This window comes from Dryas octopetala, chromosome 9 (genome assembly GCF_963921425.1).
Source record: "Dryas octopetala chromosome 9, drDryOcto1.1, whole genome shotgun sequence".
NCBI lineage: Eukaryota > Viridiplantae > Streptophyta > Magnoliopsida > Rosales > Rosaceae > Dryas > Dryas octopetala.
Genome location: NC_141374.1, coordinates 5539061 through 5598369, shown reverse-complemented (window position 1 = coordinate 5598369; position 59309 = coordinate 5539061). Strand labels below are relative to the sequence as shown.

The window sequence follows — 59309 nt, the reverse complement described above, 5'->3', positions numbered from 1 at the left end:
AAACATAGAGGAATTACAAATGTTGTCCACTTATTTTATAGGCTTAATTATCGATTTACCACCCAAAATTGTAACTCATTCCCACTTTACCACCTGAAAGTTTTTTTGTCCCAGATTACCACCTGTAACTTACATCCGTGTCCCATTTTACCTTGTTCCGTCAACAATTCCGTTAATGCTGACGTGGCGCGCTGGATGTGCGCCACGTGTCACATCTTTTTTATATTTTTTGATTTTTTTGATTTTTCTATTTTTATAAACTTTGAAAATTAATTAAAAATAGCTCCGAACTTAGAAAAATATACGGAAAATTCCTACCGACTTGTCTTAACTAGTACTAATTTACTATGGGGTCAAAATGCCAATTTTCCCTCTAAAAATTTCCAAAAAATTTGGAAAGTCCAAATTTATTTCTAAAAAATTAAAATACTCTAGACTCTTTGAAAATTCATAGAATAATCTCCCGAACTCCAAAAAATATGAGGTCTGCACTGTTAGTCTTCTAAAAACTAACATTACCTTTCTCGTGAACACTTGCTACCCAAAAGACCTCTCGGTCTTAGAGAAAAATAAAATTCCCTATAAAATAAATTCTAGAAAAATTCTAAAATTTCTGTAAAGTCTCGAAATAATTCTCTAAAACAAGCTTTTGGTAATTTTTCAAAATATTTTTGAGAATTTGTCCAAAAGTTTACGAAAATTCTAGAATTTTTTCTAGAATTTATTTAATAGAGGAAAATTTATTTTAATTTTTTAGAAATAAATTTGAACTTTCTAATTTTTTTGAAAATTTTTAGAGGGCAAATTGGTAATTTAACTTTATAAAAAATTAGTGCTAGTCAAGACAAGTCCGTAGGAATTTTTCGTGTATTTTTCTGAGTTCGGAGCTATTTTTAATGAATTTTCAAAGTTTATAAAAAAAAATAAAAAAAAAATATGTGACACGTGGCGCACATCTAGCACGCCACGTCAGCATTAACGGCCAGATCGTCAGCATTAACGGAATTGTTGACGGAATAAGGTAAAATGGGACATGGATGTAAGTTACAGGTGGTAATCTGGGACAAAAAAACTTTCAGGTGGTAAAGTGGGAATGAGTTACAGTTTTGGGTGGTAAATCGATAATTAAGCCTATTTTATATATACTTCAAGTTTGGTCTACGATCTTTTTTAAGCTCAATTTTGGTCCACAAGTTTTTTTAAGTTATGATTTTAAATCCTTTTGGTTGTGTGTTTTCTTCAATTATAATTGAAGTATAAGTTATATTTCATTATTTTTTAGTCATATAAACTAATTTGGAATATTAGAATAAAAAAGAATTGAACTTTAGTGAAGTTTGAAAAATCTGAAAATTTTCTAGAAAAAATTGAAAGTTTCGGGTACCCTACTTTGGGGCCAATTATCTTGAGTTTTAGAACTCCGATTTAAATAATCTTTATATGGTTGTAAAGAGGAGATGCATAGTTTTAAAACAAGTATATATTTGCTGAATTTGGCTAAAATTTGATAGGGTAAAAGGCGGAACAAATTTGATAAAATAAATCTGGACCTTTATTGAACAAGTGGAACAATTAGTGGACCAAAATAGAATTTTTAAAAAATCGTAGACCAAAATTGAACTAAGTATAAAATAAGTGGACCAAATTTTTAATTTTCTCTATTAGGTGAATTATTTTATTAAGGCAAGTTCAAAAGTGGACTTATCACAACTCATGGGTTTCTCACAAATTTCCTACGTGGGTATCTCATTCCCATGTAAAAAGTAACATTCTCAAAGCGTGCATAGCAAACACGCTAATTAAAGTTCCGTATTTATTCTTGCAAAATAAACTGTCTTATATTAAAGGTTTATTTACTATTTCACCCCTTGAAAAGTAACTTTAATTCTCACTTTTACTCTTAAGGTTTATTTTGTATCACATTATCTCCTAAAACTAATTCTCATGTATCACTTTACTCACTTCTTATTTTTACAAATTTTGAAAATTAATTAAAAATAGCTTCGAACTCAGAAAAATACATAGAAAATTCATACGGACTCGTCTTGACTAGTACTAGTTTACTATGGGGTCAAATGACCAATTTTTCATCCAAGTGTTTCCAGAAAATTAAAATACTCTACTCTTTGGAAATCTATAGGATAATCTCTCAAACTCCCAAAAATATGAGATTTGCACTGTTGGTCTTCTAAACAATAACACTAACTTTCTTGTGAATACTTGCTACCCAAATGATCTCTCGGTCTTAATTTTCCTCTATAAAATAAATTCTAGAATTTCCGTAAAGTCTAGGAAGAATTCTCTAAATCAAGTTTTTGGAAATTTTCAAAGTATGTTTTAGAATTCATCTGAGATTTTACGGAAATTTTAGAATTTTTATAAAGGGAAATTTGTTTTAATTTTCTAGAAATAAATTTGGACTACCTAAATTTTTTGGAAACTCTCAGAGGGCAAATTGGTAATTTGACCCCATAGTAAATTAGAACTAGTGAAGACGAGTCCGTAGGAATTTTTCATGTATTTTTCTGAGTTCTGAGCTATTTTTAATTAATTTTTCAAAATAAGAAATGGGCAAAGTGATGCACGATAATTAGTTTCAGGGAATAATGTGATACAAAATAAACCTTAAGAAGTAAAGTGAGAATTGAAGTTACTTTCAGGAGGCAAACTAGTAAATAAGCCTACATTAAATATGTAGGTGAATAGGTTATAGGTGTATTAGATCGTTAGGTGAGTTTTAAAAAAACAAAAAATGAGAAGCATTTGAAATTGAATTTGAAAATCTGGTTGTATAAAATATGGTTAATTACACAACACCTTTTGTGGTTAAGCGCATATATACATAACTCCTTATACTTCTATATTTCGAAAAATTATAAGGTATAACTGATATACCATCATGTGGTATAATCAATCCAACGTGTAGAGATATTACTGGACGATGTATTTATATTAGTAGGGTATAATATTAATAACATCCACTCATATTAAAACAAATAGACTAGTTATACCAAGTGTCAATATAGTGGTTATACAGAATAATTTCTCCTATATTTCACATGGACACTCTTTCAACTTTTCAAGTTTAATATAGTTGCACACTTGCACATAACCCCCTATATGTAGAATCATTGAAAAGTCCAAAAAAACCAATGTGCTGTTATAAGTTTGTCAAAATAGTGAATTACACAAACACTTCTGTGGTTTAGTGCGTTTTCACTTATTAAATTTAATTTGTAACATTAATTACTCCTAATAAAGTTGATGTTTAAAAAGAAACTAGAATAGAGTTAATTCTTCCATACGTGGTTTATAAGGTTTTTATTTGTTCTTTTCAATACTGTTTCAGAATCCTGAGCCAAAAGGCTTATAAGTGGAACTGTGTAAGGAGATCCAAACAAGCAGGCCCGGCTACAGGGAATAGGACAAACTCCAATTCCAGATTCGTGCACCCCTCATCCCAAGCAAGCACAAGACTATGGTAGAATTTCAGCCATGCACATATCCTTTTTCTTCAAAAAACCAAAAATAAAAATAAAAATAATGAACAGGCAAAACCGATCGAACGCATCACCCCTCACAGAGAGGTTTTGTTGCAACAAAACCAATTTTCCCTGACTTTTTGTTATCCATACAATAGAAGGTCAGTAAGGCAACAACTCAATACCTCATAGCAACCTGGTGAATAGCAAGCTTGGTGATCCATGGAAATGGATCTAATAGGATTGAAGGCCATGCATAAGAGTAGAGAATATAATTAGCAATAAACATGCAATGATCAGAGCAAGAGTAATGAATGGTTTTTAATTCGTCATTGGATAGCAATCATAGCATAGGCATAGCAAACCACAAACCAAATGCTGGCTTCCCCAGTACCACTTGGCATTGAGTAATGGAACAAAAAAAAAAAAAACCAACAAATCAATCATCAAAGAGAAGCGAATCGTAGTAATAGAGAGAATATAGTAATGATTATCTAGCGCAAATGAATGCTCACCTGCTGCATAAAGTGGATGATCACATTATGGTATCTAAGAAAAACTCGGAAAACAGAGTTTAATAACCACACTGAAGGGTGGTAAACAAACAGCCGTCTTTCAATTGATTAACCAAATCTCTAGGCATGCATGCCACTATAAAATGGAATTTCTCCCAAAGTGAACAAAGTACACAAGGCTGCTCCTTCAAGGAAAATGACTCAAGAAAAGTATGAAAAGCAGCATTCAAAGAAGGCACAGTAACTCAGCAATTGAAACTAGTGTCCTGGCCACCCTCCCCCTCCCCTCCTCCCCATATTTTTTTGCTAAGGAATTGTTACACTAGGCAGAAAACAAAGCAAGAGACATAACTCATGATGCAACCAAATCAGGTGTTTCCGCCTCGATAGATAACAAGGCAGTATGCACTTTATCCAACCAATTGTCCAGCCGATCACGCAAAGATTTGACCTGTGGAATTCCCAAAACTCTTGGTTGCACCCAGGAAACATGGACTGTTGCCTCCACTTGATCGATTATTCCCTCGATCAGATGAACCTGCAGTGGACATCTCCTATAATTATTCAATACACAAACTTTTGAAAGAACTTTCTAACTAAACATACAACTTCTCAGAGTAAAAAAAAAAAAAAAAAAAGCTAAAAAACTTGTCCAAACATCGCACCAAATTGTCAGAAATATAAAAGATCCAGATGTAAATTAACAAAGAAACGACCATAAACCATACAGTTACCAAATCAAACACATAACAAGCGTACCAATCCCCAAAATAAGAGAAGGGGGGGGGTTGCTAGAATAAAAATTCCAAGTAATTGTTTCCATATAAAGCCAGAAAATCCAATTGCATCCCTAGTCTTTACTACTCTGTTAGATTCTTTTACATACAATTATTGTGCAAGTCTAATGAAGAAACATATACAACTACCAAAACATTGAGATCCTGTCTTACTGGAAAACAAACCCATCAGGATTATGCTAAATATTTAGCTTAGTTTTCTCTTAAAATGAGGACAGCCTCACAAACACTTCCAAAATGTGGCTGTATCTGTGTCAGACAGTGAGAATCAAGACCATAAGATTTGGGCCTTCCTTTTGCATATTGGCATACATAAATGAAAGAGTATTGTGGCTGAATCTGGCAAGGCAGGGGCTGTACAACTTAAGTTTGCCTCAAAAAAGGAGGCTTTTAATATTAATAAAGATTTCAGATTACCAACTAGCTATTGGTCCGTGATACTTTGTTGGAGAGGTTTCCGAGTTCAAATCCCCCTCCCCCATATAATAAAAAAAAGTAATAATAATAATAATAATAAAGATCTCAAATTTAAATGAATTCAGTGTCCTTCAAGATTCAAGAAATAGTGTGACTTACAGAAAGGCTCTTCGTGAGAAGATGCTCAACATCCTCGATTGAAAGTTTTGTACGCTCTGCAATGATACTCAAAGGTATAGTCCGGTCTTCTGATGGCCGGCTGCAAGGAAGCACATATCAATTTAGATCAATGGTAATACACACAAAAGTATTTTTCACCTTTGGTACAGATAACAATTGGAAAGACAATCTAGAAGATACAAACCTGAAGATAATTTCCATCAAGCACAGAATGTTAATCTTTTCCAAAAGCTTCTTCTCATTCTCAACTAATGCCGGTTGAGCCCTCAGAGCAGCACTGTGCACACGACATAATTCCTGATAGCGAACTAAATCACCAGAGTTGAACGCTTGAAGAATATAGTAAAGCCACTCTACCTTTGTCCCCAGAAGACTCTTAATCTACAGAAGTTGTTAAATACGTTATCTATTAAAAAAACAAAAAGAAGGACGCTACATAGAAGCATAAACAACTTAGTATAATGCAGCCTACACTGTTCATATGAAATACATACCGAGTACTACATAAATTTTTGGGTATGTACTTAATGTCTAAAAAGCTGTAGGTCACTCAGAAAAACACTAATGAACACAAGGTGCAGGCATCCTTGGTAGGGTACAAAAAGAAATTCTGATCATAAACCACATGGTTAACTAAACCATTATACAAAACCAATGTACCACCATATAAATCCATGTAAAGACCCTATGCATGCATGTATCATAGCAGTTGGAAATCAAAAATAAATCTTTCAGACTTTAGTAGCGATTAAAGTCAAGCAGGGGGAAATAACACCATACATTAAAAATAATAATAATAATAATAATAATAATAATAATAATAATAATAGTAATAATAAAAGGTATATAATCAACTGTAGACAATGTAAATGTGCAGTGTATAAATAGCATTATCATCAACATTGTCCCTTGCAAGCTATATCCATGCTTGGTTGAGCATACATGTCTTTCTTTGTGATCAAATTCAAATTTGACGTCATAGTGTTTGGTGCAAAAACTTCGTTACAACAGCAAAACCGCTTTGTTTACTTTATAGAAAGAAAAAATAAATAAATCTGAAAAATTATTCTTACAATAGGATGGGCAAGCAGCTCCCCAAAGTTGTAGATGTTATCTCCCAGCAACGCAGAAAGGGACAAATCAAATGCCAAATCCTTAAATATGATACAAATAATCAAAGGTTAAAAAATACATCATGGCATGATAGAAATAAACTCTGTAGCAGCCACTCATAAGTAAAATTAAGTGAACCATATAAGAATTGATTCATGGTAATCTGCATCAATAAATTTTACCATCAATAAATGCTATCATTTGTGCCCTAATCACAACCATTCCACAACGATGCAAAGCAAGTTTGAAATGATATCCTTAGTTGATGATGGATTGAACATGGTCCATGTTTTAGACAACATCCACACTACAACTCCTTCATTTAGCCAAATGATTGGATTTTCTTAACTTGCTATTCACAAATAATTAGCAACAAATCTTTCAAGATTTTCACCACATAGAAAGCCTCAATTGAATGATAAAATTGATATATAAAAAGGAATGTGTTTTCTCCTCTTTCATCAACTTATAGTACGATTTATACTAAATCATTCCTATTCAAGAACTCTAAAGGTTAAGTTTCCTGAGTTTAACCTTATTTCACATTTTACTCAATACCGTCTCCAAGTTTTGTTGCATTCTCAAACCCATTCACATTATGGTTAAGATCTTAATGTACCTCTCTGATCGTCAACCAACCAAATTTTATTATTATCATTATTTTCATAATTAAAATCATATTGGTAACATATCAGAGAAGGGGGGTAGAAGATTTCGTTTCCATTCAATTTAATCTTTCGGTATTTAAAACATTTTACAGACAGCCTATCTTCAAAGCAAGCACAAGACACTTCTACGCATGCATTTAAATGATCCCGTGGACAGAAAATATCAATAGAAAGAAAGTTTCTTGAAGGGAGGCTGTGTGTTGTGGGGGGAGGGGGAGCAGATTGCAATCACAGCAAATGGAAGATATTTAAAATTAACAAACCATTCATCTAGAAAACTTAGCATTCAAAAATAGTGACAGAATGTAAAACCTAGAAAATAACTGCAGAACAAATGGTTCTGTTTATAAGATTATAAATACATACCAGCTTAAATGAATCTGAGAGAGACTCCACTGATGTGTATGCTAGATAAAGAAGAGCACTTTTGTAGAACTCGGCAAATTCCTGACGGAATTTATGATATTGAGATGAAACCCAATAATAGCTAGCATATACAGATGGATCAATGTCAGTCATACTGTCAAGTGTACTCTTTCCATCTTCTAGAAGCTTTTTGCACTCTTTTTGCTGTTCTTGCTCAAGTTTGAATATTGCTATTTGCATCTTAATATAAAGGATTGGCTCCTCAATACGTTGCTCTCTGGTGGCTTGAAGCTTTTCAATCACCCCTTCAAGGTAATTGATAGCAGCTTCCTTCTCTGGATACTGCCGAGAAACAATGACTGCAAAGTGCGCAAGCTTGAGAAGATTGATTTTAGTCTCAAAATCGGTGATGAAATTGTGATATAACTGTATGAGAGCATCACCAGCCTGATATTCAATAATAAGAAAAAAAAAGTCAGATGCAGGAAGAAAGGAGGCATGCAGAAAATGGAAATATCCAACCGCAATGCCTTCCTTGTCAATGACAAGGAGAACACAGTTCCACATACATGCGTACACATATCATTATCAACAAATAATGTTCTCCTATTACCCTTTTAATATTAAACAATCATATATGAATTGATATGTCAAACCAAGATTCAACACTTCAATGATGCAACAAAACTTGGCAAGCCAACAAGATTCTTGATGCAAATGGATTACAAGAGAAAACATAAAACCATATAAAGACCATGCTAATGGATTTGTTGTTAGCAGCAATGCTGTTGCCACAGTTTTATCAAGTAATAGATAAAATGCAACCTAACTTCATTTCAGCATGCACCAGTTTATAACATAACATTGTTCTGATTAAAAATTAAACTCCTAAGATGTGTACCCATAACCTAGAAGATTTCTTCTCCATGTCACATGCAGAAGGCACAAAGTATGCATAAGTATGAACCTATGGCCTTGGGATAAGGGTAACAAACCTAGTTCATGCTAATGCATGCCTAATGTAAGAAATACTTCTCTTTTAATAAAATCACTATACAGAAGTTGAAAATTTTAGACAAATTACAAGACCTATTGTATTGTAGTTGCGACAACTACAATCAAGAAGTCCTCAAATCAATTTCCTATGTTTCATATTGTAAGCAGTTAAAATAAATATTGTCAGATAGTCTCTATATAAAGTATTTATTACTTGTACCAAAACAATTTCAAGTTTCCATTATCACTACATTTTTTACACTAAGGATCACAAATATAATTCAATTAATAACTTAATCTTTGGGAAGAAGACAATGAGAACGAGAAAATATACTAAAAAAAAGAGACATAGGTCACTTGATTAGTTTCTTAAAGCTAGATTGTGATATTGATTTTATTTAAGTTATCTTTTTGTATACAAAACATGGGTCATGAACACTTTAAACAACTCCGGTATAATCACACACACACCCCAGACACCCAAAACAGGAACTTTTTTTTTTGGGGGGCGGGGGGGTTAAACAGGAACCCATTTTAACCTCATATGTACTCCTCTACTCCAGGAAGCTAACAAAGTTGCATTGTGCAACACAAAAGAATTATACCACAAAACCAACTAGGATGGCAAATGCATTGAGAGAGCAGCTCCATGCTCATTAAACAGCTTACTTATAACACTTTCCAACCAACTACCTTGCTTGGCGATAAATACTAGGCTTAATAAAACTGAGCTCCAAGGAAAGTAAAATTCAGAAAAATAAATAAATACCATCAAAGGTTTATATCTTTATCTGCTCCCTATCCAATCAATAAAAAACTAGGATCTAAAAAAAAAAAAAAATCTCCCAAAAGAGAAAACTATCCGAAGTCGAATCCGTGACTTTCCCAGTTCTTTGTGCTCTAGTGATTCAAATTACCCAGTAAAAAGACACAAATGACAGCAGAAGTACAAGCTTTCAAAGATTTATAGCACTTAATGCATACCAAAGCTTAAATTCCAAACATTCCGTCCTCCATAATTTCTGCATTTCTACCAAACACGGATTACAGCCCAAGTACAGAAAATAAAACTAAATGCTAAAATCTCAAACACCTGATTCCACAGAGAAAAAACAAAAAAAAACCCTAGTTTTGCCATCCAAAACCCGATTTTCCCCATTAATCTTCCCCCATACAACCCTAATTCTGCACCAAATCCCCAAGGCACACATCAACTCGGAACCTATTCGATTTCGCACACCCTAATCTCGACCAAATCACAAACCCCCAAACTCAAAAGTCACACGTACAAACACCCAAGCATCAAAAAATTGAAATTCGGGCTGGAAAACAGACCTGAAACACGGCGAGAGCAACGAACTGCTCGAGCTTGAGAGTGAGCTGGTGCCAGAGCTTCCTCTGGTACAGATCTGCGAGAGAATTGTACCATTCGGCGAGCTCCGGGTGCGCGTTGCGCAGCGTCTCCAGGTACTGCAGCGCGGCCATGGCTGATTCAGAGATAGTTTGCGAAGGGTTGGAGGCCGAGCAAGGCCTTGTTTGGTTGCTATTTATACCAATCCGGAAAATACACCTTACTCAACTTGTGCTGAAAGAAAAGAATTGAAATTTGATGGAAAATTTTGGGCTTTTATAATTATCAAGTATTTACTTTACTTATAGACTTATAGTAGCCGAGCCGGCAGGGGGTCAGGTCGGGTCGGGTATGTGATTGGAGCGTGGGTCCAGACTGCACCAATTCAATTAAAATGGTGGCCGTGTAACTTTCGATTTTTACATCAATATTTATAAATCTAAAACTATCTAAATATTTTATTTACGCTAGGTCTAAGCAAGGAATAAAATTTCGAGTTTCGAAAAAATTTTGAAGATTTTTAAATTTCGACAGAAATTAAATGGAAATGACGAAAATTGCTATCAAAATACGGAAATTTTGAATGAAACTTTATCATATGTTTATTTAACATATTATCTACTAAATTGATAAAAAAACATTGAAGAAATCAAATTATATAGTAGGTTTCATGTGATATAAGGTGAATATAATGCGCGCTGGAGCAATATAATAAACAAAATATAATGCGCGCTGGAGCAAATACTGTTAAATAAAATTAGTATAATGAATAAACAAAATTAGTATATTCTTTATACTGTATAATTTAATTATACACTAAAATCTAAAATCTAAACCCTAATACTCTATATATTCTATATACCCTAATACTCTATATACCTTTATACTCTATAATCTATACATTAAACTCTATATACTCTATATTTTTTAGGATATTCGCTTTTAAGCCCTTTAGGATACTTTTAATTATTTTTTTATATAGAAATGTATTAAAGTTTAAGGTTTAAAATAATTAAAAGAAATCTCAAACCTTTTTTTCTTCTTTCCAATTGCCCAAAGGCCCCAAACCCCCCCTCATTTTTTTTTTCTTTCCTTACTTTTTTTCCTCGTGCCTCTCTCTTCAGTCTTTTTTTTATTTTTTATCTTTCCTTCTTTTTTTCCCGTGTCTCTTACTTAGCCAAGCTTTGTCTTCACTAAGTGTAACAACCCAAATTTTGGCTTATCGTAATTTTGTTACTTAAATTTTTCAAATTTGTTTTAAGGTTTGTTTAAAGGAATTAGAAATTTCTTTAAATTTATTTTAACTAACTTAGACCTTTGTTTGTGGTTCTAGAGCTTAGTTGTGTGTAAATGAATTTTAGAAAATGAAAATTCAAGAATTTGACAATTATTATTTTTTTCAGAATTAAATTATAAGAGTAGGATTTTTCATATTTTTTTTGAAAGCAATTTGACTATTTTGAGGTTATAGGAAATTAGTACTTATCAATACGAGTTTGTAGAATTTTTCGGTGAATTATTTGGAGTCTCGAGCTATTTTTGGTGAATTTCTGAAGTTGGAGAAAATATAAAATATGAAAATTTTGATAATTTCGATAAATTTTGATAAATTTCGGTAAATTTCGGTAAATTTCGATAAATTTCGATAAATTTCGGCGAAATTTTCCCGAAAAATTATTAAACATGTGTTTCAATTTCGACACCCTAAAAAAACGAAATTTAATTCCTTAGGTATAAGGTCTGATTCATTAAACACACTTATACGTGTTCGCTAGAGCTCGATTATCCAATTATCCATTAAACCAAATAATAAGCGTATTTGGACCCTAATTAACCTTAAAGCACCAAATTGAGTTCACCAATTAGCTAAGATCACCATACCAATTAGGGCTAGTTTCGGTTCGATAACTACAAACCATCCACCTGTGGTATGGCCATCTTCGGAATCGCCATAGCTACCGACAAGGTCAGTTTCGATAGTTTTCGGTCGGTTTGGTCAATTTCGGTGACTGGGACTTCACCTTCTTTCTTTGCAACTCCAATTCCAGTCACCTGCTGCAACTCCAACTCTAATGCCCAGTCATTTGCTGCAACTCCAACTCATGCCTCTACATGGCGCCGGTCCAACCACTTAGCTCCGGAGCTTTCTCTGCAACTCACCACCACGCGTAGCTCACCTCACCCACGCCAAGCGCCACCGTCACACCCACTCCCTGGAGCTTCACCACTGCCAAGCTCGAGCTCACTGTCCACCTTCGAGATGGCGGTGATGGTGGATGGTGGTTCCTGGTGGTGGCTCTGGGATGGTGGTTCCTGGTGGTTGTGGGATGCACACGAGGAGAAACCATAGAAAAAGATAAACCAGAGAAGAGGAGGATAAGAAGAAGAAGACGTCGGTTCGGTATCGGTAAACCAACGGGTTTATGATTTCCAAACTACCACTGCCACCTTCAATTTGATAGGCGCATTGACACTGACTCTTCGGACAATCATCGGACGACCTTTTTTTCGATTCGGTGACATCGGTTTCAGTCTGTTCTTCAATTTTTCGGAAGAATCGACCCAGCCCTAATACCAATTATAAAAGAGAGGGTGGGGGTTATACCTTAGTCGAAGCTCATTTGGGGCTCTATGCAGTATCAAAAGTGTTTATTTGAAGTCTAATTTTCAACTTGGTTTCTCTGAGTACTTCAAGCTACCTAAAATCACCATTCAACTTGTAAATTACCTTAATACATTCCTAAGATCGCAAGGTTGTCGGTGGGTGGCCATATTTGTGGCAGTGGCCAACCAATGTGGCGACCCAAGTGACTTTTACAATAAATTTGTATTTTTTTTTTCTTTGGTTTCCAGTTGGTTTTGACTTCTAAAGGTCTTGAGTGGTCTGAAATGGACCAAAACACTAGAATACATCCCCGATGGCCTGCAGGCATAAAGGACCTGCGGTGGCCAAGGGTGGGGCTTATGGCACTTTGCTAAATTCTCAACTAAAATACGAATTGAGTTATGGGTTTTGAAGTCCATAAGTAGAGAAGAAGATCCATACCAACAACACCCTGAATGGTGGTTGGAGTCTTCAAAAATCAGCGAAAAATCGTGAGATCCCTAACTTCCTTTTGAGTTTCAATCCGTCATGTTTGATGGTGAAATGGAGAAATGGAGCAAGGATGTTGAGCGGCTCGAGACGAAGTAGCCGCGACCCTTGTGGGTCACATATTTAGGTCATGCAGGTCAGTCACCCGAGGCTTTTGATTTTTTTGGGGGGGAGGGGAGAGAATGTCATTGTATAAGCCCTAATTATTACTTAATAAAATGCCCTTCAACTTTATATGCTCATAACTTTCTCGGAGGGCTGCTATTTGCACACCCCAAAATTTTAATTTGTAAAATGACAAAAAACACCTAAAACAAAATTACCCAATACCCCATCCCCTCTATCTCTCCTTCCCTCTCTCTACCATCTCTCCCCGTCATAGCCCAACCCAACCCCGACCACCCCAGCCCCGCCCTACCCCAACCCCGACCACCCTAGCCCCGCCCTACCCCAGCCCCGACCACCCCAGCCCTGCCCCTTCTCACCCCAACCCAACCCAGCCCCGCCCCAGCCCACCCCAACCCAGCCCCGACCACCCCAGCCTCGCCCCTTCTGCTTGCAGCACCACTGCGCGCAGCGCCTTCCAGCCACCGTTTTAGCTCTCTCTCCCGGCGTGCTCACCCGGCATGCCCTTCTCTCTCTCTCTCGCGCTCTCTCTCTCTCTCTCTCTTCGAGTAGCTGGTTCGGCGAGTACTTGCCGAACGGGTCCTTGATGCTCGGTGCGTACCTGCCGAACAACACTCACATCGTTCGGCGGATGACTGCCGAACGAGTGTGACATTTTCGGCGGACCAGTGTCGAGCGAATGCGCAGATCGCGCGAGAGGAGAGAGAGAGGAGGTGGTGCTGCGGGGGAGGAGAGAGAGAGATGAGGGTGGTGCGGGGAGGGTGCGGGAAGGAAGGAGGTGGTCGGGTGAGGGGCTGGGTGGGTGGGTCGGGGCTGGGGTGGGCTGTGACGGGGCTGGGGTGGTCGAGGCTGGGTTGGGGTGGGCTAGGGAAGAGAAAGAGGGAGGGGGAGGGGGAGGGAGAGAGGTGGTCTGGTGAGGAGGGAAGGGGTGTGTTTTTTTTTTTTTTTTTTTTCTGAGTTGATGGGGTGTGTTGGATAAAATATGGATATTATGGTAATTGGGAGGGGTGTGTGTATGAGAAAATTTAATTATGGGAAGGGTGTGAGGGTGTGAAATGAGAAAAAGTAGGAAAAGGGTGTGCAAAAAGAAATTTTGGATAGTGCAAATAGCAGCACTCCTTTCTCGTCTTAACTCTGATTTGTGAACCGTTTGTGCCTACGCATGCACTTGTGGACTCAACTCCTATCTATGTCAAAATCAGCTCTTAGAAATATATTTTAAATAGTTTATTTGAAAATTTAAAACTTACATAATGATGCTAATTTGGTCCAAATTGGTTTAAGATCTAATTTAACTAATAATTTGGGGTCAAGTTGTCACAATACCGATCATAGATATGTCTTAAGCAAATTTTGCACATATGGCCAACATTAAAGACAATATCACATGGAATTTATGACATGATTCTCCTCAAGGCTCCTAATGATGTTGTATTAACATTTATGTTGCATATTTTGTCAAGATATTTGTATGATTAAGATATACTGGCTTCAAATTTAAATTAAGCTTTTGGTTTTTTTTTTTTTTTAAATTTTGCTAATTTTTTTAAGATAATAGAGAGAAGAAACATGTGAGATGATGATTTTTTTTTTAGTAGGCTTGGTTCACTAATTACGTAATTTATTGTAATATTTTGTTAAAGATTATTTTTGAAATTACAGTTATTGAATGCATTTTCACTGTTTATGTTATTTTCAAATATAATACCACACATTTTTACTGTTTTCATTTCAAACACATGCTCAAATTAAGTTACCATTTTTGAATCTTGAAAAGAATTCCAAGTAGTCATGGATCCTTGTCCTTCTCTATGTGTTGGAATTTCATTTAATAGGTCACAGCCTCACAGGGAACTTAAAGAGAAGGATTTATTCCTGGCCAAAAAAAGAGGAGGATTTATCAATGGCCAAAAAACAAAAAAAGAGAGGAGGATTTACAAGATGGCCCAACATTACTCCTCCATCTGAGTAATGAAAGGCAATCCAATCCATGTAGAATAGACCGGTGCACACACACCACATTAGAACTTAGAAGTCATTAAAGAACATAATCGAACTCCAAATGCAATTTAGTGATCATCTTACTCTTTTTTATGGTTAACAAGTTAATACAAATCTAACCATCATTTTAAACCCACCACATGATTTAATCTCATAATATGAGCCATTTATGTTTTAGACCCCACTTAAAAGATTATCTTTATAAATAATCTCCAAAATCAGAAATTATTTAGTTATTTGTTGATAATAATAACTATTTATATGTTTTTATAAAAAAATAATATTCGTCTATTTATTTGATCACAGTTAAATGACTAAATGATTTCTGCGTTGGTTGATTTTTTGCAATAATAGCTTTGAAGGAGGTCTTAAAAAATAAATGGTTCGAATTAAGATATTAGTCATTTGGTAGGTCCAAAAGAGTGATTATCTTCGTATTAACTTACTAATTAATTAACTTTAAAGTGCTTCTCATGTATACAGATTTTCTTTTAGGGTGAATGCATCCACATTTTTTTTTTCAAATATCCAATGTCGAGCGCTCAACAATGGTCGCGAGTGCTCGACAATGATATTTTTATAACATGCGAGCACTGCAAGAAGCACTCAACACAGTTTCCTCCGCCGATTTTTTAGGGTATTGATTCCCCAACGGGTTCACCTCATACTCTCCTAAAGTGTAGAATGAGGCTTATGACCCAAAATTCAAAAATTAAAACTTAACATAAAATCAACAAACCATGTACCGAGCTCTTAGAGAAGAAAAATACACTGCCAAGCACTTGACAATGGCTGTCAAATGCTCAACAACGGGAATCCATGAAAAAAATATGCAAGCGTCCACCCTAAAGAAGGATTATACATATAGGAGAAGGATCCTTGGCATCATATGGATCCATGACATCATATTTTGTTGACTATTTAATCTTTGTAAGGATGATCTTTTAATTGAGACCTACAAAATAAACGGTTTGTAAGGATGATTTTTATCATGGTTTCCAGTTTACCTAATTTTTTGCAAAGATGATCTTTTAATAAAAACTTACAAAGACGGTTCAATCGTTAAACTTCTATATGGAGTGGACCCCATTAAAAACTTGTGTTAAAAGTAATATGTCATGGATCCATCTCCTATATATATATATATCTCCAAATACAAAACACAGTTGCATAAACAAAGCTGCAATTATGTGATAAAGAAAGTTGAAATTCTGAGAAGATGCTTCACTTTCTAAATTACATTCTTAAGGTGTAACTGTGGCATTGTCATTATACACATAAATACATATATTCAAGCAATGTATAAAAATTAAAATTATGCAATACAAAGAGTAGTGGAGAGAGAGAGAGAGAGAGAGATTTAATTATTGAAATTGTACAAGAAATTTACGACCATAAAGTTCCATATGAAACAATGTACCGGATTTTAGACCCCAGATGCATTACATTCTTCTAGTAGGTTCAGAATGTTATGTTCAGGGGCACTAAGAGATGGTAAAATCATGCGATTGGTTCGTGTTTGTCTTGGTTTCGTTGCTGCACCTTCGGATTCAAGAGAACCCCCTTCCATCATCACTGGTAAGTCACCTCTCCTTGGCACAGTTGCTGATACTCGCTCCTTCCATATTCTCCCATCCTGAAGGTCAAATAATAATCAGTATTCTATACATAACAGTATTCACACAAACAAATTTTTGGGAGATAATTCCACTTAAAACACAAATAAATTAATCCATTCATGGCAATCTTATGTCAGTTTTCCACATGTATATCCCATGAATTCTTGGGTTTTAGACCACCATTTTTCCTGGCCAATCTAATATTTATTCCTGTGTATGTTTGTGATTAGAACGTGATTTAAGGTGGTCAAAATCACTGTCAAACCACATTAGACATTGGGGTTGGGGGAAGAAACATCTACTTTTTTGAGATATTATCAACCAATAAGATGGTGCTTTAAAAAAATTAGTACAGATTGGGTAAAAATTGTGAAAGAAATCTAACAATTATATTGGAAAAAGTCACCATTCTAATGCTTATAGATAACAAATTTTATCCTACATAGATCCATGGAAAAATGGGGCAAAGACCAATGACTTTACAGCCTTATCCCTATATGGTAGGAGCAACTGTTGAGTACCCTTTATTCTTGAAATAGGCACCAAGTTTTTCTTGTAATAGCAGACACTTCTTTTTCATATATGTTAGAAGCTAGTGATAAACCTTCAATAGCAAAACAGTACTCACCATAATTCCCACCATATCAAGCAAACCTTCAATAGCAACCATCCACTTAATTAATTACATTACTGTTAAGCACTTACAACTGCCATACTGAATAGTGGACCAGAATACTTAAACTAAACAGTAAACAAGTATAGGTTTGCTAGTATCTAGTGAGCAGTGTAACTTCCATAAGAGTCGCACAAAAAAAAAAAAAAAAGCAAAAAGAGAAAATCAAAACAAAATAAGTTGTACTTAGAAAACAGGGTCATTGAACAAAATATCTTCATGGGATTCCTTCACAGAAACCTTCTTGTGGGATTTTCATGAAAAAAGAGAAATATTTTGATGCTTACTTTTCTAATTCTAACTTCCAAGAATGAAGTAATCTGTCTTCCATGCATACATATATAATATCACCACATATTTTGTCAAGCCACATAATGTCTTAATAACATAATAATTAATAGGGCATCAGAATTAGAGATTTTTTAAACCTAAACCAAAACATCCTCAGTCTAACACTGACAACAAAATTTGTATTCTCAGGCAACTGAGGCTTTCCATCCAATCCAATCAGCACAATTGACTACAATCATTACCACCAAATCTACTTGAAAAACATGAAATGTCATCCTGAACCAAAGGTAAAATATTCCCCCAGCTGATCAATAATCGCAGTTGAAACAGTTAAAAAAATTAAAAATCAGTTTCTACTTTATGCCGCCCAACTATCTATATCATTCTATATTGCTAACTAATAATGAGAGATTCATTTAAGGAAGCCAAGATTTTATCTTACATTAAGAATTGAAGGTTCAGGTAACGGGCACTGAATTGGTCGATCATTGTCAAGAGGCTCAATTGGATGTTCAACTGGCTTAAACTCTACTGCTACTTCAATCCCATGAGAAGCAGCGGCGAGGGCAGTTGCTGAACCTGTAACCTCTGAATTTGGAGGTAATACTTCCCTCTCATCCTGAACCACAAAGAAAATTTACATGAAATTATGAATGCACACATGAATGGCATAAATATAGCAGAAAATCTTATGTTGTTTAGGAATTCAATGGAACAAGACAATCACAAACAAATGAAATGAAAGAAAGTAGGAACATACCAAAAGGAAAAAACCAAACCAGTTAAATGAAGCAAAAAAAAGAAAAAAAAAAAAAAAGAAATCACCACTTAAATGAGCCCCATAACAATTAAATCGGTTATATGGTTGATTCAATAAATAAGAGAATAATGAAATTCAATAAACTGCTAGCACAGTAACATGGTTCTTATTCTTTACTGCAACTGCAGAAACCTATAAGAGAATGTCAATGGAGGATAAAACGGTTAAAAGAAAAGCTGATGACTGAGAAGTCCAGGATCAGGCGGTTAAGATCTAATAACACAGCAAAGGGTCCAATGCCAAGAATATTGTTTCAAAATAAACATATCCAAAACCAAGTAGAAAGGGTCAGATCATTGAGAATATGGTTCCACAATAGAAGACTAGATCAAGCCCCATTTCAAAAATTGTAGAACCAAAGAAAAAGTCAACCCCAGTCAAAAGAAGGCAATCCAAAAGCAATCTAATAACTACCTTAAAAAAGATTAATTATAGACATACCCAGCCAAAGGAACAATAAATATAGGATTGCAAGTTATTCAGCATAGAAGAGTAGAGAATAAAAGAGGTCTTACAATGGCACTCTGGCTGCGTCGATGACCAGTTCTGCTAGCAGAGAACCTTGAGAAAATGCCCACCATGGTTTTGCTTTAACAAAATTGTTATTCACACAAAAGGGTGTTCTGATCTTGGCTTTGTTTGTCCTACTCCTACTGTCCTACATATATTATGATTAATACAGGGACACCCAGATTCTCAACGATAACAGAATGGTGCCCCAATAATCTTTGTTTCGTTCCTTTTTGAGAGTTAGAGAGAGAGAGTGGAGGGAGATGAGGCGGATAGATTAGATTAGGTTGCTTGACGTAATGGGTTTTGTCCGTTTGGGATTCCCTTTGTCTTGCTGTAGACTGTAGTGGGTATATGTTTGGAATTGGTACAAATTTCAAAATTAACAGAGCTGTAAGTTGTTAGTTGTGACTGAGAAGAAACAAACGGACACTCTCTCTTCTTCATTTTTTTTTTTTTTGCCTTTCGCGTAAGAAATAAAAGGGGGGAATGTCAAAAATAACGGTGGGTTCAAGTCCGGCGGGTCCCCGACCCGAATGGAGCAAGGGATGGGTTCGAGGATATTTTGAGAACTCCCATCAATGGTTGGGTGGGGTATTTTTTTTCTTTCTTATAAGTAAATATGGACATTTTTTTTTGGGTCTTTTTCTCCGAGGTCCATTTTGAAGGTTTTTATGATAATAAAGTCCACTTGGGCCATGAGAAAACATATATGCCTTTAATAGCAGACAAAACTGATTCTATCTTGTCTTTTTGAAATAGTGATAACTTTGGAAGTTAGTTGTACTCCGCTTTATCATTTTGACTTTTATTGTCGAAAGTAGATGCTTTTCTATTATTGCGGTAGAGATTTGTTGTGACTGCTCCATTATTAAGTAAGATTTTTGCTGAAAGTGACTACGCCTCCATCATATTTTCAATGTTGTGGAGTTCTTTCATCTGTGAGATTATTTCAGAATTGCGCGTCACTTTCTTCTTCTTGCTCTTGATGTTCTCTTTGTGACGTAAGTTTTTCGAAAGCTTCATGAGTTTCTGTGCTCATGTTTAGAAGAGGTCCAAAGGGACTATTGAGAAACTTTTCTATGGTATAAATGCTCATATATTGTTCTTCTCCTATAAGTGTGAGCTTAGGAAGCGTACTATCAAACCTATCAAAATCCTCAATTTGTGCTCCTCAAAATCTCTGGATATGCTCAATTGTTGGCGTCCATCTATTTCCTGCTATTGGAATGACTGAGTACTCACTTTTGTCAAAGCATACTAGCTAGGTGATAAGCTTCATTATGAACTTTGTTAGGGAACCACTCTGGAGGAATGCTAAAGAAAACTATGCAAAGTTTATGCAACCTTTTGAGATGTGCTTCTACTAAAGACTGGAACTTAGGAGAAAATTGTTGGAGATGGTTGTCATTGGAGACATATAACTCACTAAAATAACCAAAATCAATTAGTAACTCTGACTATTTCTTGCTTGCCTATGTACTTATAACTACAATGCCAAGGTTTCATAGTCTTGCTTGTTGATACGTGCTAATGCTATGCTGATGTATGGGTTGCCGCAATCACACAATCTAGCTTCGAACAAAAACATGGTGGTATGATTTGCGTGACTATATCCATGCCTGGCTTAAGGTAAAAAATTGACTGGTATAGTGCTTTCTGAAGTTCTAACTGCAAAGTTGTTGCTGCTTCTGTGAATTCTGTAAATATTTTCTGCTTTAGGTGAAAAGGAAGTTGTCTCACTCTTGCTCCAAGTGATGTGTAATCGTCACATGGTATAATCGTCACATGTGATCATAATCTGCTCCAAAGAATTCTATATCATGTTTTTCTATTTCTATCTTATTTTTGCTGATAATTATACCATTATTAATAAATTCGTGTAAGACTATTTCTAGATGTTTTTTATGCTCATTTTTATTTTTTTCTATGAATAAGTATATCAACTACATATATACTGCAAAAGGAATCATACTTCTTAAATATTTGATTAATCTTTCTTTGAAAAATGGGTAATGCATTATTTAATTCGAATGGCATGATAAGCCACTTAAAATGTCCTTCAGGACTAGTAAATGATGTCTATTCTATTGATTTAGGTGCTAATCTAATTTTCCAAAATCTTGATTTATAATCAAATTTACTAAAATATTTTCTAGTTTGTATTTTATTTATTAATTCATCTTTATTAGGTAATTTGTAACTATTTTCATATGTATTATCATTTAGTCTTCTGTAATTGTAAACTATTCTAGCTTTACCTCTTTTCTATTATGAATGTTTTCTAACTATAAAATTTGCTGACCTGTGTCTAGACTTGGAAGGTCTTATTACCTTTAGATTTAATAATTATCTAAGTTGCTCAAATTTTTGCTTGTCCATGAGGTTGCATGGGCAATCTGCTGTTTTAATTCTTAGGTCTGGATATATGATATCTAATTTTGCTATTACCTTATTTTTATTCCAGTGCTTTTGGGGATCCTTTCCTATAATCCTACTTTTCTCTACTAATTGTAATAGTTCTTCTAATGTTTTTGGCCTATCTAGATTTCTAATGGTGCTAGTTGTCCTAATATTAGGTATGAATGCTCAAATATAATTTCATCAAATTCTTCTATTTGATCAGTGATTATTTCTATGTCTTCTATATGTGGTCTTTGTAAATCTAAACGTATGCTATGGTGTGTGTTAGGCCTTCTACTATGGTAAAAGCCATTTTTTGTGTTGTAATAGTGTTTTTGAGGGTGCAGTTCCACTATGGCGTTGATACTCAAATTTGGGTATCAGGATTTTATACCTAATTAAATTATGTCTAATCATGATTAATTGACCTATAATTTAAAATTTATAACTTAAATATTTATGAAAATTATACCATTAGTTATATTTTTAGAAGATCTTTAATTTAAGGTCAATATTGAATATATTTGAATATTTTATTTGTTAACTCAAATTATAATTTCTCTATTTTATTACTCAAAAACGATAAAACACAATATAATTTATTTTATTTTATTTCATGATGGGGTACACACAAAAAACACATAAAGGGAACTACACTAGGAAAACAACTAAAGTCTAGAATGAAGACATAAAATTAAACAACAACACCCAACAACAAAGCCACGAGGAACGAACGGCACACTGGAAAAGTAGAAAGCAAAAACAATAAACGATCTAAACAACCACAATGCATGGAACGAACGGATGATGATTCCCAACTCAACCATGTGGTGCATTTCCTTCTCGGATCCAGATGTGCTTAATCAGGATGGCTTTCAAGGATGCGTTTGCATTTCTTGACTTGATCAACTGCCTCCGAGCATTCATTTTTGGTAATGAGAGTGGTGGACTTCTGGTCTCACATGGTTCTACGCCGTCGTATTCTTGTTTTGCCCTTTTAGTGCTGACTGCTATGTCTATTGGCTCATTGATGTAGTCATCTTCTGGGCGCTCATCCTCCACGATTATATTGTGCAAAATGATGCACGCCTTCATGATATACCCAAGGTTGACCTTGTCCCATATACGGACAGGTCGTTTTATAATTTGCCACCAGGCTTTTATAATCCCAAACACTCTCTCCATATCCTTTCGGTAGCCCTCTTTTCTCTTTGCAAACAACTTGTTCGAATCTCCTATAGGGGTATGTAATGAAGTAATCAGAGTAGTCAATTGAGAGTAGATCCTGTCTACAAGATAGTACGAGATTCTGTATTGCATACCATTCACGGTGTACTTGACACGGTGGTTCTGGCTGAGAATCTCAGAATCAAAGAGATGTAAACAATCGAGCACCGTGATGTCATTATTGGATCCAGGAAACTCAAAGTTTGCATGCCATATCCACGTGTCATACGAGGCAATGGCTTATAGAATAACAAAAAACTAGCTGTTATAATTTTTTTGTGATTTTTTGGCATTTTTTCAGATTTTATTTTTTATTTTTTATAGATCTTTTATAAATTTTTATGTTTTGGAGCATCCAGATGACACCACGTCACCAATACGCACAACAACTGGTGCAATTAAAAAAAATTAAAAAAACCAACGGTCAACAGATCTAGATTGCTAGTGTCTTTCACGCGCGCCTAAGGGAGTTGCAGGCCGGTGCTGTCAGGCTAGGTCCCATCTTGTCGGCCACTACCCGATTTTTTGCTCTCACTTTTTCTCTCACATGGGTGGGCCCCACCACCCATTACCCTCAGCTCAAATAGTCCTCACCCAAACCCATGCATTGCCCTCACTTATCACTCTTAAATGGGTTCACTCTTAATTCTCCAGCCCACTACAAAAGTGTGTAAAACCCATTCAACACTCTCACTCTCACTCTTACACTCACCATTACGGATAACCTTAGGAGGGTTACTCTGGTATGTTGTTGTTATTCCTTTCTTAAATAATGTTATTCCTAAAGGTGTGTATAAAAATCCACCTATAAACTTTTTAAGAAATTTAATCATAAAATGAATGGATATGATCCTACGGGTGATAATAAAGTCATTTGTAATGTAAATTGATGTCCTTCTATTCTTATAGGTATGTTACTTATATAATAAGTTAATGTGACTGGATATGTATTAAATTGTATTACTTTTGCTGATCTAGCTATTTTTTGTCTAAATTGTTCTAGAACTAAATTTTTCTTCATTATACCTTTGGTACTACTAGTATCTATCATTGTTATAGTTTGTTTTTTTTTTTTTTTTGAAAAATTCTATCTCACATTTAATTGTTAATAATGAACTAAACCTAATATTTTATGTATTTACATTTGTTATGTTTTATGCTTTATTTACTTCTAAAGAATTACTTTTAACCGGTTTTCTATTAGTATACATACAATAATCTAAATCTAATGGCTCTTCCTCTAGTTCAAAGTTTGAACTACAAATGTTAATATTGTAAATACTTTCATTATCATTAAAATTATTTAAATTATATACTGATTCTAAGTTTTCATCATGCTCTATATTAAATTGCTCTAACAATTATATCTTACCTCTACTTGTTTTTCCCTCTTTTGGGCAATTTGGTCTTATATATATGTCATATTTCTTTACATAAATAATATTTACATTTATTTTTATCTTCTAGTGCTTTGTATTTTCTAATCCATAGCTCGCTATTTCTTTTCTTATAAGTTTTGATAAATATTTTCTTTTTCTAAATGTTTGTGATTTTCGTATATCAAATATATTATTTTTATATTTATTATACTTAATATAATTTTTCTTCCTATATTTTTTGGTATAAGGTTTATAGGGTTTTTTCCCTTTATAACAACCATATTGCTTTGTACAGTATGTATAAAATTGTTTCTTAATTTGTCTTTTTGCTTTAATCTGACTACATTTTTGTCTAACTATATCATAAACATGCTGAACTCTTGGTCCTATTAATGGTTCTGCTCGTTTAAGGTGTTTCTACCATTATGTCGATATTGTTTCACCTATAGGTCAATTAATTTTTGTAATAAAAGTATCTAACAAATTTAAATCATTTATTCTACCTATACTACCTAAATATTTGAAGAAATTTGTTGTGTTTTCACCTATATATTGTAAATCACAGATTTGCAATTGTTCTAAGTTCCTAATAGCTCTAATATGTTCTTCTTCATTCATATAGTGTCTAACCTATTATGATCTAAAAATTTTGCTTTTATTAAATATACAAAACTTGTTATGTTAAATGCTCTTAGTGAATTATTATATTCTTCTGTATTTATCCTTTTCCAGTTTTGAAAGAAATAAAAAACCATTCCATCTAATGTATGCTCAAAATAGTCTAACATTTCTTTGGGTGAACCAAAATCTAATATCATTGATGAGTGTACACATCATTTTTTTCCCATAGTTCTATTATTTTTTCTCATTGCTGGGAATTTATACTATCTAAATTTAATATGTTACCTGCTAAATTTATTTCTCTAACTTCTAGCATGTGTGGTATTCTATTTTTCCTTGACATTGTTCGGTCATATTCTCTAAATGTCATTTGTTCATTTTCTCTATTTGGTGCTTCTCTATATATTTCCTGCATGTGTACTAGATAATTTGTTCTGACCTATAATGAGTTTTTGTATTTAAGCTCCAAATCCTTAGGTTCCAAAAGTTACATTGAAATTTTCTCCAGTCTATTATGCTGGATTGCATTCTATTTTATGCTCTAATAAGTTGTTATATTCCCTAAATCCTATAATATGTTCTAGTCTAAGTCAAGAATTAATGCTACAAGTTCCTCATTATTTTTCATATGTAATCTTAAATCATATGTTTTATATTTTTCTAAATATTCTTCTTCTTCTAAATTATCTATATCATTTATCAATTTATCCATTATAAAGTCTAAATTTGCTTCAACTAGATTTTGCTCTATATCATCAAAGGCCATATTAATATGTACTCTCTTCAATTTCACTTTCGATATCATTATTATCGATTTGCCTATAGTTTGAAAATCTAATTGCTGCTTATCCATGCATCTATGTGCTCATATATATGTGCATTGCTAGGTTGTTTATTATTTGCTCCAATTTTTAGATTAGGTAGTTTTTACTCAGTTTCTTCTAAGAAACTGTTGTCTACTGGTCTAGCTTCTATCATATTTATGTGTTTGCTTCTAAACATTTTTACTAAACCTTGAAATTCAACATTAAATTTATAATTCATCTTATCAAAAAAATTTCCTATATACATTAAACTAATGCTCAAATTTTTATAATCGTCTCTCATGTTATATTTTTTTCTTCTTATACTTACTTTAATATTTTGACTACATTCACTAATTTTCATAGGAAAGTTAGGTATACATTCTATGACTGCTAAGTTTTTATTTAAGTTTACTTCAGTTGTTGCTATTGCAGCTTGCTCATGATTTTCCCATCTATCATCATATATGTAAACTGCTTTGATTCCTACTTGTGCTCCAGCTATTCTTACAAGTATTGTTCCTACATGTATTAGCCTATAATGTTGTTTCTTAAGTTCTTTAATTGCTTATGGACTTTGTAAATCTAATATAACTTTTTTGTCTATACAACTAATTTCTTAGTGACTTATGCTACTCACTATGCTTCTTTTACTTTCTAATATTCCTACTTTATATAAGGAACTCCTATTTCTTGGAGTGTGCTCAAAACCTTTCCTAAGAAATTCTTATGCTTCTACTCAGATCACTTATTTGCCTTTTCTTCGAAATAATTCCATTTGCTATTATCAAATGGGTTTATTTTCTTTTGCTTTGTTACTAGTTTTCCTAAGGTTAAACCTTCCAGCTTTTGTACTAAGTATGAAAGTAGTGTAGCTTTATGATTTGTCAAGGTTTTACGCTACTATCTGTTCTTCAAGATTATCTAATTTTTCTGAATATGTTTACTAAAAGTTGAATTATGAAATTGTTTTGTCTAATAGGTATATGATAGTTTGGAATATTAAATGTGTAATCTAAAATTCCTGCATGTGTTGTATTTGATTATATTTCTTGAAGTGTTTTAAGGGCTTCTATATATTTTGCACTAGTTTTTGCACTTTGCATATATTTTAATAGCTAATCTATTTTGTTATGTAAAATATCTACTTATCTGTTAAATCTTTTTGTGCTAACTGTATTTGCTATACTTGTTTTTTAAGTTGTTCTATTATTACAAGAAGTTTTTGAATATTCTTGTTATATATTTTCTTCTACTTGCTTGGTAATATAATCCAAATTTTTTCCTAAAATATTTGTTGAGTTTCTTTCTAGATTTTCCCTTAATATTTCTATTGACTGATTTTGTTTAAGTTGTTCTAACTTAATATTTTCAGATAAATTTATAAGTCAACTATATATACTATTTTATATATTCTATTCTTTGCTATGTAAGATATCCTTATATTCTTGGTTATGAAAATGAAAAATTAATGTATTATTATCTAAAGAAAGTTTTCTCTTCTGATGCTCACTTATTTCTAAATTAAGATAATCTATCATAACCTACCCTTTTTTAGCTTAACTGCTAAAGTATTTTGTAATGTTTTTTTAATAGTTTCTAAGTTTTATATTGCTTCGTGATTGATTCTTATAACTTCAAAATAATTGGTTATGGTTTGCTTACTAAGGCTATCCACAACAGTGATATTAAGGGTGAAAGTGAGAGTTAAGGGAAACCCTCAAATTCCCTATAATGGGCCAAAATATTGAGAGTGAGGGTGAGTGAAGGTTACAATTGAAAGTGTTTGGAAGATCCGCCTGAGAGCAAGAAAATGTGAGAGTTTGTGTTTCGGCCCCACCACGTGGGAGAAAATATTAAAGCAAAAATCGGTCATTGGAAAAGATGAGATCGCCCTTGGCACAAATTGATAAAGTGTTTGTGTTTGAAGGAATTGAAACAAAATATGTGAGCACTTTTGTAAAATAGCTAGAATGGGAAAAGTGGCCAACATGCCATTGTGCACAACAGTTGTTGTCTGCTACTCTCCCCCACGAGCGAGTGTTGGTGACAGACGACTATGATCTTTTGACCATTTCATCTCAACGGTCCATATTAAATGACCGTTAGAAATTTAAATGGAATATGTAATTGTAAGTTTGTAACTCTCTGCCTCACTTGTTAATTGTTAATTGTTTATTGTCTGCTAAACTTGTTTAATTGTTTATTATGGAGTATAGCCAGTCAAGCACTATGAATGCCTCTACTAACATTAATTGCCCTAGCATAATGTCACCTCCAAATCAAACAGATCCAACAACTCCAACTCCAACTCCAACCTAAACCCAAACCCAGGATGAGTATGATGACCAAGTAGAGTCTGAAACCATATCTAAGAAGGCTAAGTCTGTACTGTGGCCTTATGCTAAATGTAAGACTTGCAACTATGTGGCCTTATGCTAAATGCAAGACTTGCAAGGAAGAATTTCCAGCCCATTCTACTCACAGTGAGACTACTAGGATTCCGACTCATTTAAAAAGGCAATGTAAAAAATGTCCAGCGCGCTTACATAGGCAACAATTCTAAAGGCCAACACAAAAGACAATAGGGTCTCCATTGGTTCCCCATTCCTTTAATCGAAAAAGACTTGAAGATAAAGTTGTGAGGTGGGTGATTAGGGATGAACACCTTTTTAGGATAGTGGAAAGGGAAGGTTTTAAGGACATGATGAGTGACGCATGTCCGAGGTTTAAGATACCAAATAGGAAGAAGGTGGATGTTGGGGTTCATGATCTGTACCAGATAGAGAAGGGAAAGATTATGAGTGTCATTGGGGAATCAAAGGGTGAGTATCACAACTGATACTTGGACATCTGTCCAGAACATAAATTACATGGTTGTCACTGCCCACTTTATGGACAGTGAGTGTAAGTTGCATAAAAAGATTATCAACTTCACAAAGATAACAAGTCAACAGGGTGAGGAGTTAGGGAGGGTTCTTGATGACTGTTTGAGAGTTTGGGGGATATAAAAAGTCTTTAGCATTACGGTTGACAATGCTAATGCAAATGATGGGGCTATTGACTACATGAGAAAGAGGTTGAAGGAGGCCAATACATTGCTATTTGATGGCATGTACTTGCACATGAGGTGTGCTTGTCACATTCTGAATTTGATTGTTAAGGATGGGTTGAATGAGCTGTTTGGGTCCATTGAGGCAATTAGGAATTGTGTGAAGTATATTCACTCAAGTCCTCAAAGATTGGACAAGTTTTGGGACTATGTTGTCCTTTTGAAGATGTGGGCAATGTCCAATGTGCCAATGGATGTGGCAACTAGGTGGAATTCCACTTACAAGATGTTGGAGGGTGCTGCCAAATACAAAGTGCTGTTTAATAGAATGGCAGAGGAATATAGCCCATTTAAGAGCTATTTTAATGAGAAAGAAAGGGATGGAAAAAAAAGGGTTGGTCCTCTAAGTGATGACGATTGGACGAAGTCAAATGCCTTTGTGCATTTCCTTAAAAAAATTTATGATGCTACCTTAGTCCTTAGTGCCACCAAAACTTGTACAACACTATTGATTTTTGTTCAGCTAATAATGTTTATAACAGAGCAAGTGGGATGCCACAAGCACCACTACCAGTTAGCATTACCAATAACAGAGCACCTATTTGTTATTTTAAGGTTTTTTAGCAAGATAGCCACCTGAATTTTGAATCGATTTGCATGTTACCACCTAAATTAAAAATTGAAGCAAGTTGCCTCCTGAATTAAATTTATTTTGTCAGTTACCACTTACATCTAATTTCATCCAAGTCAGTTAGAAAGTTCCGTCCAAAAAACGGATGTGCGACACACATGACCCTTTTTCAGGGGTTTTTTGGTCTTTTCATAACTGAATGACCATGACCTTTATCCAAAAGGCCTTTCAGATTTCCCTTTGTTCTCACTGGTTGAACTTTTTAGAGGAATCTCAACTGTTCTTCAGGTTAGCTTTGGGGTTTAGTGGGTTGACAAGGAATCTGCAAGATTTGTGAGAATATCAGTGTTTCATAGTGAAATTCAATAATTTTGTGGGTCAAATTGGTGATTCAGTGTCGATTTTGAGATGAAGGACAAGCTAAGACATGATGTAGACCCTCTAGATTACCTTTGTAAAATACCAGCAAAAATTACGAATAAAGGCCCTTCTCAATTGGAGCAAGGATAAGGCAACTTCCTTTCCATCAATAACAGCAAATAGCCAAGGAATTCTCAGCAGCAGCAACAGCCTTGCAGTTAGAAATATAGAAAGCATTATATCAGTCAATCACTGATCTTAAACCTGACATGGACATTGTCACTGATCTTAAACGTGGTTTTATACCACTATGTTTTTGTATAAAACCAGGTTCATATGACTGTTATCCATACATCAACATAGCACTAGCACAAATCAACATGCAAGACTATGAGCCTTGACATTTCAGTTATGAGCATAACAGAAACCAAGAAGTGGTTAAAGTTACTCCCAAGCTATTTATGGATTTTGGTTATCTCAGTCAGTTATTTGTTTTTAACAACAATCATCTCCAGCAGTTCTCTCATAAGTTTCAGTATTTAACAAAAATATACCTAGAAAAATGGCATGATCTTTGCATAGATTCCTAAGCATTCCACCAGAATGGTTTCCTATTCAAGTTAATTCATATATAATCAAGCCTATCATATAGCAGTTTTCAACATGAGCAAGTATGTTATCACTTCTGTAGCAACATACAGATGGATGCTAACGATTGAACATATCTTGAGGTTTCGAAGAGGACAACTTGTCCAATTCGATCTTTTCGATGACACACGTACCAAGCTTATGCTTATAGGTGAAGATGATAATATGAGCATTTATAGTAGAGAAAAAATTCTTAACAGTCCCCATGTAATTGTACTAAACATGAGCACAGAGACACATAAAACTTTTGAAAAGCTCACCGCACAAGTAGAACAGCAAACACGAGCAGAAGAAGACAATGAACATTTTTGGAATAACCTCACATATGAGGAACTCCATAATATCAATAACATGATAGAAGCATAGTCATCTTCAACTTTAGCAATAATATAGCAAATGTAGCCAATCCCAGCAAATACCTTATCAAGAATCTTATGTCCTCTCAACCTTTAATAATGGAGCATTATCACTGGTAATGAGCAAAGAATCTCTACACTTCTAAGCAATAATGGTAGACCTTCCAACCACATCCAACTACTTTAGCAAGCAGCGGAGGCATCACATTTACTTTTGAAAAAGCAAATATGCATGTTGACTGAGTTGAACCATTCTACAAGCCTTATAAGACAATAAGACATTGAATAAAAATGTTTTGTTCATATTGGTCTTTTTACAAGACAAGTACCCTTATTGTTAAGAAAAATCAGGTTAAAATGTCCTATTTCTTATTGAAAAGTTTATTAAAAGGTCAAAAATAATGTTAATGAGTAGTGCTTAGTTTAAGGCTCATTTTGTGTTCGTGTCGTTCTCATGCTATGTCGTGCAAGAAATTATTTTGTATAACCGATACACTGCACGTGGTATAACCAACCTATGTGTTAAAATATGAGTGAATGTTATTAATATTATATCCTACAAATATAAACATGTCGTCCAACAATATTATTACATGTTGGATTGGTTACACCATGTAGCGGTATATTGGTTACACCCAATAATTTTTTGTGTTGTGTTGACTCGGTCCGTTTTGTGCTCTTAACCGTTTGACACTTTTAATATATATTAAATTATTTTCATTTTTATGATATTAATCATATTATAGATAAAAACAAGGAGTGAAATTTCAAAAATTTCGACGAAATTTGGCCGAAATATTCGTTTTTTTAGGGTCCCGAAATTTTATTACATATCCCTTATTTTTCGAAAATATTTCGGCGAAATTTCGCTTAAATTTCGACCGAAATTTTGACCCCTATGCAAGTATATTTTTGTGGAATTTCGTTGAAATTTGGGAAATTTCGCTGTGACTATTGATACTTCACTGATTGACTCTTCACTCCCAGCCCCATTTTCATCCACAGACTCAGAAATCTCTGTCTTCTCCACTGCGCGCAAGATCTCTATCTCTTCTCTAGTTCCGTGTCTTCTCTCTCAATTCTCTCTCTTCTCTATGTCTTCTCCCCCTGCCTCCTCCCCCGGCCTGACCCCCTGCAAGGTTTGTAAATTGTAATTTTGGATTTCTAGATTAATAATACATATGTGGCTGTGGCAAGTTAGAAATTAGAATTTATGTAGGAGTGTAGGCGTGTAGCTGTGTGCCTGTGTAGGAGTTTCGCACTTTCACTTCAAATAAAAGATAAAATAATAAACGAAATTACCAACTCAAATCAATAGGGAGGAGTCTGATAGATCTCATTGCCTCTGCATAGATTTGTGATATGTCAATAAATTCCAATAGACCAATTTCATGTATGAAAAATTGAAAACTGAGAAAAGAGTTTAAATTAATTAAGAACAATATACTAATCAATTTAATAGTTTTAAATTAATATTCATTTAGTCTACTAGGTTTTAAACCCAACTTTGGATATTCTACTGTGCTTGAATATCTATTTAGTCTATCAGTCTATCACTCTACCATATAATAATCAATTTAATGGTTTTAAGTTTTTAATTTCTAACCTTCTAGGTACCCAAATATATTTGGGTTTAAATTTGGAAATAATTATTGACTGTGATTATGTATATTTGGAAATAGGTACCCAAATACTTATTGTGATTGTGTATTTGTATATATTTGGGGAATGTTTAAATGTTTAATAAGATTTTGGGTTCAAATTTGGGTTGATTTTGCATATTTGATTGTGATTGTGTATTTGTGTATATTTGATTGTAATTTTGCATATTTTATTGTTATTGTGATTTTGCAAATTTGATTGTGATTGTGAATTTGTGATTGTGCATATTTGATTTTGCATAATAATGGAATATTAATTTTAATGATTGTGATTGTGAATTTGTGATTTTGCATATTTGATTGTGATTGTGTATATTTGATTATAATTTTGCATATTTGATTATGATTGTGATTTTGCATATTTGACTGTGATTTTACATAATAATGAAATATGAAATTTAATGATTGTGAATTTGTAATTGTGTATGTCTTTTGTTATTAGGTACTAATATGGTCAGCGAAGGAAGTTCACGTGATTCAACTTGGGAGCATGCACTTCCAAATTCGGCTAGTAAACAAGGTTCAATATGCAAATATTGTGGCCTTGTAATGAAGGGTGGTGGAGTGACAAGACTGAAATACCACCTTGCAGGTATGGATTCTGGAAGTAATGTGCAACGTTACACTAGTGTCCCACCAGAGGTGAAACAACACATTGCAAACACTTTGTGATATAAACAACAACAAAAGAAAAAGAAAGCACAACAGATAGAAGAGATTCAAGCAGAACTTTGCGAAGAAGGTCACATAAACTTGAGTAACAGTGACGACGATGACGATGATGATCATAATGTGATATAGGGCCTGAAGAGTGAAGAAATTTTTGAGCTGCAATTCAACAATCCAAAGCAACACAATGAGATATAGAACACCTACATAAAGTCAATAGGGGACAAGGTTCTGGGTCTAGTAATGGTTCATAGTTGCGAAGAGGATCAAGCGTGAGGAAATCACAACCAACACACCCAATAGCACCAAGCCTCTACAAGTCATCTAAAGCACACCAAAAAAGTGCTAAAAATCTCTTTTCTGGAGGGTCAATCAAAGAGAAGATGCAAGGCTTGATAGTCAAGTTCTTCATCTACGAAAATGTTTTTCCTTCAAAAGTAGCATCTCATCATTTCAAAAACTTGGTGATAGAATGTCAACATGCAGGATTAGGAGTGGAACCTCCATTACCCTATCAGATACGGAATGTATATTTGGAAAAAGAGTTTAATGAAATGCAAGAGCATGTCAACAACTTGAAAAAGGATTAGGCAATTTATGGTTGCACAATCATGTCCGATGGTTGGACAGGTCTAACCAAGTTGTCTATTATAAACTTCATGGCATACTCAAGAGGTAAGACTATATTCCTTAAGTTCATTGATTCTTTAAATCGCATAAAGGATGCAAGATATATATATGGGCTACTGAAGGATGTAATGGAGGAGGTTGGACCGGACAATGTTGTTCAAGTTGTCACCGACAATGGTTCCGCATATGTCGCCACAGAGAAGAAGTTAATGAAAAAATATAATGTGTACTGGACGTCGTGTGCGGCACATTGCATTGATCTCATGTTCGAAGAGATTGGGAAGAGCCATGTAGTTGGTAAGGTAATAAAAAAGGCTCAAAAGATCACAAATTTTATTTACAACCATAACTGGTTGTTGGCAAAGATGTGTGAGATTTGTGGTGAAGATATTATTCGTCCTAGTCCCACCCGATTTGCTACCCACTATCTTGCATTAAATAGTTTGTATCGAAAGATGATGAGGTTGAAGCAATTGTTCACTTGTACTGATTGGAGCAATAACAACTTCCGGCGAGGAGAAGTAGGACAACAGGTGGAATCCATAGTACTTGATCACTCATTTTGGCAACAAGTGCTTAAGATTTGCTGTTTGTTAGAACCTCTTTACTTAGTTTTACGTGTTGTCGATACAGAAATGTATCCTACTATGAGATCAATTTATGAGTTGATACGTCCTTTAGTGTTGTTGATACAAAAATGTACCATACTATGAGATCAATTTATGAGTTGATACATCGTGTGAAGGACGAATTATTACTTAAACATAGTGCACGGTGGGTGGTAAAAATCATCAATGATCGATGGTTTAAAACATTACAATACGATTTGCATGCAGTAGGTAACCCAAATATATTTAAATTAAATTTAGTTCCGCATGTTTTTTCATTCATCTAAGTTATTTAACTTTAAATTATTGTTAAATATGTATTTCAATATTTACTTGATGCAACCCACTATTTGAATCATCGCTACCAATATAAAGAAGGCGTGATAAATGATGGTGAACTTATTCGAGTTGTGCACAACGTATATAAAACATTGGATCCTGATTCAACGGAAGTTGCCCAATTTGAAAATGAGATGAAAATAACTTGTCATAACACTTTATAGAGTTTGATTGTCCCCTTCCCATAATTATATACAATATTAATACTTTAAACTTTAAAGAATTTGATTATCTTAAGTTTTATATTTTGATGGATATTGTATGATTTGTATCTAGCTAACATATTTAAAAAATGCGAAGAAAATGTTCAGAGAGCGAGCTGCAATTGCAGCTAGATAAAAAATGTCTCATAGTGAGTATACACCGTACATTTATTAGTTGGATCAGGTGAATGGTTGAACTTACACTCACAATTTTATACAATTCAGGTGAATAGTGGATCATGTATGAGACTGATGCGCCTACTGTAAAATAATTAGCCATCAAAGTTCTTCACAAACGGCATCATCAACCGCTTGTGAAAGAAACTGGAGCACTTTCGCTCTCATGCACACCAAGCAAAGAAACAGACTCTCATATGAGGAGATGGTCTATTGCTACTATAATATGAAGCTTGCAATTCGAGACAAACAAGCTGAGGAGGATCGCGTCGACAACTATGATTCGTTGGATATGTTTGAAAATTGTATGGGGGATGATGATGCAGAGGGAAACCAGCTTTATCAGTAGATCAGGCCTATACATCTAGTGATGACGCAGACAATCCAGATCCTGATGTTGTAGCTCAAGCACGCTAGGATGGTATTAATGTGGAAAAAGTTCTTGATGAAGAGGTGGACCCTACTGAGAGTTTTGAGGAACTTATGCGAAGTCCAATAAATCGCAACGAAAATGTTCCCACTAATCCTTCTCCATTAGGCAACTTTGACACATGATCCTACACGCCTAACAACAGTGGAAGTAGAGGTGGTGGTGAAAGTGATGATAGAAATGAAGATAACACTGGAGATGATCAACACGATATCATCCGATTTATTGGCGAAGAAAACTACACTTATGCAACACAAGATGATGATCATGGGGGTAGGCGTGCAGGATAGAGAATTTGTGCCATTAGAAAGGACTATAATCGCAGGAAAATAGGTAATGTGAGTATGATACCAGAAGAAAAGGATTCGTTATCCATCACTTTTGGTTCTATGGGAGTAAGAGATGATAATTACAATTATGGGCAAAACCCTCCAATAGTCTACTCACCATATCCCTTTTACTTACGTGAGTCTCGTAGTAGCTCTTTAAATAAGTATGGCTATGGGCAAATCCCACCACAAATACCACCTCCTGATCCATACGATTGATATGTTGGGAATTATATGCAAAGTTATGCTGAAGATGTATTTTAGGGTGATTATTCTTCACAGTTCACCTACTCTGGACATGATGATACTGAAGACAGCAAAAATTTTGAATCTGCTAGAAACTCTATGTGGTATTGAATACTTATTTAATTCATGATTTAATATTGTAATATAAATAAATTTAAGGTGTTATTTATATAATTATTAATTAGTGACTCATTTTTTTTAATAGTATTTGTCTCCAACGCACATTATATTCATTTGATATCATATAAAACTTATTATATAATTTGATTTTTTTAATTTTTTATCAATGTAGTATATAATATATTAAATAAGCATATGATCAAGTTTCATTTAAAATTTTCGCATTTTAATAACAATTTTCGTTGTTTTTTTCTGAATCAAAATTCTGCCAAATTTTTATTTTACTACTTGGATAAAAATATAAAATTATGCTGTTTAAATTTTTTTCCCATCAGTGTATGAACACTTACTTACAGTCAGACACACCCACTCCTACCCCGTCTGAAGTTTTGGCCTCACCCCTAAACCGGCGCAACCCGCTCCTTCCTTCACTCCGGCGGCAGGCGACGGCGCCACCCACGTACCTCTCTCTGTCTCTCACTGCGAAGGACCATCGCGGCTCTGTTAAGTAGGTAAGTGTTGGTCTGCACCGATTATATTAAATCAGTGACAACAAAACTGATGAACAAGGAAGGGGACGAGGAGTTCCTTTTGATTTGGTAGGAGAGTATATAGCTAATAGCCTAATATGTATAGCTTCAGCCGCTATACCCTTTGCTTATCTGTTTTGTCTTCTTTGTTTTATTCTTTATTTGAGTACGGAAGAGAAAATGAACAGTCCCAATTAAGTTGGTGTTTTCTCTTCTTTTGTTTTGTTTCATCAAATGAATAGCAAAGGCTGCCAATGATGACAGCAATGGAGGGTATGGTTGTGAAATTGCCATCCTATTCATTCCCAATCATACAAAGCCCTGCCCGCTGCTGCATCACTCGGACCTCCCACCGGCCTTTTACCATATCGGCTTCAACGGTCCCTTGTGCTCCAACTGCATCATCCCTTTCGCTTGGTCACTTGACCCGACCCGACTTCCCCATCCTCCACCAGGTCCGTACAAAGCTACAAGCGCACTGGTTTTCTTTCATTCCTGAATATTTATTTCTTGGGTTTGGTGCTTACTACTAATTAGTACTTATGATGGCCCTGTATGGGCATGGCAGGAAGTAAATGGGTCTAGACTTGTTTACTTGGACAATGGTGCAACTTCCCAGAAGCCTATTGCTGTGTTAAGGGTTTTGCAGAATTACTATCAAGCTTACAATTCAAATGTGCATCGTGGGATCCATTTCTTAAGGTACAGACTTGTTGAGACTAGAGACTAGAGTAACATGATTAACATACCATACATAACTTATTCAATTTGAGTCAGTCAGTCTCAAATTCTTAGATTCACCTATTAATAAATATTCTTGAGTTAGAGTGAGTCAACCCACCTGCTTGCCTGTAGCTTACTCTTTCCTCTTGTTGTCAACTTAGTGCAAGGGCAACAGAAGAATATGAATTGGCGCGAAAGAAGGTTTCCAACTTTATCAATGCATCTGACTCTCGAGAAATTGTATTTACGAGGAATGCTACTGAAGCTATCAATCTGGTTGCTTACTCATGGGGACTCCAACATTTAAAACCAGATGATGAGGTAGATACAGATTCACTCTAGATGTTATTTATGTCCCCCTTTGGTAGATACAATTGCTCTATAGTATTGTATTTCATTTATGTCCATTTATTCGTCAAAATCACTGTACGTCACATTCATTCATAAAGGAATAAACTGTTATGCTGTTTTTTATGCGGTGATCGTCTTCTTTTGGTGATGGTTACACTTATTTCACTTACTACCAATATTTGTATCAAGTAGCTGCACATGATCTTATGAGCACATTATTCTCTAAATTGATCATGAATTGAATCTTAAATACAATCACCATTGATCTCCATATTGTTTGTGAGCTCTTTCTTACAAAATCGTTTTTCAGATCTTACTTACAGTTGCTGAACATCACAGTGCAATCGTTCCTTGGCAACTTGTTTCTCAAAAGACCGGTGCTGTTTTGAAATTTGTGGGATTAAATGAGGATGGAGTTCCAGATGTGGACAAGTTAAAAGATATGCTTTCAAGGAAGACAAAGCTTGTAGTCGTTCATCATGTCTCAAATGTACTTGGTATGTTATGTGTCTTAAGCCTTTTTGTATTGGTAGATTATGGTTTTCTGTTCTTATTTGTTCAACGTTTTTCTTTCCTTCTTTACAAATTAGGTCAATGCTCATATTTTGTTTTCTTTGTTGACTAAAAAATTATTGCCAATTATTTGAGTATGCTGAACTAGACAGTAAGCATGCCATGCCATGTATTCCTTAGTAGCATCAGAGTTTGACTTCTATGATTAATTAGTGAAGCTATTGTGATCCCTTATCAATAATTCTCTATTCAAGAAAAGAGTTAATTTCTTCTCAAAAAATGTTGATTACTGAAGCTATTCTGATTCAATTGCTAAAGAAAGAGTTTGATCCATTATCAATAATTCTATATTCAAGAAAAACCCCATTCTGTTTTACTAGTGCTGTCCGTTACACTGGCAGCTTCACTAATAAGAAGGATGTGGTTAACACATAGATGTCTAATTTGGGTTATGCAATTCTGAATGCAGATCGGTAGGTTTGGTGTTTATTGGTGCTGTGACCTAGCTCTTATCATATTGATATGCTCCAAATATGGTGTTTAAGTGTCATAAAGTATGGTTGCTTTTGTTATTGACCCGGGGACCTTAATTTGAGATGCATTGAAAGCTAAAGTTTCTCTTTGTATGGTTCTGAGAAGATTTTGCAATTGACTTTTGAATGCCATGTGCGATGTGTTTCTCTATTAATTTAAAGAAGTACTTTATTCTTTGGTTTTACCTTTCAACCTACTTTTTCTTGAGTTCTTAGCTTATGTTCACAATCTTTCCATATGGAACATAAGCTCGTGGAACATAAGCTATGAACAACAGAACAAAGTTAAGATTTGTAGTCCTTACTCCATTCTTGAGTAAGGATCTCCCTCTATTTGTATTTTCTTCCTTTACTAGATTCATTAATGTTAGTGCTGCGAATTTTAATCCTAGGTTTGCCATAAATGACTGATGAGATTTTCATGTGCATTTGATTTGTCTAAATGCTCAATGTGATATTTCAACTTACACAGACTGTTGTTTATGCTTATCTTATCTGGTGGAGATTAACAACCAGAGGTGCACTTAAATTTTTTTTTTTTTTTAAAATAATGTTTTTGAATGCATCAAACTGTCATTAAAGTAGATTCTTTAGTATTTCTATTGATTGAATATTTGAGAATTTGAGAGTTCAACCAAAAAAAAAAAATTGAGAATTTTATATCAAAGAATCAAATAACAACTAACATGATCGTATTGATTCATTTATAATCATTTTCATGAAGGTTCTGTTCTTCCTATCAAAGATATCGTGATTTGTGCTCATGATGTTGGGGCAAAAGTGCTTGTAGATGCTTGTCAGAGTGTTCCACACATGGTGGTTGATGTACAGAATCTGAATGCTGACTTTCTTGTTGCTTCTTCTCACAAGGTTAGGATACCGCCTTATTTACTGAAATCTAGCCTTATTGGCAAGTATATAAGTAAAGGATAAACATGCCTCAGATGTGTGGGCCTACAGGCATCGGATTCTTATATGGAAAGAGTGATCTCTTGTCTGCCATGCCTCCTTTTTTAGGTAAGTTTCTTATTAAAATTTGTATTTTGAGAGTTCAATTCTTACATGTAAAGTTCTGTATGTATACATCTCAGAGGGCAATGGCAGGTGTGTAATTTGAACTATAATGTTTCACCCCTCTTTCTAGGTGGTGGAGAAATGATATCTGATGTATTTCTAGATCATTCCACCTATGCTGAACCTCCATCTAGGTTGGTGAATTCGCCTACATCTTTAGAAACTTTATCTTTTATTCAAATGAAATGACTTCAGCAGCTTTGTTACCATTTTGACATTGTTATTGTCTGAACTGCGTTTTGTGTTTAAGTTGTCCTTGGTAGTTGAATTTGGATAGGACAAGTCCAACTCACAAGAATGTCCAGACCAGAAATCTCAAGTAGAATGCTACAACTTTGGTTTATATTCAGCACCATATATCTGCTGAATCTGTTTTCAAATTGGTTGCTCATAATAGTGCTAGGAAATGTAGGACTGGGAATTACCAATATAGGACGGAACATGCTTATGCAATTTGTAGCAAAGTTGTAAACTAGGTTCTGTGTGCATGATAGTCAAATAGTCAATAAAACCAATCTTTATATTTATTATGTTTTTTTCTTTTAAATTATTTTTTCATTGTACAAATGTTCATCCAATATTCTCTTATTTATCTGTGTATGTCTTTTCTTTTCTTTTTTCTTTTTTTCTTTCAAAGTACAGCTTGTTGGATTATAAATAATTTTCAGATATTAACCTTTTGGGTTTCTCATTCACTTTTGGTGCTCAAGCTTTAACCCGTGTCCCAATTTGGTACCCAAACTCTAGTTTACCCCAATTGAGTACTTCAATTATATTTTGTATGTAATAAGTCCTAAATCCTAATAAGCAAATAACCATGTTCCCAGGGGTAATTAAGTTTTTTGAAGGGGTTAAAAACCAAAAAACAAAAATGAAAGAAAAAAAAATTGAACATCTCTCCTCATCTCCCTCTTTCTCTCTCAGTGTTCTCTCTCCACATCTCTCTCTTGCCAATTCTTCTGCATCTTCTTCGGTTTAGCTTGGCCCAGCAGCTGGTGTAGGTAAAGAAATGAGGAAAGAGATGAGATGAAACTCGAACTAGAGGAGGAAAGTTCAAGATCAGTTGAAATGGAAGAAGGAATGGTTAATACATCTAGAAGAAGTGCATGAAAAGCTCCGAGACTAGTTCAGGCAAGTAAGACGGAATGGGAGATGGTGAAGTCTTCAATTTTTTACAAGAGTTGTTTATTACATACAAGCTTAGATTCTCAAACCAGAATTTCAGATGATCTTCAAAACCGGCTACAGATGTCATCTCTGAGTGCGAGGATGCAAAATCGCAACTGGAGTGCTCACTGCTCAGAGACAAAGAAATTGCATTTCTAAGACAAGCTCTAAGCACAAAAGAGACTTTGTTAAGAAACAAAACATCAGACAGGGAAGCTACAGCAAGAAAATCAGGAGTTGCAAATTTCCTTCAAAGAACTCCAAGAATCCCAAATCCAAGCAGAGATGAGATACGAAACAACAAAAAATAATTTTGGGGTTTTCTAAATTTTTCTCAGAAACCAGTTTGGGTTTCCTATAAAAGAAAACCAATTTTGGGTTTAATTTTGGGGTTTTATAGGAGGAGGAGATCTAACTGTGGGTGGGGCAGACTTCTTAACCCCCATGAAAAGACTAAGTTACCCATAGGAACATGGTCATGTGCTTTGCATATGATCACTTTTGTTAACTTGACTGACATAATTAGGATTTCAAACTTATTAGATACAAAAACATAGTTTAGGTGCTTCCATATGCTACCAAATTGAGACACGGGTCAAAGATTGGATACCAAAAATGACAATAAAAACCTAGCCTTTTTTATATTCCTAGGCAAATGATGGTTATGAGATTTTCACATATGCTACCTTCTGATATGTCTTTTTGTAATTGTCACTCATAAACTGAACTAGATTTGAGGCTGGAACACCCGCAATTGGGGAAACAATTGGTTTAGGAGCAGCTATTGATTATTTGTCAGGAATTGGTATGCAAAAGATACATGATTATGAGGTATTTGAGTTCTTCTGCCTTTTGAATTTTCTGTTCTCTATTACTGGTTTTAGATGGGCTTTTATTTTGGTTGATTATAGTAAGTACATTGTTCATGAGAAAAACTAAGAAAGCGAGGAAAAGATCATTGTATTGCATTACTTATCAATAGAATACATGGCTATTTGTATTAAGACATAATTTGCTTTGAAGATTAATCTAATTAATCTGATTAATTTGAGGCTTAATCTTATTAAGCTAATTAAAAAATTAGAGGTTGGCACCAACAGAGGTTGGCAACCTTGCTGGCTTCCATGGTCTTATAAAGATCAGGGGTTTATAAACAGAGGTCGGCAACAGAGGTTTGGCTTTATAAACATTTTGAGGTACACCCTTTCATTGATTCTTTTACTTTTTGGCCTGGGCTAGTAATGTTTAAGACTTGCATTGACAGGTGACATCGATGTGAATTGACTTTAATAAAGCCTGTTTAAAAACATGTAGATAGCACAATTAAACAAAATAAAATAAAGAAATTTACATATTGAGTTGGATATTTCATGATTATGATTATTTGGTGGAAGCAATTGACAAAAGAATTGGATTATTGATTTTGTTGAGCATCATTGTTATGACGAGCTGTGGGATGTGAGCTGGACTTAATGCCGAAGTTGAAAAAGTTGGAAGTCATTCTATGTCAAGAAGTAGTTATCTAAAGAAATCTATGCCAAGATTATGTGTTTCTATTTTATGTAGTCCTTAAACAGTAAGTTGCTCTTATGTGCATTTTTGTTTTTTACAGATAGAGCTGGGTAAATATCTATATGACAGCCTTCGTTCAGTCCCCGATATCTGCATTTATGGTCCAGTCCCCTCCGAACATGTCCGCCGCGCTGCTCTCTGTTCTTTCAACGTCGAGAATATACACCCTACAGATCTTGCAACTTTTCTTGACCAGCAGGTGTGATACAAAACAAACAGGGATTTATTTATTTCCCAACTTTGTGTAATATAAAAGTAGCTGCTTCTAACTTGTGTAATTCCATTTCCAGCATGGAGTGGCTATCCGATCAGGTCACCATTGTGCCCAACCCCTCCATCGATATTTAGGAGTCAGTGCAAGTGCACGTGCAAGTCTTCACTTTTACAACACCATAGAGGATATTGATGACTTTATCCAGGCCCTCAATGACACAGTCAGCTTCTTTAATTCTTTCAAGTGAGTCAGTCTTGTACTTTTCCGAGCCTACTGTAGATTTTGTATCAACTAAGCTTTTCAGCTGTTCTTTTCAACTGACTCTGCAAGCTTTGCATATATGATCGATCCATCAAGTATCGTTTGTAATTGTTCAATTACTTGTTAATATTTATTTGTTCTCTTAATTCGCAACATAATAAGAAAAGCAAATTACAATTTGCACCTTTTGACTCGACTCACAAGTTGGTCTCTATCCTTTCAATTTTTTCAAATTTAAACCTGACATTTAAATTTCATAAACAATATGACTCTTCCTATGACTGTTATAGTAGATATTGAATGTTGACGTGGCAAAGCGAGACCCAATTTTTTTTTGGCATGGTAGGCTTGGTAGCCCTCCCACTTTAATTGAATAATTTTGATATTCAACATTTTTTAATTCTTTTAAACATATAGTTCCATGCAAGCAAAAAGAGGGCCCCTAAACCTACCATGCCAGTAAAAAGTGGGTCTCACCTTTGCCACGTCAACATTCAATGTCTAACCTAACGGTTAGAAAAATAGAGGGGCCATATTGTCATGAAATTTACTGAATGTGAAAAAATTGAAAGGATGAGGATCAACTTGTGAATCTAGTCAAAAGGGTGCAAGTTGTAATTTCGGTCTAAATAATTTGGGTCATAATTCGGACCAACAATATGGTGCATGTGCTTGTACACTCATGTCTTTAACAAGGTCCTATATCCATTTATTTGCTTAACCTTAGACCTAGAAGCAATACCTAATTGCCGGTATATCATATATAATGGCTAACGGTGTTAAGATTGGTATGCAGTCTAAGATATTAGACTTGCACTCTTGTATCAGTCTTATTAACAAAAAGGGTACAATCCAAAAAAGAGCAACAAATAAGCTCCAACGAAGAAAGACAAATTAGCTCTAGTTGCACACCTTGCTTAGTCATCATCATTTGTATCACGCACTTGTCTAAAATTCGATCGTAACCATTCTAGATGCACATACTTACCACCAAACTCTTTGAACTCCATAGTGACATCTATCTCACTCACCCCTAAGCAAGATCTTAATAACAAATTAAAGGCAATATTATCATATGGGGGTGTAGAAACTGATAAATTAGCAACTAGAATCCCCAAAATGTTTGACACACTATATAGTGTGATATAGTGTGATGACCATCTTATCAAAGGTATTGGTCTTGAGCTGCCACCTCTCAACAAAAGCGAAGACCGCTACCTTATGGATAGTGTGATAAGAGCATAATACCAATGATGCTAAGCCAGATTGTCTAACATACCCCTTCAAGGTGTTATTTTTAGCTTTATGCCACAAGTCCCATGTTTGAAGCTTAGTAGTTTTGGACATGCATCTTAGGGAATCAAGTTCTTGTTCACAAAAACAAGCTATAGTCAATTACAGTATTGCAAACTATTCAGTTCTAAATTTTTATCTAAAGCTATTATGTATAACTTAAGATACATCATTTTTTTCAAAAGGAAGCAGCAATGTGAGTTGCAATGATATATCACTAGGACCTCTAGGGAAAGGCTCATCTAACTCACTGCTACTATCTTCTATAATAGTCTCATCCGCTGGACATCATCCACCACCTATGGGTTTAGGTCTTTTAGTTCTCCTACGCCTCTCCGAAGTTGTGGGATGTTGTCATTCTTCATTTGTTGTACAAAATCCAACTGTAGATGATCCATCTCTAGATACTCCACCTCTAGAAGCTCCACCTCTAGATGCTCCTCTCCTATTCATACATTCACAAATGGAATTCATGATTTCAAGTTTTTTAGAATACATGGAATATAGAATAAGTGAAAAACATATGAACCACCGAATAAGAGTGGAGCATTTGACAAGTTTCCACTGAATAAAAGGGGACAATTCAGCGGACAGTTGGCAACTATTAAAGCATAATAGTTCATTTGGAGAAAAGTTGCCAACCTAAGATGGATAGAGAGTGGCTTAACAAATGGGAAAACCGTTGGGGTTAGTACCTCTGAGGGCGTTAATGGTGAAATCATTGTTAACGAGCACGTAGGTGTTAGTATATGCAAGGATCATGATCAATCGCCTAAATCTGTTCACATGGTTCCTTGGGATGCAAGCACTTCCTCTTACCTTGATAAGGATGCTATTGTTTTCTCTTTTGAACAAAATGAAAAGCTCACACCTGTCTCAACGAAATTTAGTCCTTGCAAACAGGAATTGAACTCAGTTGTAGAGAACTTGGAAAATGGTAGATGCAACACATTACATGAATGCCTTTCAAGCATGAAACATGATCCAGTTGTGTCAGAGGATGATAGAACCCATAAATTTATTTCATATCACAGATACGGTGGTTCACGAGAATCAGACAATCAATATGATAAGAATGTTATATCCAGTATGCATGAATCGGTGGAGTCCCATTTAAATAGAAACAAAATGTTCAGTGCTGTTTATAGAAGGGTGAAATCACAGAGGCCAGAGGGCTAGGATTAATTTAGAAGGTGATAGTGGTGGCAATGGAGAAGGCTCTTCATATACTTCTAATACAAGCAACCACAATCTCATTTCTAGAGGTAACCTTCATGATGACTCAATTGATGGAGCTCGTAGGACACGAGATCCAAGTAGTGTGGATCATGATCTCAAATTGGGCCAAGGACATGATGAGCCAGGGAATACAGTTAGAAGCCCCCAAAATGGTTCTATGGATAAGTTTCAACTTCCGAATGAAGAATGGGGATCAAGTTCAAGGACAAGAGTTGGATGCAGGTCTACTGGAAGCAGAAGAAGCAGTTATTATGGTCGTGACATGAATCCACTGGAGAAAAGGAAGTCACATCAATCAGCAAGGAAAGGAACATCAAGAGTATTTCGATCTTGGTGGACAATTATAAAACACAGTCCAAATCTTCTGAATTTCCACCGGAGAATTCATTCTTGTACAGACTTGATATTTTATCATGAATAACAACAAAGGAAAAAGGAACTGTCAACCTTGTTTCTAGTAAGTTTATTGGATCCTGGAAACACCATTTTCCAACTTAATTTGCTTTTGTTGATCATGCTCCCTCTGATATTTTTAGCCAGGGTCGATCTGTCGGTCTACATTCTGAGCCAAGGTATATTGGTCTATGACATCAATAGTTACATTATAGCTTACTTATGATCAAAATTGTCTTTCATTTCAATGCATAACTTGTATCCATGGAAAATTACAAATTGAAAATTTCACATTAGGGAATGGGGTAGGCGTTACTTCCAAATAACAGTCCTCTATACTCCAAGGCCTACTCCCATAGTTGAGACTGTATGTTACATTTTCAAAGCAGAGGTTTGGGAAATCAGGTCATTGGCTAAAACTTACTTATCCCTTGTTGTATACAACATGTGAGACACACATGGTCATGTGACTATGTGTGTGTCTCGCATGTTATATACAACAAGGGATAGGTAAGTTCCTCTCCAGGTCATTATAGTGGCAAAATAAAGAAATTGTTAGATAATATACAAATGCGGGTGCATGCAGTAGTGCCTTTAAAGCTCCATATCAGAATCTCATTCCCAATGTCACATTTTGCCTTCTGAACAACAATACATGTTTTCGATGGAATGAAACATGAGCACATGAAAAGGTGCGCATAATTTTCAGTCTCTTCACCTATGAGGGGTTGGGGTTGCAGCAAACAAAGAACAATGTCATACCCTCCTCTCCTCTAACAGTTGCCTGCACACATGTAAGAAAATTATACCATTAGAAGCACTTCGAGAATATTACCCACCATGAACCAGCTGAAAAAGGTGGTTGAGAGATTGCTGGTAGTTTTTTCTCAAGTGTGGCCCTTCAAGGAGTGCAATTATATGAAGTAACCAAACTATGAAGTGCAGTTTATTGTCTGACTTTTCAAAATGGTATCACTGTATAACATAGATGTATCAACTCTTTATAGACGTATATGAGAATAACAAGGGTCAGGAGTCATACACCTCAAAATAAATAAAAAATAATTAAAAAAAATAAAGAAAAGAATCAGACTTCCCTATGTTTCAACTGTGGCAATTTACTCAAAAACAGACAGCAGATGTTTCAAAGCCAGGTGGCCCTACCAATATCTCTAGAATAACACAAAACTAGGGATGAATTCAAGCAGAGCCTAGGCTGGTCGCGCCTGGCTCAACTCATTTTAATAGATAGTACCTAAATATTCAATCAAAACTTCAAATGAAAGGCAAAAGCAATGATATATGAAGTGCTGTTACAATAACTTATTCAACGAAAATCTTTTTCCCTGATGCATTAGTAAAGGAGCTAAACTAAGAGGTACAAGATTGATTGTTAAAATGTACAAACTATATTCTTAAATGTTACTCAAGTATGGGATTATTAAACGTCTTCTTAAGGTACACTCTATCTGAAACTAGAATTAAGCCACCGAGTACATAGGAGACTGAAACTAGATTCTAGAAGGTGACTCCATATGAGACTTGGAGCATCTTCTGGGTTGTCTTTTAAGTGGTTATTGAACTAAAAATTAAGCCAACAAACATATTTAGAAGATCTCAGACAAAAACAAATCAGATTTATAAGATCATACAGAGTCGAAGAGTATAAATGATCATAGGGGGGGGCTATTCAGACCACCCCATTTTGCTGAGTTGACCACCCCCCTAATTTTTTGCCCATTTTTGCCCATTTTGCCCTCCTCTCCTCCTCCCCCACCCAGCCACCACTCCCCCACCGATCCCCTCCCCTCCCCAGCCCGCCCCCAGCCAGCCCACCCCTACCCAACCAGCCCGCACCCCCGCACCCCCTCACCTCAAGCCCCGCCGCCGTCGCACCCATCCCCAGCCCGCCCGCACCCCTTCACCCAAGCCCAGCCCCCGTCGCACCCATCCCCAGCCCGCCCGCACCCCCTCACCCCAAGCCCAGCCCCAGCCCCCGTCGCACCCATCCCCCACCCCCGATCTGGGGGTCTATGGGGTCGCGCCGGCCACCCATGGTGGTCTGGTGAGGGAGGGAGGCAGACAGAGGGGAGAGAGAGAAGATGGCAGAGAGAGGGAAGAGAGAGAGAGAAAGGAGATCGGGCGGCTGGGAGGGCTGGGTGGGTCGCGCCGGCGATGGGGAGGGGCGGGGTCGACCGGCGAAGGGGAGGAGTGGGTCGCGCCGGCGGCGGGGAGGGCTGGGTGGGTCGCGCAGGCGGCGGAGAGGGTGGCCGGCCAAAATTGGAGGGTGAGGTTTTTTTTTTATGTAGGGGCAAAATGGGCAAAAAAGGGTAAAAAATTAATGGGGTGGTGAACTCAGCATTTTTGGCTGGTGGGAATAGGCCCCCCCATGATCATATCTTTTTTCCTGGTATAAGCTTTTAGCATAAAAAAAATTAATGGGAAACCCTCCAAGAAGGAGGTTATCAGAGTGAGACACAGTATTAAAAAGACAGAATTTTTAGTGCATTTCATCCCCAAAAAGAAAAAATAAAATAAAATCCCTAAGCTGAAGTTGAAGCTTTCCTCAGTTTATGACAATTAATTATGTTAATCCGAATTAGCTAAATGAGATGCATTAGGGCAACCACAGCACTAAGCTGAAGAAAAATGGGAAATCTTGAATCCACATTACATTTAGGCATGTGGGTTTCACTCTAAAATTACAGACTTAGAAAAACATTCCATGCAAAATATTATTAGAGAAAAATCAAGGAGAAATAGAGAGAATGAGCGACCTGGTGATCGCAGTGGCAGCACGCATAGAGAAGGATATTCTGGTCTTTGTCCTCCTTTGGGTAGAGAATGTTGTTGTTGAAAAACACGAAATCAAATTAAGATTTTAAATAAATAAAACTCACAACAAATAAAAAAAAAAAAAAAATCAGTTGTTGTGTATGCGAATGATGACGACGACAATGGTTTAGGGTTTACTAACCATTCGCGGCAAAATTTCATTCATTTTGGAAAGCTTGAGTTTGGGGTTTGAGGCACTCTTGTGTTTTGGTTGTTCGCTTGGGAATGGCGGGCTCTCTCTCTCTCTGCTCTCCTTAAACAGACCTTTCTGGCAGCAGTTTAATGCTTTGATGCTACTCAACCATTTTAAAGGGTCCTGGCCAAGAAAACCTATGCCTATTTTGTGCGACCAAAAAGATAAATCAGGGTCAGACCAGAACAATTTATCATTCTAAAGCCATGGAAAGCCATCATGATTCATGATCCTCATAACAATTTAGGCAGTGGCTCTCCCCTGACCCTATTATTGGTACAGCATTCTCCACCATAGAGTTCAGGCTTTGTGGTCACCCTCAGCGGCAGCAGCCATAGGCCCATAGCTGGTAATAACATTCATACGCCATTGCTGGTATATTTGTATGGAAAAAAAAATATTGTATACAGCCCTACTCCCACATGTCATTCATGCAACTTTTATGAAAGAGAGAAATCATACACATATGTACCATTTGGCGGAAAAGTAAACCATTGTATGCAAAAACTTAAAAGTATAAAACAATGGAAGTTTACCGAAGAAAGCTTTGATTTATAAAAACAGCCACTCAAGTACAGTACAACTTCAAATAATGCCAAAGTCAAAATGAAAGAAATCACAAGTAACATCTACAAAGATTATTTGGCCCAAATTGACAACATGCATATCCCTCGTCTAGGAAGCCCCACAATCACAGCTGAACTAATTCGATGGAGTTTTGTTAATGTACATTACCTCAATTAACGCTTTCTGCTGTGCCTCCTGCTCTTCCTCCGGCTGCGCCTATCATCAGAATCAGATTCGGAAGCTGACTCAGAATCAGAAGATTCAGATGATGAGCTGTACCTTCTACGCCTCCTTCCCATCTTTTGCTTCTTTTTCTTCCTCCGGTGCCTCCTCTCCACCTCTGAATCAGATGATGAACTGTAATCTGAACTACTCTCCTCTGAAGAATAATCCGATCCTGTAACTGATGATGACCCACTATCAGTATCAGTCTCAAAAACTGAAGCCTCACTATCACTGCCAGAATCAGAAGCTGCCCGATGCTTCCTCTTGCTTTTCTTTGACTGCTTTTCACTCTTCTCTTCCTTCTTAGTATCTGGATTATCCAAATCGTAGGATATTGACAGCTTCATCTTCAGTTTAGGATTTTTGAGTTGCTGGGTCCTAGAGGGCCGAGAGATGTAAACACGTTCATTCTTGCATTCATATGTCCAATGCCCAGGATGGAAACACTTCTGGCATTGTGAAGCTGCAGTACCAATGGTAGACACATTAGACTTAAGGTCTTTCCGTTCACCCAATCTCACTGCCTTTTCAGTACTCATCAAATACATCTGTCTCTTGGCTTCCCTTTTCTCCTGCCATCTGCTGGGTCCTTCTTCCTTCTGCCCATAAGCATTAACATTTCGGGCGGCAGCAGCAGCAGCCCTTTCGGCCTGAGCTCGACTAAGACCTTTTGCAGCAGTCAAGGCTGCAGCCTTGATCCTTTCAGCTGCAGCCTGAGATTTCTCTTCTTTCTTGCTCGACATGTTCTAAATCACAATTTTCAAATCAAAAAATGCAGAATGGCCAACTCCACAGAGACCAACTATCCCCAGTTCCAAGAAGATATAAATACTGCAATCCCCAAATGCTCTGACACCCTGCATTTGAATAGTAATTAGGTCAGTCAAATTCATCAAATATCACCATGGGTGGGTCAATAAGGTCAAGAAATCCCAGTTTCTTAACAGCAAAAACTGATAAAATATTAACCTACAAACTCGAGTTTAACAAATTTAAAATTCGGGGCAAAACAAACACATAGCCCTAACTGTTGACAAATTAGAGACACTCCCAAAATTAAACAAGTATTTGTTTTAATTAAAAGAAAGTGAATATCTGGAACCAAAAGGGAGAAAAGCCAAATGAGAAAACACTTTTAAAAAGCCCAAAGATTTACGGAAAAATACCTTGTTGTGGTCGAAATTCTCTTAGAGAGGCAACGCTGTAGAGAAATTTAGAGGCAACGCTTCCGCCAACGAGAGAAGAGGGTCGAGATCCCCGCCGGCGAGAGAGAGGAGAAGAAATGCGGCGCTGCTTTCTGGAAAATTGCGACGGAGTCGATGGAGAGAGAGAATGGCGACTGAGAGAGAGAGAGAGAGAGCGGCTGATGAGAAACCAATTTAGGGTTTCACTCTTTTTTTGTTTGGTCGGAAGGGTGTCACTTTTACTTTTGTGTTTAGTTTTGAATAATGCTATACTTACCACATTCTTATACCACATTTTTATACCATCTGACGTGTCATTACTTTATTGGACAAAGTTTTTCTTTTTCTTTTTGGGTTTTTATTTTTATTTTTTAGTATCCAATGTATGAATGCCATGTAAGTTGCCACATAAGGTGGTATGAAATTATGGTATAAAAATGTGGTATATGTAGCACTACTGGTTTTAAAAATTTTAAATATTTAGGGCTCGTTTGGTACTGACCATTTTTCCAGAATATTATCAAGTGTTTGATATTGTTCCGGATAAATAATTTGACTAAGTTATATTGTGTTTTGGTGCTTCGTCGGATAACAAGATTAGACTTTTTTTTTTAAAAAAATTCTTTGATAACTTAGTGAAAATTGAAATCCATACGACACAAATTATTTTTGACAAGATTCACAAACCACCACTATCACTGCCCATCTCGGCACTGTTTCTTGCTGACTTCATGCTCTGGTGTGACAAAGAAGATTCACAAACTCAAAATTTGCAGGTGATTACCAAAACAGTGTGACGGAGAAGGCTCATATACAGAGCATATGAAACAGATATTAGCAACAAGCTTTTCTAATTTATTATTAGAAACATATGAGGAGCATGTACTTGGTAAGGGCTTGATGTATCCACTGGGCCTTTATGACAGATAAACAGTTGTCCACTGGCATCTTGGGTAATCATGATTTTCAAATAAGTGATGAAATCACTGAAATAGAAGAAGATGACAGTATAGGACCCACATGTGTAAACCCAAATGGTCGTAGGCGAATTAAGGGTTGCTGTCATGTTAACTACTTAGTCAAACACTATGAAGCTTCTCTGTCACACCAGAGCACAAAGTCAGCAAGAGAATGGTGCCTGAAGGTGCGAGATCCGACCTGCTGTTGAGGAGACGATTACGTTTGAAGTCAAGGTTGGACGCGACTTCAGAGATAGGGAGGTGATAGTTGTTGTTGGTGTTTTTAAAAAGAGCGTCTCTTGGTTTTCAAGCGTGTTTTTGTTTTCCCAGATCTTTATAATTAAGCATATGTGTGGGTTGTATTAATTAGTCAAGTAAGGAGAGTATTAAAAACCCAGTCTGGTTTACATAGTCAGATAATTAAATAATACAAGTTGACACCAAACAACTGACATGGATTATTTACTCCTATCCAAAGTCTAATACGGTGTACCAAACATGCCCTTAGGGTTAATATTTACCGGCCTGTGATAAAGTTGAGATATTAAATTTAATTAAAGGTTAAATATAAAAATTGTCCACAAATTTTATATTGATTTTCAATTTGGCCTACTAACTATAAAAAGTGTCAATTTGATCCATGAATTTTCTAAGTTGTACCAAAACAGTACAAACGTAAACTTCCATCCGAAAATTAATGGAATTGTGCACATAAAAATGTAATGAACGGACTGAAATGTCCCTGAAAATGTGGTTACTTGCTGTGCACATGATCATTTTCCATTAAATTTTTGGATGGAAGTTAACATTTGTACTACTTTGGTACAACTTGAAAAGTTTGTAGACCAAATTGACACTTTTTATAGTTAGTGGACCAAATTGAGATTCACTGTAAAGTTCATAGACCATTTTTGTATTTAACCCTTTAATTAAACATGTTTTATTTTTAAAGCCCACTTGAGAAATAGAGCTGATTTTGCAGCCCACACGCTACAATAACTTTTCTACCTGGCCCACTTTTTAAAACACTCAACACAAATGGAACAAAAGTCATTAAAAGGAGCCGAATTTGTGCCACCGATTAACCATTAACCTCTACTAACCGTGCTTATGTAGATAATCAACAACAAGGATCAAAGATAACCATAAAAAACCGTTTGTTCTAATACCCATCGTGGATGAGAAAAAAGAAACAGATTCATTGTGGACGAGAGAGAACTAGAGACGACGAGAGAACGACGAAGCCCTGTGCGAACGACGAACTAGAGATCCATTATGGAAGCAACTCTGTTTCAAACTCAATAGCTATTGACTCTCAAGTACAATTTATTCTCTCAATTCTTCTCCAATTTCTTCTACCAAAAACAATTTTGATCGAAAACTCTAGACTCATTTCAATGAAAAAAGTTGTTAACAACTTCCTAAAAGAATGGGTACCTTTCACAATGATATTTGCCACTATCTATTTAATTTCACTATTTTTTTTTTTTTGAAAATTTTAATTTTTATTCACTACAACAAAAAGTTTCAATAGATATCGCTCCTTTTATATCAGATGTGAAATCAACTGATATTGTAAAAATTATAATCTTAGTTAATTTTTTTGCTGATTTATTAATTCTAATAAGCAATTACCAGTTTGTTTCCACCTGATATATAATATTTTACCTTGTTCTAAGAATTTTGCTAAGACATCAGTCTACACTGTTAACTGATATCATAATTTAACATTTTTCCTCCCTCATATATTTTTTGTCATCCCACCCATACTCACTTAAACACACTCCATATTAAAAGTTTTTGCTTTTTCTTATTTTTTATTAACATATCAGACAAATATATCAACTGATATATTAACTACATTATGTGACCTAAGTAAAAGGGCGGGTCAATTTCCCTCTTCTAAATTTTTTTTTCTGGCCCCACCAAACACTTAGACCTCACAGACAAGCTCACAACCAAACCCTTAGACACCATCAAGACCTCACTGTGACTCTCACTCCTCTTCACACTGAGATCGTGCCACACGCCTGCTCGTCTTGCTCGATCTAGCTAGTCGCTAGCGCCGACCATTGTCGTTGGTCGTGCACGAAGTCCAACCCTTTCTTCGGCTTAGGGTTCTTCCATTCTTTGTCTCCTGTCGGTTCGAAAGGTATGTGTTTAAATCTGGCCCTTCTTTCTTTCATTGAGTCTTCCATTCTCTGTCTCCCACTTTTGTTAATTTAATGTTTCTAAATTTCTTCAATTTAAGGGGATTGAGGTTAGGGAAATTGATTCATTCTGTTTTTCTTCAATTTTAGGGTTTTAATTTTTGTAATTTACATAAATTTCGCACATATATTTTGGGTCTGGAAATGGGGTTCTAGCTGGGTTTTGGGATGGGTCTTTCGCACATAAATTCTGGGTTTGGAGTTTGATTTTATGGTGGATTGTGGTTCCAGTTATGCATGTGGGTGGGATCTGTTCTCGTCTCTGTGCTTTCAGGGATGGGTCTGGTTGTGATTTTGTGATTCACAAGCTTGTATTTGTGTAGCTTGCTGAAACATTAGCCATGGTGTTTTACATATAAGTGATTCTGTTTGATTTTTCAGGTTTATTTTGTTGGGAATAGCATAGAGAACCAGCCCTTAATTTTTAGACATCAGGAATTGCTAACCTTGGTATGTTTGCCAACTATTTACTTATTATCATATGATATGCTTGTTGTTTAATTTTGGACTTGTGATTTGACTATGTAGCTGTAAAATATATAACATAAGAGCTGATTGCCAGTATGAATATAAGTTGTTTGAAAAACTAGGGGAACAATAAAGTAACTAGTGTAAATTTATATTTGGTAACTAGTGTAAATTTATGTTTGGTAGACTTGCTGACTTTTGGGAATAATATTGGTCTGTTTGAGCTATCTATTGTCCATAACATGTTTGAATCCTATATGAACCTTGTAGTACATAACTCTTTGTCTCTTAGGGTGAAAAATTGTATTACACTGTGTGTGTTAGCTGAGAAATTTGCATTTTTCTTTGAATAATTTCCTTAGTATTGAATTTGTGTCTCTTTATGTGAAGTTAATATTGACAAGTAAGTGCATGCAATGGGTAAAACCTGGATGCATGATGATAGAAGGACTAAGGAGTATGAGACGGGAGTTGAGAATTTTTTGAGAGAATGCTACCAATCCTAAGTACATCCATTGTCCTTGCAAAAACTGTGAGAACTTGAGTAAGTTTACCATTAGGATAATAAGAGAACATCTTTATTTTAATAATACAATGCGGGGTAAGTTTCTTTTATTACTTAACCCTTCACAAACAACTCAGCCCTACCATTTTAAGCTTTCCATTTATCACTTGTTGATTATTAATGTTAATTTTTCAAGCGCGCACTGGATTTTGACCATTCTCAAATAAAGACAAAAACACAGTTTTTATAATGGACCTCCTCCAAGGCAAACCCATGACAAAGAGTGGATGGAAGTTGTCAACACGTAAGACTTTTCTTTTATTTGATTCATTTGTAAACATATATACTTTTTGTTTTCCAGATTTATATACTTTACCATCTTCAAGAGGTATGTGATTATAACTAAATTTCAAATTTTGTTGATTAAGTGCTGTCAGACAATTTAATAGAAGAACGGGTACTAGGCAAAGTTCGAAAATGCCATAATGGAGGCATTTTCCCATAAGTCCTCGATATTTAATTTCATTAACATACCTTATTGTTTTATGACTAACAAGGCCAATGACTGTGGTAGGAAATAACTGTGTGTTTTATTGTTTTGGATCCTACATGCATAGTGTCCAAAGCAACCTGGTGGCGTAGAATGTGGTTATTATGTAATGCGCTACATGAAGAAAATTATTGAGGATACCAACCTTGCTTATGAGACAAATGTCAGATTTCCATTTCATTAAAAACTTGGCCCATGTCTCTGTTAACCTTGTGTGGTTTTATTGGTCTATTATTTTGGATATTTGAACCTGGTGTAGATTATATTGCCTTTGTGTTGTTTATGCATTTGGATAATTGATTACTGCCTTTGATTGAATACTTGGAGTATGGTTTGTAATGCATTTGGAACTGATCCGATCTGTGTTTATTGCTTAAGTAATACTTGAATCTAGATATATTGCAAGTCTGTCTTTTTTTTTTCCTTTAAGTGGTTTATTGTACTGCCCAAATTATTGAATAAGTTAGCTGACTTGGAGAAAATGCATATATATATGTTCCTTTGATGTTTTCAATGGACGAAGACCAAGCGTTGTGGATACACTCAAGAACAAATAGATGAGGTACGGGTGGAAAGAGGAGATTTTGTCAACACCAAATATTTGTAGATTGACAAGTTGGTAGGTGGTGTATGTTTTGCTTTTTGTGTGGATAGAGTTTGCTGCTATGCATGCTGATATTTTGCAAAGGATAGGAGAAGATTGAAGATTTTGCAACTTTTAGAATATGTGCTGCCAAGCCAATATTTTGTAAAGGATGACAGATTTTAGAACTAGCTAGCTAGAACATGCATAGTACTGATTTGCAAATGTTAACTTAGGTGTTTCCATGCATATATTTTTGTACATGTGGCTAGCTTTTGGAACATTACTAGCTAATTGATTTTGGTTTTGTAAGGGTCTTTACAAAGCAGGTTAATTTAGGCAATATTGCCTTAGTTCTTAGCAAGGCTAGCTGGTGGTTAGGTTTAGACCTTTACAAAATAAAAATTGTGATATTTTGTTAGATATTGTACTTAAAACCTTATTTGAATTGGCAGCTTTGAATGTCATTGATACTTGCAAACATTTAAGGCCATTTCAAATTACATGCATATTTTAATGTTATTGATATCATTTTTAGGTGAAAAAAACTAATATTTACCCTACATTAAAATTTCTACTTTTGAACCCGAAATATTAAACAATATCATATTCTACCTTAGAACTGATATTAATACCTTGGTTATATACCGGATTTACTCTCAGACCTGATTTTTATACTCTGGTTATATATTAGATTTTATCTCAAACCTGATATATAAAAATGGTTGTATATATCTAATTCACTCTCATAACTGATTTTTATACCTTGAATATATATCAATCTTAGTGTCAAAGACGATGTCTATTGACCAGAAATATTACACTCAGATTTTTTTAGATATAAGAAATACTAAAAAAACTTATATTCATTAAATCTTTAGGACATCAGATTTGAATTTCAAAAAAGGGTATGTAAAACATATTTAGATATTAGTTGAACAACTAATATCTAAGGAAGTACATTAGATATCACGACTCGATATATCACATTGGTATCCCATTAGATATTAGTCCACGACTGATATATATTGATGTTTTTGTTGTAGTGATTTCAGTAAGATTTGCCACTGTCTGTGAATAAATTGCTTATGTTTATATGATATTTGGCATTTTGAGTAAGAGGCACGAGATGATGATATCAATATTTGATTGCCACTACCATTTAACACTCACTTTCATGAATAATATTTAACGAAAAAACTTACCTATCACGGTTGTATATATTTTTTATGTCTATCTCTCTCATCATATGATCTAGCACGTGATGAGAGAGATAGACACAATTTTATATACACTTGTTACATAGAAGTCTTTCTATTAACACTCACAAGAAGATTTGATTGCAACTGCCATTTGTCACTGACTTTACTGACGGTCTTACACTACTAAGAGTACTACAGTACGTAATACTTGTCCTACTGTAGGTAACTAATTCGCTCTTTTAAGTTTTCCAATATCCTTTGATGTTTAGCATGTAGTGTGACATGTGTGCTTTCCTGATATATAGATTATATATTAAGAGTAATTGTACAACTTCTTTTTTCTTTTTTAATCTAAATTGTCACTGCCTATGCATATTTGCCACTGCCTACATATGTGAGATTTTATATCTACATTTTATTTGTACATATTTGCCAGACAGTAACAAATTAATATGTGGAATTTTATATCTACATTTTATTTGTATGCATGGATTATGTGCCTTGCTTGCAGCCTTGCTTCCAACTAGTTTTGCCCTAAAATGAATTTTCAATGCTGATGCGTTTCTCCCCCATTTAATTTTGCTATGATACATTTCTCTTCAATTGTGATAGATTTTATTTGTTACTGTCTAACAGTAACAAATAGAATCTCATATTTTCCCCTAAAAAACTAAAGTAATTCTAAAGTGAAACCCAATATACAAGGAGTATGTATTAGCAAAAGCACTGCCAGTAAAAACGCTTGGAAGCGCTAAGTAAAAGCTCTTCTAAAAAGCAGTACAAAATGGGAAAATGCATTAAGGACTTTTTTAGGAGTGCTTTTAGATGTGCTAAAAGCGCTTCCAAATTGGCGGAAGCACTTTTGCTTTTTAAAATTGATGTTTGGCTGTTTTTGAAAAAGTGCTTTAAGTAGGCTAGGAAGCACTTGAAATATTTTTTTTTTCAGGAGGTGCTTCCTCTTAAATGCGCTGCACAATGAAAAACCAAAAAGCACTTGGGCCTTTAATGAAACTTTTCTATTTCCTAAATTATCCCTATTCTTTTAATAAAATTCTCCAATTATCTTCTCCCTAAAACTCAAACCCTCAACGTCTTCTTTGTTTCTCCTCCCATAGAACTCTTTTACCTTCTAGTCCTTCTTATCAATCTCTTCCTATATAGCTCATAGAAATATTGAATCTTTTGATTTCTCTTTAAATTTTGTCATTCAGGAGAAAGCGTCGTCTCAAAATCCACCAAATCCCCATGTGTTTATTTTTCATCTGCTTGGTATGATGTTTAAACTCATTCTTTTATTATTTTTCTATTTGTGTTTAATTTGTATAAAAATTCATGTCTATATATTGACGATTTATGATGAAAATTTAGTTATGATATTAATTCGAACCACGTCAAGGTGTTCTAAGGACTGGGGTTCAAGTAATTTTTGGACACTAAAAATTTGACCCAGTGGCTGAATCCTTCTGATAATTATATATATCAATGATTGAGTTCTCAGATTGTGATCTCCTTATTAATTATTAAAATGCTTTTATCATAAGGAGACATGGATTAGTGCAAAAATTTTACTATTTCCGATTTGCATCTTTTCAATATGGACTTCATATATTTGTAATGTGCCTTATAATTTCACTTTAATTTTCATTTGTTGTAATTAGTTGTTCTTTATCAATCATAACTTAGTTTTGTTTTATTTTTACAATATTTTTTTAATAGAGTATGAGTAATAATATAGTTAAGCCATCACAAGATGCATGTGGGGAAGAAAATGATAAACAAGGCAAGGCAAATTTGGAAGATCGAATTTTTACTCCCCGAATCCCAAGCACATGCGGCACATACTTTAAAGATTTCAAGAGTACAACGCCTGACTATTCGACATTGTATTCTCAAATTCCCTAAAATACGTAAGCCTTTTTATGTTAAAACCGAAACTGATTAAATGAAAATCTAGCAGCGAAAATGCATATTTAAAAAATTACATTTAATGAGCCAAATAATTACAAATATTTATTTATTTAATCCACTGGGTCCCACTGCCTTGTCCCCTCCAC

The 59309-nt window shown here is 35.2% G+C and overlaps 5 protein-coding genes across 10 annotated transcripts; 1 reads left to right on the top strand and 4 right to left on the bottom strand.

Annotated features, from left to right (window-relative positions):
• Window positions 1-4030: 4030 nt before the first annotated feature.
• LOC147273393 (26S proteasome non-ATPase regulatory subunit 13 homolog B) lies at window positions 4031-10143 on the bottom strand. The gene is made up of 6 exons (XM_086256669.1): window positions 9870-10143; window positions 7539-7985; window positions 6465-6545; window positions 5576-5772; window positions 5371-5470; window positions 4031-4535 (listed from the first exon to the last, which is right to left on the bottom strand). Exons 1-6 carry the CDS (start codon window positions 10017-10019, stop codon window positions 4350-4352), a joined length of 1161 nt encoding a protein of 386 aa, XP_086112795.1. The 5' UTR covers window positions 10020-10143; the 3' UTR covers window positions 4031-4349.
• A 6306-nt stretch (window positions 10144-16449) lies between these two features.
• LOC147273392 (cystic fibrosis transmembrane conductance regulator) lies at window positions 16450-19338 on the bottom strand. Its single transcript, XM_086257593.1, has 3 exons — window positions 19025-19338; window positions 18132-18308; window positions 16450-16742 (listed from the first exon to the last, which is right to left on the bottom strand). The coding sequence occupies exons 1-3, from the start codon at window positions 19088-19090 to the stop codon at window positions 16533-16535; spliced, it is 453 nt and encodes a 150-aa protein (XP_086113719.1). The 5' UTR covers window positions 19091-19338; the 3' UTR covers window positions 16450-16532.
• A 2903-nt stretch (window positions 19339-22241) lies between these two features.
• LOC147273391 (uncharacterized) lies at window positions 22242-23700 on the bottom strand. The gene is made up of 3 exons (XM_086228215.1): window positions 23676-23700; window positions 22745-22888; window positions 22242-22657 (listed from the first exon to the last, which is right to left on the bottom strand). The coding sequence occupies exons 1-3, from the start codon at window positions 23698-23700 to the stop codon at window positions 22242-22244; spliced, it is 585 nt and encodes a 194-aa protein (XP_086084341.1).
• Window positions 23701-36260: 12560 nt separating this feature from the next.
• Window positions 36261-42965, top strand: LOC147273390 (cysteine desulfurase 1, chloroplastic-like). Of its 2 annotated transcripts, none has more exons than XM_086227982.1 (11): window positions 36261-36423; window positions 36689-36896; window positions 37010-37143; window positions 37326-37485; window positions 37826-38012; window positions 39286-39431; window positions 39506-39578; window positions 39706-39769; window positions 41534-41633; window positions 42415-42573; window positions 42665-42965. In XM_086227982.1, exons 2-11 carry the CDS (start codon window positions 36696-36698, stop codon window positions 42833-42835), a joined length of 1395 nt encoding a protein of 464 aa, XP_086084108.1. In that variant the 5' UTR covers window positions 36261-36423; window positions 36689-36695; the 3' UTR covers window positions 42836-42965. The 2 variants fall into 2 exon arrangements, with proteins under 2 accessions (XP_086084108.1, XP_086084109.1); XM_086227983.1 differs by having other exon boundaries at window positions 36684-36896.
• Window positions 42966-46044: 3079 nt separating this feature from the next.
• Window positions 46045-50989, bottom strand: LOC147273389 (uncharacterized). Of its 5 annotated transcripts, XR_015124282.1 has the most exons (5): window positions 50761-50989; window positions 49538-50451; window positions 48752-48945; window positions 48552-48605; window positions 46045-46558 (listed from the first exon to the last, which is right to left on the bottom strand). XR_015124282.1 is itself a non-coding variant. In XM_086257429.1 (3 exons), exon 2 carries the CDS (start codon window positions 50335-50337, stop codon window positions 49543-49545), a length of 795 nt encoding a protein of 264 aa, XP_086113555.1. In that variant the 5' UTR covers window positions 50338-50451; window positions 50761-50989; the 3' UTR covers window positions 46048-46558; window positions 49538-49542. The 5 variants fall into 5 exon arrangements, 4 of the variants coding, with proteins under 4 accessions (XP_086113555.1, XP_086113557.1, XP_086113556.1 ...); XM_086257429.1 differs by lacking the exons at window positions 48552-48605; window positions 48752-48945 and having other exon boundaries at window positions 46048-46558; XM_086257431.1 differs by lacking the exons at window positions 46045-46558; window positions 48752-48945 and having other exon boundaries at window positions 48582-48605.
• Window positions 50990-59309: the final 8320 nt, after the last annotated feature.

Excerpts from the sequence above, each read along its gene's own strand:
- LOC147273389 (XM_086257429.1), bottom strand. The coding sequence starts at position 50,337 with ATGTCGAGCAAGAAAGAAGAGAAATCTCAGGCTGCAGCTGAAAGGATC.
- LOC147273391 (XM_086228215.1), bottom strand. The coding sequence starts at position 23,700 with ATGATAGATACTAGTAGTACCAAAG. Across the intron at positions 22,889-23,675 it reads AGATACTAGTAGTACCAAAG|CCATTGCCTCGTATGACACG; the intron begins GTATAATGAAGA and ends TTATTCTATAAG. Across the intron at positions 22,658-22,744 it reads TGTCAAGTACACCGTGAATG|GAGATTCGAACAAGTTGTTT; the intron begins GTATGCAATACA and ends ATACCCCTATAG.
- LOC147273393 (XM_086256669.1), bottom strand. The coding sequence starts at position 10,019 with ATGGCCGCGCTGCAGTACCTGGAGACGCTGCGCAACGCGCACCCGGAG. Across the intron at positions 7,986-9,869 it reads TTGCTCTCGCCGTGTTTCAG|GCTGGTGATGCTCTCATACA; the intron begins GTCTGTTTTCCA and ends ATTGAATATCAG. Across the intron at positions 6,546-7,538 it reads TCTCAGATTCATTTAAGCTG|GATTTGGCATTTGATTTGTC; the intron begins GTATGTATTTAT and ends ATCATATTTAAG.
- LOC147273392 (XM_086257593.1), bottom strand. The coding sequence starts at position 19,090 with ATGGTGGGCATTTTCTCAAGGTTCTCTGCTAGCAGAACTGGTCATCGA. Across the intron at positions 18,309-19,024 it reads GACGCAGCCAGAGTGCCATT|GATGAGAGGGAAGTATTACC; the intron begins GTAAGACCTCTT and ends TTTGTGGTTCAG. Across the intron at positions 16,743-18,131 it reads CTGAACCTTCAATTCTTAAT|GATGGGAGAATATGGAAGGA; the intron begins GTAAGATAAAAT and ends TTTGACCTTCAG.
- LOC147273390 (XM_086227982.1), top strand. The coding sequence starts at position 36,696 with ATGATGACAGCAATGGAGGGTATGGTTGTGAAATTGCCATCCTATTCA. Across the intron at positions 37,144-37,325 it reads CGTGGGATCCATTTCTTAAG|TGCAAGGGCAACAGAAGAAT; the intron begins GTACAGACTTGT and ends TTGTCAACTTAG. Across the intron at positions 39,432-39,505 it reads TTGTTGCTTCTTCTCACAAG|ATGTGTGGGCCTACAGGCAT; the intron begins GTTAGGATACCG and ends AACATGCCTCAG.